The sequence below is a fragment of the Rhea pennata genome, chromosome 7 (genome assembly GCF_028389875.1).
Source record: "Rhea pennata isolate bPtePen1 chromosome 7, bPtePen1.pri, whole genome shotgun sequence".
NCBI lineage: Eukaryota > Metazoa > Chordata > Aves > Rheiformes > Rheidae > Rhea > Rhea pennata.
The window spans coordinates 35,984,319-36,052,486 of record NC_084669.1 but is presented as its reverse complement, the minus strand read 5'-3'; the positions used below and the strand labels follow the sequence as shown (position 1 = coordinate 36,052,486).

General features: G+C 54.1%; 4 protein-coding genes across 5 annotated transcripts in view; 1 reads left to right on the top strand and 3 right to left on the bottom strand.

Annotated features, from left to right (window-relative positions):
- Positions 1-7,673: 7,673 nt before the first annotated feature.
- TSPAN15 (tetraspanin 15) lies at positions 7,674-19,579 on the bottom strand. Its single transcript, XM_062579973.1, has 8 exons — positions 19,463-19,579; positions 15,960-16,145; positions 15,013-15,087; positions 13,806-13,901; positions 12,647-12,763; positions 11,048-11,095; positions 9,555-9,671; positions 7,674-9,145 (listed from the first exon to the last, which is right to left on the bottom strand). Exons 1-8 carry the CDS (start codon positions 19,556-19,558, stop codon positions 8,999-9,001), a joined length of 882 nt encoding a protein of 293 aa, XP_062435957.1. The 5' UTR covers positions 19,559-19,579; the 3' UTR covers positions 7,674-8,998.
- Positions 19,580-22,896: 3,317 nt separating this feature from the next.
- On the top strand, positions 22,897-27,115 carry TACR2 (tachykinin receptor 2). The gene is made up of 5 exons (XM_062580187.1): positions 22,897-23,300; positions 25,142-25,336; positions 25,986-26,142; positions 26,614-26,810; positions 26,900-27,115. The coding sequence occupies exons 1-5, from the start codon at positions 22,897-22,899 to the stop codon at positions 27,060-27,062; spliced, it is 1,116 nt and encodes a 371-aa protein (XP_062436171.1). The 3' UTR covers positions 27,063-27,115.
- Positions 27,116-28,893: 1,778 nt separating this feature from the next.
- On the bottom strand, positions 28,894-53,951 carry HK1 (hexokinase 1). Its single transcript, XM_062579529.1, has 19 exons — positions 53,804-53,951; positions 51,588-51,750; positions 48,414-48,562; positions 44,077-44,196; positions 43,277-43,372; positions 42,266-42,365; positions 42,002-42,185; positions 40,009-40,164; positions 38,247-38,480; positions 37,443-37,747; positions 37,065-37,213; positions 36,845-36,964; positions 35,634-35,729; positions 34,602-34,701; positions 32,684-32,867; positions 31,649-31,804; positions 31,287-31,520; positions 30,515-30,689; positions 28,894-29,965 (listed from the first exon to the last, which is right to left on the bottom strand). The coding sequence occupies exons 1-18, from the start codon at positions 53,864-53,866 to the stop codon at positions 30,545-30,547; spliced, it is 2,754 nt and encodes a 917-aa protein (XP_062435513.1). The 5' UTR covers positions 53,867-53,951; the 3' UTR covers positions 28,894-29,965; positions 30,515-30,544.
- A 5,665-nt stretch (positions 53,952-59,616) lies between these two features.
- LOC134143096 (hexokinase HKDC1) overlaps positions 59,617-68,168 on the bottom strand; it is a 19,372-nt gene continuing 10,820 nt past the window's right edge. For both annotated transcript variants that reach the window (XM_062580819.1, XM_062580820.1), the window contains 9 exons: positions 67,600-67,904; positions 67,142-67,290; positions 66,930-67,049; positions 65,684-65,779; positions 65,492-65,591; positions 64,280-64,463; positions 63,358-63,513; positions 62,281-62,514; positions 59,617-61,604 (listed from right to left, as the gene is read on the bottom strand). In XM_062580819.1, the coding sequence (XP_062436803.1) occupies positions 61,460-61,604; positions 62,281-62,514; positions 63,358-63,513; positions 64,280-64,463; positions 65,492-65,591; positions 65,684-65,779; positions 66,930-67,049; positions 67,142-67,290; positions 67,600-67,904 (1,489 nt within the window). In that variant the 3' untranslated portion in view covers positions 59,617-61,459. The remainder of the gene's footprint in view (positions 61,605-62,280; positions 62,515-63,357; positions 63,514-64,279; positions 64,464-65,491; positions 65,592-65,683; positions 65,780-66,929; positions 67,050-67,141; positions 67,291-67,599; positions 67,905-68,168) is intronic.

The following is a 68,168-nucleotide window of genomic DNA, read 5'->3' as shown; positions in this document are numbered from 1 at the left end:
CGTCCTCCTGCGCGGCCCCGGCCCCGCCGCTCCCCCCGCCCCGCTTCTCCTCGAGTGCGGGCAAGCGCAGGTTGCGCGGCCGGCACACGACTGCCGTTAAGCCCCTATATATAGGGCCGGGAGACAATAGGGATTTCCCGGTGCGGGCAGCGTGCGCGCCCCCCCGCCGCACCACCCCTTGGCACGCTTTTATCTTATCAGCCCCGGCGGGAGCGTGCCGGGCCCGGCGCCGCCCGCCGCGCCACGCGAGCCCCCGCCGGCTCCCACGCCGCCCTCCCCGCCCCCCGGGCCGCCGCGGGGCCGGGCTGCGGCCGGAGCCCCCGGCGGAGCCGCCGGCCGCGGCGCGGGGCCGCCCCGCCGCCGCCCTCGGAAGGGGCCGCCGGGCGCCGCCGGGCGCAGCGCAGCGCAGCGCAGCGGGCGCCGGGCCGGGGCCGCCGCGGCGCCGCCGCCCGCGCCTGCCCCGCTCTGCCCCCGGGGCCAGGGCGGCCGGGCCCCCGGGCTGCCCCCGGCCCCCGGGCGGCCCCGGGCGCCCTCAGCCCGCGGCGGCCCCCGGCCCGGCGCCGCGGCTCGGCGCGCAAAGCCCTGCCGGGGATCTTTGCGCACCGGCTGCGGCGGGCGGCGGGGACCGGCCTCCGCCCGGGGTGCCTTCCCCCGGCGGCGGGCGGCGGGGCCGGGGTCCCGCGAGGCGCGGAGCCGCCGGCGGGGCCGGGCCGGGCCGGGCCGGGCCGGGCCGCGCTGCCCGCCCGGGCGCCCTCCCCGGCGCGGCGCGGCGGCGGCGGCCTCGGCGCTGGCTCTCGCCGGGCGGGGGAGCGGGGCCGAGGCGGGCAGGCCCCGCCGGCGGGTCGGGCGCCCCTTCCAGCGGCGGGGAGGGGGGGGGCGGCGAGGAGGGCAGGAGAGGATGAATAGGAAGGGCCCGGCAGGTTTTTTTTGTGCCTGTGCAAATTGGACGACAAAAAATCTGGTGAGCGAGTTTCCAACCCTTAGACTGCCCACTTCATACGTCCTTCAAACAAAAGCTGAAGAGGAAAAGAAAGCCCCACCTGGTACCGCTGTTTGCTAAAATAATAATAAATAGATTTCGTTTAATAAATAATTACAAGAGATTGTAAAGTGGAGTGCTTTGGGAAGCATTAATCATGGGGCTGGGGGCAGACATCACCTGCTGGCAAACAAGACAACTTTATTGTTAAATCACCTTCCCACTGCCACTTTCTGATAACTCCCTCCTATTGCCACAATGCCCGGCCGGGTATGTTTACTCATAGTTAGCATAACAAGCACAATATTACCACAAACGTGATAAAAATCTCGGGGGCACCACATTCGGCTCCTACTCACACCTGTCTGAGCAGCTCCAGCGCAGGGCTGGCACCAAATGGCCCTTCCAGGAGGGGCCCTTCTGCCGTTTACATTGGCCTATTTTATGCTACTTTATAACAGGTTTACTGCAATCCCTATCTCCCGGCCCTATTTGTCTTATTTTATTGAAAACATATGGTAACCAGTGGAGCCCGGGCCCATCTTTCGCCTGCCAGGCGTTGGAGACGTTTGGCAATCCGGGCCCGGCCGCAGCCCGGCCTGCCCAACTGGTGCTGTTTGATGGGAAGCGGGGAGGCGAGATAAGGGCGGCGCGGCTGCCGGGCCGGGCCGGGCCGGGCCGGGCCGGGGCCGGCCGGCGGCCCGCAGCCCGCTCCGCGCCCGCGGGGGCCGCGCGGGGCCGGGCCCGGGGCCGGGGCGGCGGCGCGCGGCGGGGCGCGGGGCGCGCCGGCCGCCCGGCGCTGCCGCGGTTTGCGGGGCCGGCGCCCGCAGCGCGGCTCCTTCGGGCCTTCGCCGTGCCCCGCGCAGAGGCAGCGCCGCCGCGGCGCCCGGCTGCGGGCGCGCTGCGCGGGGAGCGCAGGGGCCAGGCGCGAGGAGCGCCGGGGGCCCCGCTTCGGGGAGGGACGGCGGGCTCCGACAGTGTTTGTCCCTTCCTCCTCCTCCTCCTCCTCCTCCCCCCGGCCCCGACGCGAGAGGGAGAGGAGAAGGGGCAAAACGGGGCCCCGGCCGGGACCGGGTGGGGGGAGGTGAAAGCAAGAAAAGCCGCAGCCAGCGGGGCCGCGTGCGCGCCCCTCGCTCGCCCGCAGCGGCCCGACGGGGCGCACGGCCGGGGCCGGGAGCGCGGTGCCCCGGCGAGCCCCGGCACTGCCCGGCACGGCACGGCACGGCACGGCCCGGCACGGCCCGGCGCGCAGCCCTGCAGCGGGGCCCCGCGGCCGGCGCGCCCGGGCCGGCGGCAGCAGCCCCCGGGGCGCGCCCGCGGCTGGAGAAGCCTCCCCGGGAAATCATTAATTACCGGCGAGCGCTAAGCAAGCAGTCGTGGGAGCCGTGCAGGGGCAGGGCGGCAGAGGGTGGTGGGGACAGGACGGCAAGCCCCCGGCAAGCCCCCTCTCCCCACAGTAAATCTTCCTTGCCTTTGTGTCCAGAGTCCAGCACTGGAGAGAAGAGGCCTCAGCAACCAGTACACGCACGCAGCGGAGAGCTAGCAACAGCCCTCCCCAGGCTGAGCCCGGGCTAGTGAAAAGGCTGTGTCCCCCCACCCAGGACCCGGCCCCACACCTTTTTATCCCGCTGGGAACGGTTCTTAGCCAGGGGCAGCCAGTGGCTGCCTCTGGGGTCCAGCTGCTGCCCGGGGCCCCCGCACCGGACTCGGCAGTAATGGAGCCAAACGCCTCATGGGGCCAAGGCAGCCCGGCTCGAGGAGCCTCCTAGAGCCAGGCTATGCCAGGAGTAACATCTCCGCCGGGGTACCGCTCCCTCCTGCCCCCCGGCACGGCTCCTGGCAGCACGCAGCCCAGCCACCGCGAACGCCAGCCGCCTCCCCGGCCACGCGACAGCCAGCACAGCCTTTCTTCTGCGGAGATCGGGCTCAAAGACCCGGTCCTTGCCCTGCCTGAGCAGTTTTCCTTTAGCCTCGTGGGAGCTGGGGCTCTTCTCCTCGCAGACTTGGACTGACGGAGGCTGGGGCTCGAGTCTGCTCTAGGGCAGGAACAACCCAGCCGAGCTCTGCTCTTGGGCTCCAGGGGTGGGAGACACGGGCGCTGTGTCCAAAGAGAAGTAGACCCAATGGTATCTGGGGAGACAACCCAAGAGATTTAAGTGTGCAATCTTCCTACACAATAAACCCTTCCCCAGCCTTATGTGTCCTTAAAATTTAATCTGACAGGAGATGGTTTCATAAGGTTACAAGAGCAGACAGCTGTCCGGAGCCAGAAACTTTCTTTAGGTCAGAGTACAATAAACCAAAACACGCCAAAAGCCTAGGTTATCTCTGGAAGGAAAACAGAAACCATGTTCAAAATGGTCAGTTAGATACTGACCTGTGGTGCCTACAGGTGGGTGCCCTGAAACCTGTTACATTACAGTATTTACCCAATCCTCCAAGTACCTGTCCAGGTAAGAAAATGTGGCCCTCACCTCTCTGGGGCTTGATTGCCTCCCATCCTGCCAAGCCAACAAAGTTGGCTCTCCCTCTCCGCTTTGTGGCAAACAGTTCCTTGTCTCATGTCATTTTATGAGAAGATCCTGCCAGAATAAGGGTTTCTCCTTTCGTCCCAAGCAGAAGGGATGGGTTAGACCTCCAGCACGTTCCCCCATTACATTTCCCAAGCACCATGCCCCCGAAACCCCTTTCTGGCTAGACCCGTGCAAAGCCACCATCCCGACATCCCCTGGCCGTTCAGTGAAGCGGCATCAGGACCTCAACGGGCGTTGAAGTATGTGTCACTTTACGCCAGTCGCTAGTCCCCGTGGCCCTGAATCCGCACGCAGTGCTGCTGAAGGCATCTCAGGCGCTTGGACTTAGCCAGTCCGCAGTGGCTGTCATTAGCTGCCAGCTGTAAAATACAGATTTGACACTTCAGCATTCATGTGCATAAAGCCTCCTTTGGCCCTCAGGAAACAGCCACCAGCGAAGCGTACACACGCATTTCTTGGACCCTCATCTTCCTGAACAACCGTTTTCTCTCTTGTAAGGGAAAACCTGACTTCTGGCATTTGAATGCCCAATGAAGTTGTCACGGCACAGACCCCGGCATGCTGCTAAACTCCTCAGCCGTCCCCAGGCTGCCAATGAGGCAGACAGACGGTGCTTTCCGACCTCTGAAACTAAGCAGAGACGGGCTTTCCTCTGTGATTTGGAGGCTCCACTGGTCAAACGTCAGCCACACCAGACGGCACCAGAGCAGTGGAAACCAGGAGTCTCCAGGACTCAGTTTCACTCCTGGTGTGGGGGCAGCAGCAGCCAGGCCTGGAAGGCCCAGCACAGCCCCAGCCCCGCTGCAAGGCTCCATCGACGCCAGGCGAGGTGAAGCAAGCAGGCGCTCACCCCTGCTTTGCAAACTCAAGGCAACATGAAAGTGCTATGTGCAAGCCAAGATCAAGCACCATGGTGCAAAATCAAGGCCAACGAGCTGCACTTTCAGGCACCGCTTTGAGTGTACATGGAAGATGTTAAATTTGGAGTAGAGAAATCATTAAAATGATCAGAGCATCACATTCAGCAAAAGAAACAGTGAGTTCTCCAGCAGCTTGAGGGTGGCTCCCCTACCACTGCTAGGGGATGTGGCCAGCAGTTGGTCAGCACTGCGGTCACTGCTTTAACCGAATCCCCACGGGCAGGAAGGATGCAACCCTGCAAAGGTGCCGATGCAGCCGCTGCCAGGCAGCCCCGCAACACCAGCTTCCTTCCCTCCCAGCACCTTTCCGAGTGCATCACGCACATTCGGCGGCCCTCAGCGCTGTGGCCATGCTGGGAGCATCCCTGGGAGAGAAGCACAGTTCGTGGCTCCAGCGTCAACGCAAGCAGCGCCAACTGCCACAGCGGACCCGCTCCGCACCCGATGGAGGTCCTCTTCCCGGCCATCCCTGTGTCATCTCCTCCTCGTCCCAGTCTTAGCTCGCAGCTCCCTCGTGCTCAGCTGCAGCCTCTGTCTCAGGAGGGACGGTCCCTCCTCACCCGCTGCAGCCCCTTTCTTGGAGGAATGGCCCCTCCTTGCCTGCCGCAGTTCCTTGCTCAGGAGGGATGGTCCCTCCTCATCTGCTGCAGCCCCTTACTCAGGGGGGATGGTTTCTACTTGCCTGCCAAGCCCCTTACTCAGGAGGGACGGTCCCTCCTCACCTGTGGTGGTCCCTTTCTTGGAGGGATGGTCTCTCCTCTCCTGCTTTCCTCCCCTCAGCCCCTCTCCTTGCAATCCTTGCTCAGGCTATTTCACCCCATCTAGTCACACCCCAGCTGCTTCTCAGCCCTCCCCATCTTCCAGCCTTGTCCCTCCCAGCCTGCCGTGTCCCCAGCCATGGCGTCCACGTCCAGAGGAGCCCCGGTCCTGCAGGTCCGACTCCCTGCCGCCCTGACACCTGGGCAAGCCGCCAGCAGCCAGCGGAGCCAGGGCCGTGCCAAGGATCGGGAGCGCTGCGGCCTTTCCTTTTGCACGGATAACAAAATGGAACATTTTGAGGCTTCGTTCTCGCCCGTGCCCACAGGACGCCCGCCCCAGCCTGGCAAAGCCGGAAGACGCCCGCCCGGCCGCCTCTCCCTGCCCCGAGCTCGTCACAGCCGGCGCCACCCTTTTCCACCATCCTTTAAGTTCTGAAGCAATTTCTTTCTGGTCGTTTTTTAAAAAAAAAAGAAAAAGAAAAGAAAAAAAAAGCAAACCATCTACCATATGTTCTCGGCTGAAAGGGGTAATTGTTAACAGATCATTAAAACATGGGGGCAAGCGCTCCGGGATTCCTTCCCTCCGTCTTACGCTTTATCCCGTCTCTGTCACCCTTTCAATGAGGCTTTGAGGGCTCGGCTTTTCTAACTTCCTTCCCGGGAAAGGAAAAAAAAAAAAATGAAAGCACCACTAAAGTGACCCTCTTCACAGCTCTCCTCCTCTTTTCAATGTCTTTTTTTGACACCAGCAACAATCGTGGCTGGAGGCTGCTGCCGATATTGCAGCAAGAAGCCGCGAGGCTCTGGCGGAAGCAAAACCTGCCGAAGGCAGTAAGGGACCTCCCCGTCTGCGGCACCGGCCACGCAAAACCTCTCTAGCAGGGTTGACATGGACGTTCACAGGTCATCTGCAAACCAGCATCCAAAACCCAACGGGCCAAACAGCCAAAAGCACGAGACTGCTTCGCCCTTTCGTGCACATCCAAGACAGGGGCCAAACTGACGCTTCCTTCCCGGCTCTGCAGGCCAGGAGCTTTCATCTACCTGCTCACTGGTCACGTCTTCATCAACAGACGCAAGCGCCGAAGGAGGTGGTGGCTCTGCCAGCAGAAGGAACATGCTGGAGATGGGCAGGACCTTGCATTTCCCGAGGGGATTTAACAATTACATTTGCAGAAAGTTCTCGTCGCTGCTCCAAAGCAAAATTTCAGCTCTCGCAGCTGTGCTGCAAAGACAGACGTTGAGACAGGAACTGAACGCAGACGAAGGTGGTATTTTCTTCCTAAATATGAAAAGACACTGGGGCCAGGAAGCAAAACCAAAGCAACTCTACGTGCCACCGATGCGCTCGCTATGAGCTCATCTGCCTGGCACAAGGCAGCCTGAGATCGGAGGGAGCTGCAGCGCCTGCGCTCTGCTGCTGTGAACATCGCCAAATGTTTTTCCTAGGAAAGAGTGACTTCTGACCGCACACAACCATCTATTTCTTATTAATCATCTTGCAAAGATAATCGGGAGTATTGGGAACTTCTAGCAAACACGACAGCCGCAGGAGTACAGATCTGCAGAAGAGAGCAAACATTTAAGTCGCGGAGCACACAGAGCAGACTTTACAGACGTGTATCATGAACAGGTGCCAAACACCCACAGAGGCTGGGGCATTTAGGGGCATGCAGAAAACAACAGCACAGGGAGGATGACCCACAGGGAAGTTCGCAGTTACGGGGCACTATAAAACAGACATGGACCAAAAAAGAAAAAAGAAAAAAAGAAAGAAAGAAAGAAGGCAATTCTGGGATTTTGCAGTTGCATCAGTCCATTAAACAGCATGCAAGGAACATTTTTAGGAGCGGGTTGAAGACGCATCTGTTGGGAGCGGCTGAGCGGCGGCTGCTCGCGCCAGGAAGGCGGGGACCGCGTTAGCTCAGCGTTCCTCGCTCCTCCTAAACCAGAGCCCCGCGCCAGCCTCCTGGAGGGGCCCAGACGATCCCTGCAAGCGTGGCCGCAGCGGTTTTCGCTCGCAACCAAGCGCAGAAGTGGGACTAAGCCAGCACCCCGCAAGCTTAGCGCCTGTCACAGCAACATGTGCGACTGGGAACGGCAGGGTTGAGCCGCTCCAAGCGCCCGGGCGCAGGACAGCAAGACGACGGCAACCACGACGCGTGGAGCCGGTGGGAAACCGGGCGCCCCCGGCGCGACTCCTGCGCCCTGGGTCCTTGCCGTCACGCCGCTCCGGGCGCAGCGCGCCGAGAGCAAAGCGGCAGCTCCCCGGCACGGGCCGGCCGAGGCCCAGGGAGCCACCTCGGCCGTCAGCACGTCCAGCCGTCCTCCGAGGGCATCGTCCTCCCCGCCGGCCGCCGCAGCACGCTCACGTCCCAAGTTCATTTCCCAAATTCGAAAGAACGGGAAGCACCAACAGTATCTGGAAAAATCATTTATTAAACTAAACAATTCAGTTTTTAAGGTTAAAACACAGGTATGCTCAGTCACCTTTGCCCGTCGAGGCTGCAGCCTCCCATTCTTTTCCCCTTTTCTCTCTTTGTACAAAACCACCCTTAAAACACACTTCACTTCTCAACCTACCAAAACGCGTTATTCACGGCAAAGGCCAGAAGAACTTAGCTGACAGCGACGCGGAGCGGTCGAGCACGCAGCAACGCGCTGGACAGAACACTAGAGTGTGCTGTGCCGTGCCGTGCCGTGCCGCACCGTGCCGTGCCGCGCCGCGCCGGCGACAACCCCGAACCTGCACGGCCTTAGACACTCCGCGGTGGGGCCAAGGGCAGCGTCAGAAGAGAAGAGCTTCACGACGATAGGAGAGGAACCAAAATGATTTATTCTAACCCCATCCTTTTATTTATTTGAAATATCATAACAACTCTGTATACTTTTTTTTTTTTTTGCCACCTGCAAGTCTAGCTGGGGCTGGAAACGTTGCAGAGAAATGCTCGGGCCAAAAACAAAAACAAAAACACCCACATTAGTCCACTCAGTGACTTCCAGGTATTGTCTCCGGTGCACTAAAAAGAAGAAAATAAGGCAGAAAAGTTTAGTGAGTTTGTCCCAAGCGGCAGGCCAGGGAGCACCACAGCCAGCGTCCCAATTCAGGTATTTCTGCTGGTTGATTCAGCAACTGACGGACACACTTGACTGAGAAATAACAACACAAAAAACAGTTTAAACAAAATCTTTGTGTTTTTTAAAAGAACTTATATTTTTTATTTTCATGAGAAGAATCAAATTTGGAAATATTCCAACACATAAAACTCACCTCCCACCAAAACCAATAAATTGGCTAGTTAATTTACTCAGGAGGAAAAATACAGTACGTACAAGACACAAACATCCTGTAAGTCTTACACAGAAGCCACAGAGTAATAAACTGCATTAAAAACATATCAAAGCATTACCTGACTGATTCAACATTGGCGTTCACCCTGTTATTAGAAGGCACAAGAGACCGAGCAATGAAAGTGTTCAGCATTACATCCGTTACTGTCAGTAAATCGATCGAGATCAGCATAAAAAAAAAAAAATTATTAAACACGCGTTTAATATTCATCGTTAAGAAATCTCTCTACTGCTTCGGAGTCAGTAAGAAAATAAAATCTGAATCGGCAGGCAGCGAAGCGCGGCGTGCCGAGATACGGGAGCCCTTCCTAGAAATCGCACTTCAGATCTTTCCGGGAAGAAGTTTTCCGTGCTGCCTACCACCGGGGGATCGCCGGAAAGGCGCCGGCACGCCGGCGAGGCCGCGCAGGACGGGCGCCGGCTCCTCTCCCGCGGCGGCCCCGTCCCGCGCCGCGGTCACCCCGGGTAGCACATGCAGCAGCCCGCTCCCGCCGCCTCGGCCTCCGGCCCCGGCGCGCCGAAAAGCCGCTCGCTGAGCTTGTGCTCCGCGATGATCTCCTCCACCCGCGTCACGTAGAGCAAAGACAGCAGCACTCCGAGGAACTGCGGAGCAAAGAGGCCGCTCCGAGCGGGAGGCCCAGCCCCGCTCGCCCGGCGCCTTCTGCAGCGCGGCTCTCGCGGGGCACGCGGACGGACGGACGGACGGACGCGCACGAACACAGGGATGGGCGCGAAACGTCCGCGATCGGCTAACGCAGAAGGAAAACCCATCGCCTGCGCACCGTCGCGCGCTGGGCAGACCCGGGGACACAGCCGGCGGGAGGAGATGCTCGAAAACAGCCGAGCACCACGTACTGCCGCGTCTCGCAGCGCGGCCCCCGAATCGGTGGGGTGGCACTGCTGGCGGCAGCCGCGTTAAATTCAAACACAGACGGTAACAACCGGGGCTTTGCCCGCCGTAGGGAGACACCAGCGGCCTCCCTCAACGCACGACGCGTCGGCCTCGTCTTACCTGCGGCAACAATATCCCGAGCAGGACGCCAGCCATGATGCTGTAGTTGTCTAAAAACCAAATAAGCACCGCGTTTGTGCATCCTCGGACGTATATAACGTGCTGAACGCTCAAACGCTGCGAAATAACAGAGGAAAACAGCCGTTACACCGGGAGGATGACGCCCTAGCAGAGGACAACGCGGAGCTTGGCGGTCAGACTCGCTCCTCGCTCGCGCCCCCCTCAAGGCGCGCACCGCCAGCCCGGCGGCCGGCCCCCCGCTCTCCCACACCTCAGCGACTTAGGCTTGCAGCTTCTTCTCTCTCTGCCGCTTTTCTAAAAGAAAGGCACTTGACTCTGATCTTAGGCCACGTGGAAAACACAGACGTCCCTCTTCGGCTCTTACCTTCAGTTCCAAGTTGGCACCGCGGCAGCAGAAAAATATAAATCGCCGACCAAGTGCCCTGCCATAGGCTATTAAACGTTAGGGACAAGAGGGTTTAAGCGTCGGTCCTGCAAGCCGCAGCGCGCTGTGACCCCAACCATCAATGCTCAGAGCACCTGAGCCTGCAAATACCCCAGGTAGATGAATGGGGCAAAGTCAAGCTCGAGTGCTTCGTGCTTTAGAGCCAGACCGGGGCATTTAGGCGACTTAAGCCAAAACCAATGAATCTAAATGAAGACCGGTCGTGCGTAAAGATAACTGGTAATCCAAAAAACTAACAGCCGGGCCTGGCATTGTGCCCCAAGTGCCCCAAATGAGTGGGGAAGAGGGGCTTTGAGGCCAACAGCAATTTAACTCCTCGCTCTCGCAGTACAAAGCTCCGAGCGGAGAGCTGTGGCAGATCAAATTACGCATTTCTGCGCTTAATCACTCCACAATTAGTGCCTCGGGCCAGCAGCAGCGCTCTGGGGCCAGTGGGGCTCTTCCTGAGAAGGAGGCCACATCCTGCTCCTGAAGGGACGAGGATGCTGCCAACCGCAGCCGGGAAGTCCCGTTCCTCTTCCAGCAGTAAATAGAGAAGACACAGAAAGAAAATACCCACTACTGGACATAAAATACTTAAAACCAGACAAGCTGGCTTCGCAGGGACTGAATTTACTCGGGGAGAAAGCTGGGCTTACTCCAAAGCTTTCTCCAACTCAAGTGACCACACGAAGCAGTGAAGTTTCTTGCTCTTCACTAACTGCAGTTCCCGTAACGTGGTGCGGGGGTGATCGTTGGAGAGGGAGCCGTCGAGCACGTCACACCAGGAATCACGGGGGACACACAGACGAGAACATTTCACAGTCAAACCTTTTCCTTTCCTTTTTTTCCTTTTCCTTCTTCTTCTTCTTTTTTTTTTTTTTTTTTTTTTTTTAATAAAAAAGGGTTATTCCAGATAAAATCCAGAATAATGACTACTTCGACTTTTGGGTAGATTTACGTCCGTAGAAGTCTACGTCGTAACCGACACGAGACCTCAGAGAAGCACGCTACTTGACCACTACCGGCTGCGTCCTGGATACAGTACCTCTTTGTCAATAGTTTGGTATCCACACATAGTGTTGATAATGTCTGTCTGAAAGGAAAACAAAAATACAAAATATTGCAAAAACCAAGCAGCACAGAACACGATTAGTTTCCCTCTTTGTTTGTTCACCCAGCGAGGACTCACTCGCCAACCACCAAAATAAAGCACCTTTTTAAGGAACTTGGTTGTATACACACAATTTCTTCACCAAACAGTCTCTAAACCAACCAGACACTGCACCCTCACCAGGCGTGATTTTATTATACAGCAGAAGTATTTGCAGGGTGCAAGACCAGGACACGCGCTAGAAACGTGTCATGTCTCCTCTTGCTGCTGAGCACGGGGAATTTGGAGCACCAAGGCTGCTCCGCAACTCCAGGAATCCTACCGCATTTCCCCCAAAAATGTTTAATGAGCAAACTCACTGGTAAATTTATGATGCTTCAGGGGCCAAAAACCAAACAGCTAAGTTTTAATTTTAAGGCCTTATTCACTTAACACAGCATATTAGGAAAACCCATAGGATGACAAGGCCATCGTCCCGTTACGGTGATGCTTAGCTAAACACTTTGTAAGAAAAAAGAGCAAATGTTTGCATTTATCACAGATTACTAAAACGTTTCCTGTACCCATTTAATACTATGACGTTCTAGCTTGCCGAGGCTAACAAAAATGCCATCCCTCATTTGCAGACCAGCTCCTCCAGCGCCCACCAGCACAGCCGAAGCGGTGAGGAAGCTGAACAGCCAAAGCCGTGGAAGAAACCGAGACCGCGCGAACGAGACGAGGGCACGGCCAGAGCTACCCTAAGGCCACGTGCCGCCGCCGAACCGCAACGCGACGCACAGAGCGGGTTTTGGAAGGCCCGCAAGCGCGGTGCCCTTTCACCTGGGGCGGGGGGCAAGGGGCACCTTCCTTTTACCCAAAAACTCAGAGCCACGGCAAAGCTTCCAATCGCACCCTCGTACGCACACGCACCTTGTATTAGGAAAACCTTCAACCAAACGGCAGAAACATTAGCCAGGGTCAGTTTTTTTTTTCCTAAAGAACCCAGCATCTGGGCTCTCACCTTGAGCATGCAATTAGCTGACAAAACCAGCTGAAACACATTTCTAAAAAATAATAATAATAAAAAAAAAGTCCAAACGTTTCACAGATCTGTTCTGCAAACACAGCGAACACCCATTCGCGACTCCTTGGCAATACTCCCGCAAGTCTAAGCTGGCGGTACGAGGCATCGAATCACGGTGCTGCCGCTTCTGCTCCAAATGACCGCGTGTGCAGCGAAACGCTCGAGCCTAACGGACACGCACCCAGCCACTAGCAACATATTTGACAACAAAAAACACAGCTACATCGTTCCACTTTAAACATAGCATTTGCTAGCAAGACATCAGGGCACAAGAAAACGTACACAACGGAGGTTAATGCATTACAAACAGAAGCCCGTAAGCACTGCGGAGCGACCCCGGTGCCTCTCAAAACCGTACTCCTCACGTGCAAGTCATTTGCTTTCTTTCTTTTTTTTTTTTTTAACCGGTTTTGGGAACTCGGCCGGCAGCGCGGAAGCCGATGAGCCGGGCGAGGGACGGGGCTCACCTTGTTTCTGACGCAGCAGCTGTACGGCACCCCGCAGGCCAGCGGTCCCGGGGCGGCGCAGTCGTGGTACGCGTTCTGCGACCAGTCCGTGAAGTCTTCCCCGCCGCAGCACTTAAACTGGAAAACACCAGGGAAGGCAGAAAGTCCTCCCGCACCAGAACCTCGTCTACTGGCCGGAGGGCAGGCCGAGAACAGAGCCGGCTCCCTTCGGAGCCCCGAGGAAGCGGGCAGCTTCCCAGCAATGCTGTCAGCACGTCACGGAGGCTCACAGGCATCGCAGGGAGCCGGTCTGATCGCTGACGTTCATAGCCGCTGCACAGGCGCATGATTTGGGGGAGTGCATGGAAACTTTAAAATGTTACGAGGCATAATGACAAAATTGCCTCGGGATGGCTTGTTTTTGACAGGCTTTCCGTGTTAACTTCGTTTCTCAAAGCAGGCTGCCATGTCCATAACGATGTCATATAACGTACGCACCACTTCCTAGCCAGCATTTTTTTTTAATGATTTAGCACAGTTACTCACATCATATGGATGCTGTGAGCTCACTTCTGAGCATTTGCTGCTGCTTCTACCGTCTCTGAGCTGTCTGGCAGAACTCTTAAGTAATCCAATAAACATTTCAACACAGCAGCCTCAAAAAAACCAGCGCTGTGAGCCAACTACACGTGCCATTAGGTAATGCTCAGCTGCATTCAGCGTCCTTTCTGAGCCCTAGCTACAGGTACACGCGCTTCCACGGGCACCTCGTCTGAATAAAGGCCGTATTAAAGCGCTGGCTGTGTGTCCTTGAGTAGGAATGCAAAGGCCCTGACTCAAACAGTCACGTTTCCATGTAATTTCTCTTTGCCCCGAGTTTCCTGGCCGTTACACGCTTTGGAAAGCCCGGGGCCAGCGAGCAGAGGCGCTCAGCACAGGCGCTTGGGTGGACGTCATGCCCGTGGGGCCGCCTCAGCTCTTGAGGGCCGAAGGAAACGTCCGCGCGACCCGGCGCGTCCCACCGGAGTCACGTCCAGCCGGGCACGGGTCACGTTCGTGGCCCGTCTCCGCGGGGCGGCCGAGGGCTCCCGGCGGGAGCGGGAGCGCGACCGCAGCCCTGCCCGCGGCGGCTCCGGAGCGGGGGACGCGCGGGCCCGAGCCCCCTCCCGGAAAAACCAACCTTCTTCTGGACAAAGTCCATTATGTTCTTGAAGTCCAGATCGTCGTAGTAATTCTCGATCCCTCTTCTAATATTATCGTTCAAGAAGCCGATCGTCTAGAAGGCAGATCAGAACAAGGGTCAGCAGATACGCACGCTGGCACGGCGGCGAAGACCAGGCTGAGGGTAACTCACGAGCGTTAAAGGACAAACTTCCCGTTCAAACACTTCAAGCGTTATAGTCTGGTTCACATAACCGGATTATAACAGCGTGCCTTTCGGAAAAGCTGCTGAAACTAGGGACAGCACTAGAGCACCCAGCACAGGCTAGCAGCACCGACCGAGCCTTGGAGGACGCCCACGCGGCCCCGCGAGTCCCGCTTGCCGCCACGCGCTCGGGCGCGAAGGGGCAAGCCGCGCGCAGCAGCGAACGCGCAAACGACGTTTTCTTGGGAAAACGCGTGCCCCTGGAAGAGGCGTCTTGTGAAAAGCACGACTCAAAGAAAAGCAACAGAGTATCCTAGGCTGGAGAAGGAAATAACTGAAAGAAATGGAAAAAAACCAACCCAACGAGCCATGCAAAACAGCCAGCATTTCAATGCAGGCTCTTACGCTAAGCTTTTATTAATTACTTCCTTCTCCTCCCCATACTAACCCTAACTTTCCATCAACCCCACAAAGCAAATAAAAATCTGATCCCTGAGCACAGCTGTGCTGCTAAGACCATCAGTAAAGGTGTCAGGAAACCACCTAACGCCTAAGAAACAAAACGTTTTCTTTGTGACAGTCAACGGCAGATCTTCCTCATCCTCGCAGAAAACTGTGTAAATGCCCCTTACACAGGATAAAATACATTCAAAATATACTGGCCACGAAAAAGCAACCAAGTCTCCAAATCCAGTTGGAAACTTCCCAGATCAGTAGTCTGAGGCACAGAGGGTAAGTGAAAAAGGGCATTTTGTAATATGCTAAGAGCTGGAAACTCATTTTGCCTGTATCGCAAATTCTTAGTTAGCAGATTTTTCTCCAAATTCTGCAGTCTGGAATTCTTCTGCAGAACTGATGGTGCAAGCCATCCTTCCTGACGCGGAAGACCCTGGGAGGTCAACACTCATCTTTTAGACTTCCATCAATTAATGCTCGCATGATATTTTTAAAACCTTTTATCTGCTCGGCAGCACAGCCACAACCTCGTGCGCTGAGAGTAACATCTGAACAAGCTGCTCACCTGATTTCTGAAGATCAGTGCCACAATTCCACCGGTCAGTTCAATCAGCAAACAAATACCGAGGATGTACATGAACTGCAGAAAATATTTGCAAGAAAGATCTTGAACAGGGTGAGAAACAAATTCCAATTACTCTTTCAATTAGCGTGCTTAAATGCATAATACGCAATTGCCAAAATACTTAGCAGTTTTTTGCTAAGACGAAAAAAAATTTTGATTTTATAAAGTTGTTCATGTCACAAAAAAGCCTTTTTCTCACTTGACTGATTCTGGGTTTTTGCCCAGTTGGCAAAAACATTATTCTTCTACTTTGAATGGAATCAAAACTAATAGATGCATTTATCATGCCAAGATACTTTGCTCTACAACAGCATCCTAGCTCTTAGAGAAGCATGTTAATGAACTGCTACAAAACACACAGAATATTACGTTGTTACGCTTCCTCCAAAGATAGCGGTTATCTGTCAGTTTTCATTTCTTGGCAAAGCAACGCTTTTTAAGACAAGCCAAACCATTCTCTGCTAAACCGCCAGCGTTAAACCGAAGTAACACTCCGGGCTTGGTACGCTCTGAGCGTATCGCTTCACCGCGGCGGCTCCCGGCAGAGCTTCTGCGACGAGCCCTGACGGGGCTCAGCACGCGCAGCGGCGAGGCAAACTAAATCTGCCGGGTCTCGGTTTATTTTTCACGTGCTGTGTACGTTCACAAAGGCACTGGCGCACCAGTTCTCCCCTCCACGCTCCTGCTCCGCCTCGACGCGGCGGCGGCCTCGGAGACCCGCGGCAAAGCCCCGCAGCGAGGAGCGCCTCGAAGCCGCGCTGACTGCGAGCTCCCACTGCCACGGCCCTGGATTTACCGCACGGGCTTCTCTTCTTCTGCTAGAGGAACGAAACCTACAAAAACGAATAGTAATTAAAAGGGGGGAAAAAAAAAAAAAAAACACTTACTGCTTGTAGAAGGCGCAAGTTATCTCGCAGGGAAGCCAGGACGCCCACAAAGGATACGAGGAACATTATAATGCCCAAAAGGATTAAAATAATTGCCGGAGCTAGGAAGGCGCTTTCCAGGGTCTTGTACTTTTGCCTTTCGACTTCTGCATAAATCCCAACGCCAAGAACAAATGCTCCAATTATCTGAAACGGACAGAACAGAAGGACACGGATTTTATTACTGTGAGTACGCACGAGTCAGTAATATTGTCATTTCTAATGAAGATTAGAAACCAACAGCCCACGCAGCCCGTTGTATCGAGAGGTCTGATACGGAACGACTTTTAATAAAACAGGGCCGGGGACAGTGGCCCGTTGCAGAGCCACTAGCAGCCAAGTTCCCTCTCGCCTCTCAGGTGCACAGCGAAGCCCAGTAGAAGCGACGATTTTGGTCGAGGAGGGGGTCTAAAATTATGCATTATGAGATTATGAAATTATGTTATTTCCTTGAGCAACTACCAGATAAAGCTCAGAAAGCGATGCGCTTCATTCAACAACTTAAAGACATTTCAATCAAAGGAATATGGCTGAATCAAAATAATTTGGTATTATGCTTGGTGCGTTGCAGGTCACTTTGAATTATACTGAATTTGGAAGGAAAAAAAAAAAAACCCAGTGCGCTAATGCAAGATCACAAACCCAAATGTTAACATAATTTTTTGTTTTCAAAGTTATCATTATTGGATATTTCAAAATAAATACAACTCATTAGAAATTCTTTACTTTCTAAAGGTAAGAATAATAAATCCAAAGGACAACATGTGAGAAATGCCACCAAACTGTCATTAAAAAAAAAATCTCAAAATGATTCACCTATAAAAATAAGGATACAGGATCTATTTATTAAGCAATGGAAATTTAACATGACTAAGCTCAAAGCAACTCTTCCCCACGGCAAAGTCAGAAATCGCACTGTAAGATTATGGATCATCGAAAACACATTAGGCAAACAACTGTTATTTAAATTTACCACTTATATATAATGGGGTTTTATATCACCACATGGCTGCTTTGCAGTGTCAGCTTTATTCCTTAAAAATAAAATTACTAAATAACAAATCAGCAGAGCAGCCTCCACCAAAGCAGCTCGCCAGGACCAGCCTTGCTGAAACCGCTTTGCCTGAGCTCTGGTTTGCTAATCAGAGCGTACAAACTCTTTCAGGGCATCCTTAGTTTTGGAGCTGTCTCAAAACCGGTACCTTCCACCAGATGCAACCGGCGCAGCTTAGGGAAGGCACTGGACGCCGGCGGTGCCTCTCCCCCAGCTGCGCTCTCCCTCCCGGCGGCCGCAGGCGGAAATCCTGCTTTTCCGCAGGCAGCCCGCAAACATACGTACTGTTTACATCCCGCGTCCCTGGCGACGACTCCGCGTTCGGCGATTCGCGCCGCGTTCGCAGGAAAAATTAACCGGCCTTGGCCGGGCTGAACGCGCATCCCGCGGCAACGCCAGCGGCTTCCTCCGGGGCTGCGCACGCCCCTTTCGCAAGCCGCTTTCCCAAGAGAAAGGAAAAACGCGTTTTTCTAACTACTGGTTTTAACATTGCGTTTCTAGCATTCGCCGTTTTACACAGTAAAAAGTTGTGCCTGCTTGATAACAGCGCGATCTGCTCAACGCGCTCACTGGTTCCTCAGACAGGCAAGAGAAACGATGCTGCAACTCCATTCACCTGGAAACCAGTTGGCTAAAAGAGTTACAGCGAAAACGACTTTTAAAGAAAAAGTTGCAGGTGACGCCTGAAGACCCAGTGGCGACAAGGCCTGCTAACAAGGGCACTCGTTTGACGGTGCAAACAATATTTTCTGACCAATTTGCTTTGAGCTTTTCAATAACACTGACAGAAATAAAAACGAGCTTGTCAGATAGCAGATGCATCTCAGAGCCAGGAGAGAGCCGACAGCAGGGAGAGCCTTTGGAGCCTATAATCTGAATACATATAATATGAAGGTTTAGTATTTATTCTTTAGTTAAATGTTCTAATCACAATCCATTTAAAAAAGACAAGGATGACAGTTACATCGCTGCACCAGAATCTCAGGGATTATTTAGTCCCTGGCATCTTTTACCAGCGTTGGGCACCTGAATCAGGGGTATTTGCTGCTTAGCAAACATCCTGGAACAGCATCAACAGCAGTGAAGAATCTGAATATTCCTGGTATCCCGTAAATCAAAGCCTCGTAAAACAGTAATAGGATATATCTGGTGCCAAAAAATGCCAATAAAAAAAAGAAAGACAATACTAATTATTTAAATTCCGCTGCAGCCAAATTCCACTCCTATTTTTGCCAATAAAAATCTAAGTCAATGAGACTACGCTGCCGCTGCTGGAAAAAAATAATAATAATTGCACCGTTGATACTTGCCGCTAACGAGAGCCGCTCCACTAAGCCAGAAGAATGCAAAACTTGGAGGAGGCAGAGCACCACGCGATGCACGTCCAACGGCGCGGCGCGCGCGGACGGCGAAAGGCAGCGAGCGGGCAGCGAAGCGACGCCCTCCGCAAGGGCACGACGGCCCCGGCCTTCCGCCCTGCCCGGCTGCCGCCGCGCTCGCCCGAGGGGCCGCGGGGAGGCTGAAGCCGGAACGCCGGAAACCCGGCGCAGACAGCGGCGAGCAGCACGCAGAAGCCTTCGGCGCGGCGAAGGCCTTTCGCGCTCGACGGGCGCGCGGGGGAACGCCTGGGAAGGAGCCGCCTCTTCTGCGCTTTCGCATCCCCCCGGGAACGGCGGAAAACGGGAGCAGCGGCGCGCGCCTGCCTCCACCAAGGCCGCCGAGCCGCAGCGGGGCTCGGGGCGACGCGCCGTGGGCCCGGGTGGACGGGATCCACTCGGCCGAGCACCCGCCGAGCCCCGGGCGCGGCGGAACCGGGCGACTGCCCGGCAAAGCGCCTGAAAACGCTCATCATTCCCGCTAGCCAGACCCTCGTTCACCCTCGCTTTCCCCAAAATCTCACCTCCAGAGCCATAAAAGGGAGCGCGGGAAATTCCAGGAGCCTAAAATAAAGGGCGCGGGGTGTGGGGGGGGGGGAGGAAGAGGCGTTTAAAGACAGGCGGGCCGAAACGCCGTGCAGGGTGCCCGGCAGCCAGGGCGGCGGGCAGGAGCCTCCCGGGCCCGGGCACGGCACGGCACGGCACGGCACGGCACGGCACGGCACGGCACGGCACGGCACGGCACGGCACGGCACGGCCAAAGCCGCGCGGGCCCCGCTCGGGCCGCCCGCAAGCCGCGGCCGCGGGCAGCTCTGCCAGCCGCCGCTGCGGCACGGCACGGCACGGCACGGCACGGCACGGCACGGCACGGCACGGCCCGGCCCCCCTCCTCTTCCTCCGCCCCGACGCGGGACAGGTGGGAAACCGCAAACTCGCTGCCCCCCCCGCAGACTCGCAGCTGCCCCCCGCAGGCGCGCGCACCCCGCGCGGCCCCGGCACCTGTGCGCGCCGCCCTGCCCGCCGCGCACACGCACCCAGAAGGCGGTGCAGTAGGCGACGAGGGTGAACTTGAGGCAGAGGTAGGAGAGGCGCCCGCAGTACCGCGCCCGCGCCGCGGCCCCCGGCGCCATCCGCCCGCCGCCGCCGCCCGGGCTCCCCGCCGCCGCCGCCGCCGCCGCCGGGGCGGAGCCGCGCGGGGCCGCCCCGCTTCCGCCGCCCCCGCCCGCCCGCCGGGCCCCGCGCCGCGCCGCGCCTCTGGCCCGGGGGGGGCGAAGGCTCCCGTCGCACGGGCCCGCCCGCCCCGGCATCCCCGAGCGCCGCGACGCAGGCGCCGACGGAGCTCGCGCCCGGGCTTCGCGGGGCTGTCGGGTTTTACGGGGGCTTCTTTTCTTTTTTCCTTCTTCTGCAGAGTCCCCTTGCTTCTGCGCGCACAGCCAGAGCAAGGCTCTAAGCAGGAACGGGTGAGCGACCGTTCAGGCAAGGTCCCCGACGCGGACCTTTGCTGGCCCTTCTGGAAACCACGGTGCGCGCAGCGCAAGCCCTTTACGGATAAAGGCTACCGCACGTTGGCAACGCCTTCTGGGCATCAGTCAAACCTGCTGCTTACATATTTTCCTTGCTTGCTTGCTTGTCCATTTAAGCTAAAGCTTTGGTTTGACTTTCCTGGAGCTTTGCCTTTCATGCTGACGTTTCTGCAAGTACAATTTCGGAGCACAGCAGGCTGGACAGGGCAGCAGATTAACAGGAGCATCCGCCTCTCAGAAGAGAAACAGGTCTCTGCTACAAAACTGTGTGAAAACAGTCAAATAGTCCTTTTCTGTAGGCTTTGTCTAAACAGGGATAACAACAAGGTTTTTCCATGCAACTGGTCCCCATTTAGCAGCACACGGCGGTTGCGCGGGGCTGAGGGTCCGCCTTAGCTGTGCTCTCGCAGCCCCATCCCTGGCTAAGCGCAGAGCTGCAGCTGAGCAGCCACTAGCTCAGCATCTCTTAAACGCAGGGAGGGACCTGGCCCCACAAGCAGAAATAAAGGGCAGAGCTGCTGGCTGAACCAGGGGCACTTTCTGTTGAGCAACTTCCGCGTTTCCTTTCTCAGCGCTGTCACTCGGACAAAGTTCTTCCTGCTAAAGCCAGGTTCAACGTGCACGACAATTAAAGTCTCTGCTATTACCTTGCATTATTTTTCCAAAACATAGAATAGGCTTAGTTCACTCTTCGTGACTTTCCAGAGCCACATCTTCTGTTTGCATCTCAGCTCTCGAGCCGGTGCGTCAGCATGGTAACGTTTGACCTCCGACAATCTTGCCCTTAATAGAAACAGCAAGCAAACAAACCAGCCAAACCCAACTGCCTGCTCGCAGAGAGCACTTTTCCCCCAGTGCATCTCTAAACGCATTTCAGAGGGGAGTTTTGCACCCCAGACGTAGGCAAGCACAACTTTCGGGAGGAATGTGGAGCCCGCCTTCGCAGAAATTGCTCTGGTTTGCAAGGCGAAAGGCCAGTAGCCCACGCTCGGCAGCTGGCAGGCCTCCAGGCTCCCAGCCTCCTCAATGCACAGCTAGCAAACGCGTAGAAGGTGTGGGTGCATATAAGGGAAAGCGAGTCCCCGGTGACGCGGATGATGAAATGTTGACACAAGGGTGGCCGCGCTTCGATTAATGCCTGCTTAACACCCCAGTTACCTGGGCAGAACGGTCCTAGGGAGGTTATGGGGCTTCCTGGGAGGCTCAGGCGCCCTCCTGACCACCTTCAAAACCAAAGTCATCCAAGCAGTTCTTGTTTTACCATTGAAACATCAAAAAAGTGTGGCTTGTTTTCTAAGCGCTTGTTTAGATTTTGCTTTCTGTAACAAAGCTTAATAAAGCACTTCATCTTCGCTGTGTCTGATAAACATCTGGAGATGTTTGCTCATATTCTCTTTGGAATTTGGAGAGTGAGCCACAGAGGCAATCTGAAGAACAGTAGTAAACTGCTGAACCTGCAAAACAGATTAAAAGTCCTCCTGTACTCTATACAGAAAGTTGAAAGTTCGTAGCTATTTAATGAGGTGTCAGTGGAAGACCTTCAAGAGGAGCTTGAAATGGCTTTGCAATCCATGTAAAAAGAGATCTTTTTTTGCCATTTCTGGGTAAGGAAACAAGTGGGATTACCTGGGACAAAGTCCATCATGAGGAGAAGGAGATACTACACATAGCACTACTACTTTTTTCTTCTATTTACTTCTATCAAACAGCTCTTTAGGAATACCGCATCGGAGAAGGGCGCTTTGAAGAGTTGCTGGGATTGGTGACGGGTGACCTGACAGCTGCCTTCAGAAATCAGTGCGGCAAGGGAAGAGACTGAGCTGAACCTGTCCAGATGGCCCCATCGGTGAAAATGGCCCTAAACTGATAAACCTGCTCTTTTACAGAGGCGGCTGCACCTCCAGGAGCTATGAGAGCCGGAAAACAGTCTCCGTCCCAGCACCACACGCCCAGGGCAAGCTTTTCCTTTGCATCAGGAAGCAGGAGCCTTCTGAGTCCTGAAAACTGATTTTAATATCTGCAAGCAGGTTTTAGCATCTGAAAGATTTTTAGCTTCAAGCAGAGCAGGCATGGGGCCAATGCCAAGTGCTCTTTGAAATCTCAGCCTTGACGTGCTGTTTAGCTTGTATGTAGTTTATTCAAAAGATGACAGCGAAGAGAGACTTGTCCCGGGAGCAGGCAGCGGAGCCAGGGCGCACCACGCTAGGTGCTCCACGTCCTCCTCATCCTCCTCCTCCTCCTCGTCTCCCCCGCGTGCGTGCCCAGCCCAGCGCTTTTCCGCAAGCGGCTTGGGCAGCACAGGCAAAGAAATGCCAGGAGCGACGCCGGGTGGCAGCTCTCCGCCGAAGCCGCGTTAGAAATCCCGGCTCAGGTCCGGCCTAGGCAGATGCCGCGATGCTGGCGGGCAGCCCTCCCAGCCCCCAAAACACCGTAATTTCAACGAATTGAATCGTATCAAACCCGCGAAATACGGCGAGTGGAGCTACGCTCGCCGCAAGCGGATGCGACATGCTGTTGAAAACGCTGACAAACCCCCAAGCAGCTGCGGAGGGCGAAAGCACCTTGCCGCCGCCGCGGGGGGCAGGTTTTCTCCTCTGCAACGAGAGAAGCGCCGCTTTGCCGCGCTGCGTTCGATGTCGGACGGGTTGTTTAGTTTTCGCCTGCGCGAGGCTCCACCTCCCTGCGCGGTGCCCTCGCCGCCGCCGCGGGAGACCCGGCCCCGGGCGGGCTGCCGCCTCGCGCTCCGCGGCCGCCCCGCGCCTCGGGGCATCGCCGGCCCCCGCCGGCAGGGCTCCGCTCGGGCTGGGGCGCTTCGCGGCTCGGCACCCGGCCCTTGTATTTCCTCTGCGCTAAGCATCATCTGAAGGCAGAGGTTGCCTGCTCCCGACCTGGAAAACCCTCCGCTCCTCTTCCCTCCCCCCCTTCGTTTTCGCCGGAGACGAAACATGAGCGCGATTTCCCTCCTAAACGCCAGCAACGCTTCCCGGGCGGGCTCCCTCGGGGACGGCGGCGGCCGGGCGGCCGCGACCCAGTTCACCCAGCCGGGCTGGCAGATCGCGCTGTGGGCCCTCGCCTACGCCCTCGTCGTGGCCGCCTCCGTCGCCGGCAACGTCGCCGTCATCTGGATCGTCCTCGCGCACAGGAGGATGAGGACCGCCACCAACTACTTCATCGTGAACTTGGCCCTTTCGGATCTGCTCATGGCGGCCTTCAACACCAGCTTCAATTTTATCTACGCCAGCCACAACGTCTGGTATTTCGGCGAGGAGTTCTGCAGGTTTCAGAACTGGTTCCCCATTACCGCCGTGTTCGTGAGCATTTACTCCATGACCGCCATCGCCGCAGAGAGGTAAGGGGTCCCTGGGAACGGTAACGCCTGGAAAAAAACGCTCCTGTAGGGTAAAATAGATATGTGCACGTGTGCATTTTCTGCAGTGATGTGCGCCACCGGCCCCCACCTGCCGCGGCAGGTGCCTTATCCGCAAGGGAGCTGCGGGGTCGGATGCCGAGCGGGAAGCGGGGAACAGATTCTTCTGCCTGCTCCGCACGAAGGATTTATTCCAGGGAGGGGGAAAGTAATTACAGTGGTTTTGTTTGACTGCTGAGGCAATTTAGCATTTTCATAATACTCTCCAAGGATCTGCCAAGTCTCTTTTGCTCCAGCTTCGGTTTGCGGAGTCTGAATAAGAAGAGAGAGCAGGGCTGTACTTATTAGTTGTCCAAATGAAAGCAAATCCCTGTTTAGCTGCGATCTGTTCTGTACGTGCAGCCTGCCGACAGGAAAGCCTGGGCGGCCCCGCTCCGCTGCAGCCCGTCCCCGTGTCTCCCGCCCCTCGTTCCTCGGGGCCCGCTGCTAAAGTCCCCAGAAAGCCAAACGCTCTCGAGTCGCAGCGCAAGGCTCCGCGAGAAGTCTTGGCATCTTCCCGCAAACCATATTTAGCTGTTCTTTGCTCGACCTTAAAATAGACGCTGGCAGCGTCTCCTGGAAACCCGCGGCGTCATTAGGTGTCACGAGGGCCAGGGTCCTCTCGGGCTCGGCCGTGTAACTGCGATCAGATGACGTCTCTTGAAGCGGGGAAGGAGGCTAAGAAGCGAGAGCCCGCGAGGCCGGCCCTCGCCTCCGCGGCGGAGGCATCTCCCGGGCGAGAGCTTGCAGGAGAGCCCCGAGCAGGGGCCTCCGCAGCTCCGGCGTTCGCGCGGCGCGATACCACCCGCTACAAGCTGCCGAAACGCGAGGCGGCATTAAGATTTTGGCGGCCAGCTGAGGCCCTGCTTCCTCGCCGTGCCCCGCGTCCGTGCCCTGTGCCAGCCCGGACCCTTTCCCAGGCACGTTTCTCCCCCAGAGGCCTGGCCGAGAGACGGCGCAGGTTTTCTGCTCTGAAAACGGGGAGGCAGCTGGCGTTTCCCGCTCTCTTTTGCTTGCAAAACAGCGATGACGAGGAACGCGACCAGCCCGACGAGAAACGCGTGCTCAGGCGCCCGCTGCGGCGCCGCGCATTCCTGCGCGGGGAGAGCGGGGCGGCCCGGCGGGCTCGCCGTAACCCGAGAGCCGGCCGCGCCGCGAGCACAGGCGCTGCGCCGATCGCAGCCAGAAGCGGCCGGCACGAATTTTCCACTGCTGAAATCAGTGGAGGAAAAAAATATATATACATAGGGTAAAGGATGCGCGAGTCCGCACTGTTGTGATAATACAGGGCACCAAAGATTGCCGTAATTAGCGGGAACAGCGCGTTTGGGCACCTTGCAGTGGTCCACAGCGGCGCTACGTCCGGCTGTCGGTATTATTTTAGCGCACGGTGCTGCCCACGGCAGGGGCGAGGGCACCGAGAGCTGTGCTGGCCCTTCCCGAGGCTCTCCAGTTCTAGCTCGGCCGGGGTCGCGGGCAAGCCGCTTGGAAAAACGAGCAAAGACGCAACGACGAAGCAGTCAAATTAAGGGGAAGACTTGCAAAGCAGCACACGAAGAAGGCACTTAGGGTTGCTTCCTGCCCACACCAAAGCACCCGTCCGCATGAGTTTAAGACACACTGCCCTAAGGCTTGTAGCTGCTTCTCTTTAGAAAAGCTCAGCTCCTTCTGGTTATCTATAGTCTTTAAATAACGAAGCCCACCACTTCGTTCGATGAGTTTTTACCCTTGCTGTATCTTTTGCCCAGCTCGTCGGCGCGGCAGTAAAAGCACCTTTCCCGCAGGTACGTGGCTATAATTCACCCCTTCAAGCCCAGGCTCTCGGCGGGAAGCACCGGAGCCATCGTAGGCGTCATCTGGCTGGTGGCGTTCGGGCTCGCCTTCCCGCAGTGCTTCTACGCCGAGGTCACGACGGACAACGGGACGACCAAATGCGTCGTCGTCTGGCCGGACGACGTCGGGCGGAAGCACCAGCTCACGTGAGACCTTCTCGGGGGCGCGCGACAGCAATGAGAAAAGTGCAGGTGCACGGAGAAGTCAGCTGGGAAATTCCTGTCTCCTCCGAAGCGTTGGCTGCAGGCTGTACTGGGAGAGAGAGAAGGGGAAAATCAGGGGAAAACAGAGCCAGCGGGGTATGGGATGGGGCAACCCACCCACGCTCGGTTTAAGCCAGCCGCGGCACGCGTTGGCGCGTGCTCGGGCTGAGGCTCAGGACGGGGGACACACGGCCCTCTCCTGCCTTGCGGGGGAAAGAGGAGCACGCTTCCAGCTCCCTAAGCCTTTCCAGACCCACTTATCCGGGCACACGTCCACCCGGCCAGGGGCCCCTGCTCCTCAGGCGGAGCGGGCAAACGCTCGCTGCTCTGTCCCTGACGCAGCCAGGTTCCTCTGCTCGGTGTGACAAGCTGTGCCAGGCCTGGAAAACACCTCCAGGTCCTCCTTCGTCGGGTAGAACCGGCTTGCGAGAGCGCTAGCCATCAGAGCGACGGCAAGTCCTGTTCTCTATGGCAAACGCGCACAGTTACGGTGGCGGAAACAACTCGGAAAAACCCGTAGGCGTCCAAAAGACGATTTCTGAAGGAGCTCTCCAAGCGGTGTACTGACTGTGAAAACGCGCGTGTTCTTCAGGTATCACGTTGCGGTGATCGTGCTGATCTACTTGCTGCCCTTGGTGGTGATGTTCGTCGCGTACAGCATTATCGGAGTCACCCTGTGGAGCAGCGCGGTTCCAGGCAGCCACGTTAATCGAACCCGCTACGAGCATCAAGTTAATGCCAAAAAAAAGGTCAGAAGTTACATTTAGAAATAATTACCGTCAGCGTGCCAGACCTTCTGGCTCCAGCTCCAAAACGGAGCTTGCACTTGATGCAAAATCCTGGGGGATTGGGCAAGAAAGGATGACGCCGCGTTTTGGGCAAGGGCTAAGGGGCATCGCCCAGCAAATGTGAGAAAACCAGGCCAGCCTGCAGGGGAGAAGGGTTCGCGTCGTTGGGGAGGGACTAGCTTGCCCAGAAACCCGCGGAGGGCGAAGAGCAGCATCCAGCAAAGCCCACACGTCACAGAGCAAGCAAGGGAAAACCTCCTCCCCCCCCTGCCCCGGCCAGAGCTTTTAACATATCAGCAGCTCCCATGTTTGCCCCGAGTCTCCCCGACGTGGCGGCGGGCGGAAAGCCGCCGCAGCCCGCGGGGAAGCGCGCCGCGGCTCCCGCCGCGCAGAGGCCAGGGCGCGAGTGACGCGCCGCCTCGGGCTTTCCAGCTTGTGAAGACGATGGTGGTAGTCGTGGTCGTTTTTGCCGTCTGCTGGCTGCCTTACCACGTGTACTTCATCCTGGGGAACTTCAAGGAAGACATCTACCAGCAGAAGTACATCCAGCAGGTTTACCTGGCCATCTTTCTGCTGGCCATGAGTTCGACCATGTACAACCCCATCATATACTGCTGCCTCAACCAAAGGTGAGCGGCGTGCAGAGCCAGGGCGCGCGGTCGGTCGCGCTCAGCGCACGGGTGATCGTTCTGCCGTTTTATTTCTCTTACGCTTACAGGTTTCGTTCTGGCTTCAGGTTAGCCTTCCGGTGGTGTCCGTGCGTAAAAGCAACCGAGAAAGACAAGCTTAGACTTACGTCCCCATCCCGTTACCAGACGACCTACAGAAAGTCAAAAACATCAAGCTTCAACATGGAAATGCAATTCAACGAGAAGACTTAATTTCCCCTCGCTCAGCTAACACTGATTTTCCCCTCAAGGTTTGGGCTCTAAGTAGATTTTTCAAAGATTGAAGCAGAGTTTTTTTGTTTTGTTTTGTTTTGTTTTAAGCAGCTCTTTTCTACGGGACTTTTATGCAAATACCAGCAGCGTTGCAAGGAGGATAACGTAGTCCCAAACATCCCCCAGCCACGGACGCAAGCTCAGCCCTTCCTGCAGCGGCGCCGGGGCGCACCGAAGCTGAAACACAAACGTTATATGCAACGAAACGCGGGTTTTAACGGCGGCGTGAGAAGCAGCGCGCTGCCCTCGCCGGCGCCTTCCCGGGCGGACTCGCGTGGCGGGAGCCGCTCGGCGTTCCCGCGCGTCGCAAGTAGCCCCCTCCGCGCTCCTTACAGGTTGCTGCCAGGTTTGACTTGCGCGGGACGCTCGGGGCGGAGATCGGTGACTCGACCCGAGGGAGCGCTCGGGACGTGGTTTTCCCAGGCCTGCTGGAGAGCAGGGCTCGGCAGACGCTTGTTCTTTCTCCACTTACCAGTATCCCCCTCCTCCTGCCGGCCCCGGACAACGACCGCGTCCTGCTCTCGGAGACCCGAGGAATTCATCCGGCCAGCGGGAAAGGGCCGCGCGCGCGGGGGGCCCCCGCCGGCACGCCGCTGCCCGGGCAGCCCGCTCCTCGCCGGGGACGGCAGTGCTCCGGGCCCCCCCCCCCGAGACGCTGCCAGGCGGCCTACGCTGTTCCTTGTCCTATACGGAATACGTGGCAAGAACGCCGTGTTCCAGCCGAAATAAATACAGTCCTTAATATAAATATGGACGTGATTAAATACCGCGCTGCAGTTAAAAGCCTCCAGGGCGGTGATAAATCTCTCCTCCACGCGGCTACTGGTGCTCTAAGCAGAGCCCTTGCAGTTCATTAAGGGAAAAACATTTCAGGACTCTCAAAGGAACAAGCAAAAAAGCACAGAACAGGGCTCAGAGGTTCGGAAACACTTTATTTTTGCCTTCTAATTTTTTTTTAAGGGGAATAAAAAAAAGAAAAAAACACCCACAAAGCCTGCTCCTTTTAAAACCCATTCAAAAGGCTTCGGAGAGGGTCCCAGAGGAGCAAGGCGCAGGTGACAGCACAGCAGTGGCACGCAGACGGTCGCTTCCCCAGGAAGGATAAGATTTTCGAGTTCACGTTAAAGCAACTTCCGCAGCTTAACAGTTAAGCCGGCTACGATTTTATTCAGCAAGCCTTGAAGCTTTATGGGAGACATCTCGGTCGTTGCTTGGGTAACACAACATCGGGGACCTTTCCTCAGACACGGCCGCAGCTCGTAGCAGTTTCCTGGGGTAAAAGCGAGCTCGAAAACGGAGAGCCCCCAGGGCCCCCCCGGAAAGGGCCGCCGCTCCTTGCCGAGCACCGCTCCTGCAGCCCGCGGTAGGAAAAGTCACGCTCTTGCACGCGCGCGGGGACTCCCCGCTTGTTGATACGAGCCGGATCCAATAACCAAATCCACCCACGGCCGCGCCTCCGATATTCGCCGTCGCACGGGGAGCAGGCTTGGTTTTCCCTTCTCGCTCGCCCTCCGGGTTCGGGGCCCGTCAGCTCCGCGCCCCCGCCGAACCCCAGGCAGCCGCTGGGGAACACAAGGTGTTGGGGGGGGGGGACACTGGGGGGAGACCCCCCACTGCAACGGGGCTCCGACCGCGCAGGGGCAAACGCAGGCGCACGAAACGCCGGCGCCGCCGGGATTAGCCCGCAGCTCTCCCTGCACAATAGGTATTTCCCAGAGCGCTAAGCCGCCGGCCAACAGCATCTCTTCTGGAAAGAACCACTGAACACCAGTTAACACACATCAAAAAAAACGTTTAATATTTTCCACAAATACCACGTAACACTAGTATCGTAGCTACTAGTGTGCAAAGTAAAAAGACTCTCTACCTTTGCAAAACCAGTTAGGCATGCAATTTTTCAGGTAGACACACACTTAAAGCTGCAAGGACTGGTTGTGACTCACGTGTTACTTTACGACACTCACGCACAGTGCACCGTAACGCATACCGAAGTGTTACCAAGAGGCAGGGCAATCCAAATCTTAGGGGGCGCAAAGAGAACGTAAGCAGGAGCAGCCTGCAAATTTCTGCCTACTTTCTGCAGGAAAAGAGAGGAGGGAAAACCATGCAGAGATCTCAAATTCTCGTGGTGGTAGAGGAAGGGGAATTAAACGCTATCGTGGGGGTCTCCCTCTTTGCAGAAAGACAGTGCTGTGACTTGCCAGTGTCGTTTAACTCTGCCTTCCTAACCTACTTTTAAGAAGTAACTGCTAGGTGAACACAACAAGGGCAGCGACTCGACGGAGGACACGGTACACCAAGTGCGTGTAATCTTTGCGGTCGCTTTAGCTTTTGGAACAAGCTGGGTCTGATTCTGGTTTTGCGGTTTGGCAGGTTTATGCACTTGGGTCCTCAAAGCCAAAATGAAAAAAAAAATCAAAGCCTCCAATTCCTCCTTAGCTTTAGCTGTCGCGTTTTGAGTGGCTGCTGAACAGTACTAAAGGTTAAAGCTCTGAGTGGAAGCAGATACCCAGTTAAGGCGCGAGAAGGAAGGGCACGGCCACGTGACACCGCTTCGCCGCGGGCGGCTGCAGCGCCCCTGTCTACGCTAGCCACAAGAGACGGAAAATGGGGGGTTTGGTTGTTTTTTTTCCTCCGTGAGAACCGCTGCGGAGAGGAGTCCAGCGCAGCCCGCCTCGGGACCGTGAGTCGCCCGATCTCCCGTGCCTGGCGATTTGGATTACCCCAGCCACCAACCTCGCTGTGTTTTGCTCCTCAGGGATTTTTAGCCGAAACGTTACAGGTTTTGCTCGGTAACACGACACCGTTCACAGAAGCAGCGGGAAGCACCAGTGGAACCAGATCTGTGGGACAAAGGCGTTTACTTTTACCGCGACGGAGACCAGGGATCGAGGCGGCGAGCGAGCGAGCAGCGTCGCCGAGTCCCGCGCGCAGAGCCGGGCGCGCGGCGCCGACGCACCGCGGCGCGGCCGCAGCCGCCCCTAAATCTAAAGGAGGGAGGTGCCGCTCCGCCGTCTCCGAAGGCGCAAGGCCCCGCGCTCCGCGGGGACGCCGGGAAGGGCACGTCGCGCGTGGGGCGAGGGCAGCTCTCCACGCACGTCACCCGGGGGCAATCTCATCTCGGACAACAACTGGTTTTTGACAGTTGCAGAAAGTATAGACTGATTTTCAAGGACCTACAGGTGGGGAAGGTACCAACAAGGTGAATAAGAAACATGCAGATTGGGGTCCGGAAACAGGAGATATTATTAACAGCACACGTTCTACCTTGCATCCTATTTATGCCATTAATTGTGTTTTTATTTTTATTCTTTTCCCCCCGATAAAGCAGCGAGTTCTGGGTTTTGGCCAGTTCGGACTAGGCAGTAGCCGCTCTATGAGAAAGTGCTCACAAGACAGAATCGGGGCCGGGACGGAGGCGTTCAGTTCTGCTCGGCGTCGCGAAGCCGGCAGCCCACCGCCGTGATGAGCGCCGCCCCCTTCCCGCTGCCGTCCTCCGAGAGCAGGAACGTCACGTCGCACTTGGGCGCCAGGTCCTTGACGGTCTGGTGCATGATCCTCGAGAAGCTGCAGAAGGGAGAAAGCCGCCGGCCGCCGTGAGGGAGGAAGGCAGGCAGGCAGGGAGACCCTGCGACAGCGCCCGGGCCCTTGCCCCGCTTCCTCTCTCGCCACGCGAAGGGCGGTAATGCTGGAAACCTCTCCCAGCCCGGCCTCTCTAATATTGCAGAAAAGAGGAGAGGAGGCACCACGTACGGTCTTCTCCTTCCCACCCACGCGTGGCTCAGACGGGCACGTCAACCTCTCCCCCTCCGGTCGCCCGCTCTTTCGGGCTCCTGTTCTGGCCTGTCGCTGCTTCGTGGCAGTCCCTCTCCCCTCCGCCCTGCTGCGCGCCAACACCCTCCCTGCCTTACTTTTTGTGAGCCCAGATCACTCCCTTGTTGCGCTGCAAGTTGCCCAGCAAGTTTCACCACCTCCTGCTTGGCAGAGCCCTCCGAACCCTGCTGGAGGCCTTTCCGTTTCCCCCGCTGCCTTTCAGGGAGCCCCGGCCACCCTCAGGCTCTCCCTTCCCGGCCCTTTTCCCCAGCCGGCAAGAGGCACCGGCTCCGGGTGGGCCGCGAGAGAGGACGCGCAGCAACGCGCCGCGGATCGTGGGCAGATACTCACTGTGGATGCAGCTTGTACAGAGTCCCGTCCACACCGACCGTTATTTCCAGGTGCTCAAGTCCCCGGTTCTCCCTGATTTTATCTACAACCGCAGCCATGCCGGCACCGCACAGCTGCGCCGCTCGCCGCGACACCGCTCCGCACACCGTCTTGACTATGATACTGTCGTCGCAGGTGCTGTTCAGCCCCAGCTGCTGCAGGATGGCTCGCACCTGGAGCAAGGCCAGCCGGTCGCTGCGGGGCGAGAGCAAGGCGTGAGGTGAGGGGCTCCCCGCGGTCCCAACCCCGCCGCGGGCAGCGAGCGGGCTCCGGAGTCCGGCTCCGCGCCGGCTTCCCCCTTCCCAAGGGCGCCGTGCTCTCACCTCTCGATCTGGGAGAGGAACTTGGTTTCGAAGATGTGCCTGGTCTTCAGCGTCTCCGAAATCTGGCCTCTGAACAGGAAGCCCCGTTTGGTGAAGTCGATCAAAATGTTGCGGACGATCTCCCCCAGGTACATGCCGCTGATCATCTTCTCGTACCTGCAACAGGAGACGGCGGCGCGTCTCAGCAGGAGGCTGCTCCTCCCCCCCACACCTTTTTTTTAATTAAAAAAGAAAAAAAAAGAAAAAGGCAAGCCCCGTGCTGCAAAACACCCTGTGCAAGTTAAATGATGTGACCAGGCACATCCAGCACCTTCCCGGGATTGCTGCCCACCGCAGAGGGAATCCCAGATCCGGCGGCGGCAGGGCTCAGGGACCCGGCCGCGACGTTTCGGGCCACGCAGTCCATTTAAGAATATGAACCGTCTCAGGCTTGTACCCAGCAAGCATCCTCCCTCTGAAGCGTCCAGCTCCTCCCGGAACAAGTTACTGCCCCGGGACCTGCCAACTTCTCTGCATCCCCCCAGTTCGCAGTCATCTCCTCTGGTCGCACAGCCTCTTTAACAGCCCCCTTAGCCTGACCCCAAAGCACGGCAGTGAAAAATTACGGAGAGGGGAAGGCTCGCGGGGGGCGGGAAGCAGCCGGGGCGGGCAGCAACCCCCGCGCTCTCGGCCGGGTTGCGGCGACGCCGACGCCAGCGGCTCCTCGGCAGCCCTTCCTCGAGGGGGCAGGGAACGACGCACCCGCGCGTGAGCCGGGCCTCCCCCCGCCAGCCGGGACCCAGCCTTCAGGCCAACAGCTAGGTCCTCTACCACGAGGTATTTCGTCCAGCAGAGGGAAGGTCGTAGCCACTCGCTCTTTTGGAGACAAAAAAAAAAAAAAAAAAAAGCAGCTACCAGGAGAAGGGCGGACGAGGGCGATCCCACGGGACAGCACGTGCTGCTCTTACGCTCTCTCTGACTGCGAGAAATCCAACCATCTCTTAGAAACACCCGAGACCGCCCGGCTTGGTCCTAGCACAGCAGTCTGCCCGGTACCTTTGCTTGCCAGCATTTAGCGAATAGTCGTCAACTGCCTTGTCGTATATTGTCCTGATGTCGTCCAGGCACCCGTTATCCCCAAAAGCTCCCCATTCCATGTTCACGCACATCCTTCCTTGCTCGCCATCCACCATCTCCACGTTTCTCATCTCCTCCATGTAACAGGCATTGCTGCCGGTTCCTGAAAGAGGCAAACACTGAAATTACTCTCTTTTTGAATCAAAGCAACACCGGAACAACCATGAGCGCCCTGACAAAGCCTCTGGTAGATCTTGAACGTGCACTTCCCGAACGGTGAAGTCATTCCTCAGCATGGCAACAAAACCTCTTCAATAATCCCACATCAAGGGTGGCCAATACCGCACGAGCTGCTGCTGCTGCAAGGAGCCCAGGAGGCCCCCACGCAGGATTCAGCCTGCCTAAATTTAGGCTCAGAAATGGGGTGTGCAGCTAGTTGCCTTTAGCAAGAAAGAGAGAGACCTCTATAGAGTGCTTCAGGTCATCGCCACGCTGAAGCACTTTCAGGGGAGACCTCTTCCTTCCTTTCTGTCGACCACAAAGAGTGGCCAGATCGAGTGCGGTCCCCATATCAGCACCTCTTCAGATGCCCGCAACGGAGCAAAGCAAATCCATGTCCTAGGCGGAGGAGGAGCAGCGCGGCCCCTCCAGCACGCCCACCTCTGGGGCTTCTTAACCCAAAACCACAGTAAGCGACCACCTCGATTCTGAAGTTAGGAGGCACCTTTCACAAAGCCTAAGGACCCACAAAGTTCAAGGGAAAATTTGCCTAACTGCGAACCTCAGCAAGCTCTGAGGCATGAGGCAAAGAAAATCTCTATGGGTATTACTGGGTATTTTAAATGATTTTTTTTTTTTAAGTTCTTATTTGTTTTCTTCTTTTTCTGATGCACAAAATTCAATTGCTTAAATCGATTCTCGGACAGAAAGGTCACTTCCGCGTTGAAGCGATGCCATTTAACGCCAGCGGCTCTCCTGCTACCAGTGGAGGAAGAGCAGAGGCCCGGTCTCATCTGCAGGAGCTTCCCAAGCATCTGGCAGAGGAGACCCAAAGCCTCGGTTCTGCTGTTTCAGAGAGGTGCCAGAGGCGGTGGTCAGCAGCACCCACCGCCCTTCCTGCCCCACGGACACGCCGCCGGCAGCGCCGCGCCGCCAGGGCGCCCTCCTGGGACCGCGCCGTGCTGACTCACCCTGGACACCTTCCAAGGCAATCAGCGGCGTTTCATTTCCTTAAGAGCCGCTTTGCAACCTAAAGGCCTCGCTTGTGCTCCGGGCCGCCTCGGCCCCCTCTTTGGGGGAGATCTCTGCTGCGCTGCGGGACCTTCTCTCTCTCTCCCACCGGGCAACGCCCCGAGAGCACATTTCTCACGTTGCCGCGAGGCGCCGGCCGCCCGAGCGTGGCATTCGCAGATGGCACCAGCCGTCCCCCCGGGGATTGGGACTGGGATTGCTTCAGCTGCCTCCCGGCTGGAAGGGAGCTGTCAGCCACCGCGCCCGGCCCGCCTCTCGGGAGCGCCCCGCTCCCCTTTCCGCGCTCATCCCCCGAGGCCACGTGCCCCCCGCGAGCTGCGGGCTCTCCGAGCGCCCGGCGGGGAGAACCGGCGCCGGCTAAACCGAGATACTCTAGGGAGTGGCTTTTGAGGGGACATCTGGTAGTCTCAAAGCCTTTCACTCCTGGACACCATAGCTACGTTTTCAGTTCAGAAAGGGGGATGCCTCCATGGGAGCTCACAGCCAGACCTCGGCCACCCCACCGCAGAGGACACCACGCAGCCCGGCACCGCGCCGGCGGCTGCATCCGGCCCCCCAGCTCCTTCCAGGAATTTGCCTGCTTTAGCCGACAGTACTGTTTAATAAGAAGAAGAAGAGCTGAATAAAAAGCAGCTCTAGCACGTACCCACAATGAGTCCAATTTCACAATTTGGGTCTTCGTAGGCACAAGTCATCATTGTGCCAACCGTATCGTTCACCACAGCCACCACATCCAAGTCAAACTCCTGCGGAAAAGCAAAATAAACCAGTGAGATCTCTCCAGAGTGACCAGCGTTTGGGGGCAACCCGCAACCCAAAAGGGGACGCGTGAAAGGGGACACCAGCAAAACACGCTGGGAAGAGGAAACTGAAAGCACTGCCCTGGATTTTACACATGCAGAAATAGGAACTTAATCTTCCAGCAGGTAGCTCGAGTTCCTCACGTGCTGTACCGCAGGCTGCGACATCAGAAGAAAGCCTAATCCTGCCTGTCGACTTCGGCTTAGGCGTGCTCAACTACAGACCCCTGACGGAGGCGCGCCGCCGACGGCTGCTGCCGTTCTGCATCGCAGCAGTGCCGGCAGCAAACCCCGTAGCCAAGGTTCTGGAGAGCCTTTTTTTCCCCACTTGCTCACAAAAATTTGCCAAACCTACTACTTACTGCCCTCTCCTCCAGCATTTTTCTTCCTCTTCCTAGCAAGTTTCAGCTAAGCTGCACGAGCCCTTTCCAAGGGCAAGGGGGGAAACTCCCGCTTAGGCTGCGCCGAGAGACTTTCCAACCCATTGAAAAATCCCACTTTCTCCACACTCTGATACAGGGACAGCTGGGTTTGAAATAGGCGGTCGGGTTTGACGTACGCTTCGAGAGGTCTGCCAAATTCGGCAAAGCTGGGAGCCCCCGGGAAAGGAGGGAGGGAGGCGGAGGGGGGAGCAAGGGGAGAAGCGACAGCCGCAGCTCGGTTCTCTCGGTTCGGCGGCGCAGCGCTCCCGTCCCCGCTGCGCGCGCTCCAGACCGCCCTACGGGGCGACGGGGCTGCCGGACGCCCTCTGCGTGGAGAGGGGGGCACCGCCGGTCACCCCGAGGTGCACCAACCCCGAGCCGGGCCCGCAGGGTCTGCTAATTCTAGAGCGAGAAGTAGGAGGGAGGGAAAAAAAATAAATTAAACTGAGAAGTCACCTCTCTTCTTTTGATTCCTTCTCTGAGCAAATACACCACGTCTTCTCCCTCGCAGTCCGTAGCTTTAAATCCTTTTGTCCAGTTGAGCAAGATACCCTAAAAAGAAAGAAAATACTTTATTACTAAATTTCCTTGTGCACAATATCCTGCTCCAAATCCTGCAATCCACCGAGGGAGAATCACCCAGCGTCTCTGTCTGATAATTTCCCTGCATTTACCCGCCCCCCTGGCCCATAAGCGCACAAAACCATAACCGTGCTTCACACAGCTGAGTGACCAAGGGCTGTTGCATGCTGGACATCCGAATGCTGCTCCTAACATTGCTGTATTTTCTCCTTTTCCTTACGCATGAATATTCACCTTATTTTTGCTAACACTCCAATTTTATTCCGTACACCTAGCATTTCATGAAGTTACACAGAAGGCTCTCTGTGGAGGAGGAGGACCGCTACCTCTTTGGAATTTTGCATCTAAAACCACTAATTATGCCTAGCCTCCAAATTTCCAGGACGGAATCGCTCAGCCTCCTGCCCAAAGATGGAAAATGAAAAAAGGAAACATCAGATGCCAGCACTCAAGGCTGGGAAACTACTTTTTCCAAAAACGCTATGGCATGGCTCACTAAAACACATATCACCAGGAGAAAGCGCTATTGCACAAAGCATAAAATGCAGCAGAGTCCAAAGGCAGCTGTGACAAATAAATAAATAAATAACAACACTAAGGGGTAGGGCACCTGCACACGTGGAAATGTGTGGGAGTTAAAGAGCTAACCCATGTCACAGGAGAGCAAGGAGGAGAAGGGTGCTCCGGCACGCTGCAGGCTGCGCCGGAGGCAGGTCGCTGGCAGCAGGGACAGACGGACCTCGACTCCGCTGGCAGCCCGCAAAAGCAGGGGCTCCAGGAAAACTAGCACAGTTCAACAGGTTTATACGACTGGAAAAGCCAACGACGCTTAAAGAGAGGAACATCACCGCCATGGGAAATTTGAATGCTATTACTCGCCACAGGCTGAGTAGCATTTGCGTTGCTGCCTTCCAAGGAGCTATTTATAGGAGCATAAAGGAGCAGCTGTACTGACCAAGGCAAGAGCACAAACCCTGCCCTCGTACAACCTTCCCGTAAGTATCACGTAACTGATGGGAAGGTGGAGGATGAGTCAGGCCTGGCGCGAGCTCAAAAGCAGCTACAAAAGACACTAATGAACTTACAGCATCCAAGCTGGTCTGTTTGCAAGGGAAGGAGAACGTGAAGCCAAGAGGAAGCCGTGCACCTTTTATTCCCATGTAATCCAGGAAGTCAGAAATGCAGGTAACGATGTGATCAAACAGCTTGAAAGAGAAGAAGTTACACGTTTGAATTTGTACGCGACACACTCAGGAGTGTACTTAAGAAGCGGCCGGGCCGCAGAAGAGGAGCACACAAATTCACCTCTTCTCCAGTTCCCTGCATCACTTCTATAGGAATGGCGTATATCTTATTGTGCATTTCTACCGTCCTCCGTTTACCGCTGCGGATTTTCACCAGCAAAACTCTGAAGTTCGTTCCTCCAAGGTCAAGTGCCAGAAAGTCTCCATTCTCTGTAAAAGAATAGGATAAATGAGATCTAGAAAAAGAGGTCCACTTTTGCCCAGAAGGTGGAAGCGTCTATCACAATGAAGATTTTAGGTGCCGCTCTGTTTGTTTCAGACCTTTTCTCCCTCCTTTTTTTTAATTAGCAAGAGAAAGAGGGCCCACAGAGTAGCTCCCTCAGGAAAAGGACAAACTTGGTCAGCCCCTCTGGAAAGCCGAGAGCTGCCCAGGGTCTACCTGTCCCATCCGGCGTGCTGCGGACAAAGGTGGGCAGCATTTTCACTTTGGCGGTCTCGTGGGTCTTCTTCTTCAGCCCCGCTTCCATCTCCGTCCTCATCCTCTTCTTCACCTGCAGCAGCTGCTCGTGTGTGAGCTTGAACTCGGCCAGGGTCTCATCGATGAGCCGGTGCTGCTCCGACAGCCGGTAGGCCACCGCCGTCACCATCGCCGCCCCCTTCCCGCTGCCGCTCTCCGACAGCAGGAACCGCACGTCCGAGTCGGGCACCAAGCGCCGGGTGGTTTTGTGCAAGCGCCGGGCGTACCTGTGGGGAAGGGACGCTTGCGAGCCCACCACCCGCGGTTCCTCCTCCGCCACCGCCAGCACCAAGCACGTGGAGGCCAGCAGCTACTCCCGAAGGCCAGCAGGATTAGGGGCCAGGGCGGCTGTGTCATTTCTGACACTAGAACTCTCGCCAAACAGATGCGGCCAGGTTAGGGGATAACCCTGCGCAAAAGGTCTCAACTTCCTCCTGAATTTTACACAAACCTGAACAATTGTTTGGTTAAAACAATAGCTGTTAAAAAACGGGGGGTGGGACCAAGCTAGGTTGTTTTTAAAAAGGCATGGAAACGTAAGCACCAATTTTTCCAAGAGGACGGTGTTACACGCAGTCACTTTCGAAACAGCTGAGCTTAAGCTGCAGAGAGCGATCAACCCCCACCGATGAAGGTCTCCCGAAAGCTCAGCGCGCGGGCACAGAGGGACGTTCGGCTCAAAGCGACCCCCGTCCCGGGAGGTCCACGGAGCGGCACGGGACTTACTGCGGGTGCATCTTGTAGAGGGAGCCGTCCACCCCGACGGTGGTGCGGAGCCGGCCGACCCCCTTGTTGTCCCGCAGCTGGCAGAGGATGGCCCCCAGCGTGGCCGCCACCAGGTTGGCCGAGCGGAAGGACACGATGGTGCAGACGTGCTGGACGGCCACGCAGTCCTCGTGCGACGGCTCCACTCCCAGGCGGGTTAAAATGTCTTTGGCTTTGCTCAGGCCTTCTTTGCTCCTGCGGAGAGAGAGTTGCGCAGCGCACGCTTGAGGGGGAAGCTACGGAAAGCAGAACCGAGGCACGTCCGACCACGGGTGGTCCCACACGCAGTAACCCCGCAGGGAGTTCGAGAAGGGCGTTAGAGAGAAATCAGCAAGGACCCTCCGAGCACTTCTACAGACCGGGGGAATTAAATGCATTTTTGTCACACCGACACTGTGAACTTCAAACAGCTTCTTCTCGCTGGAGCTGGAAGCGCCAGCAAAGTCCTGAGCCTGCGGCTAATCCCGCGCTCGCATGCTTGTACGTCTTGATAAATTAAGCGCAGCTTGAAGAACAAAACCCAGAGCTAAAGCTGCCCAAGTGATCTAACGGGTCTCTTTTGAGACTTTTACAACCTCGCTGAACGTTTGCCCCTTGTGCTGAGGTTTCCCACGTTAGCACCCAGCCTGAGAGCAAAGCTTCTGGATGAAGCTCCCCCCACATCCAGCTCAGTCACGGTCAGGAAAAAAAAAAAAAAGAAAAAAATATTGTGGTGTGTATATCTTGCCACTGCTAGCTACACTCCACGCATCTTTTTAAGGGCTCTGGCATCTGACTAGCGATGGACAGAAACTGGAAACTGCCTCATACATATAACCAATGTGCTCTTAGGGGTGTGGGGCGGAATTTCAGGACAAATTTTGCTCTCAGTAACCAAAGTCCCTGGCTGGTTTCCACCTCCCATTTTTTCACTGTTGTTTGACATTGCATCGGCTCCACCCAGACCTCTGCGGTTAAGGCAGAGGGATCCACACGGTTAGTGGAAAGCTGCTTAGATAGGCAGTCTGCCGGGGTACGAGTACAAGGCAGGGCGCAACAGGCTTGTGGAAGTTACTGGCGGCGTCCCCGGGGCGCTGTGCTCTGCCAACGCTACCGCCACACGTGCATGAAAACCGGAAGCTTTTCAAAAGGCAAAGCTGGCCCGACGAACACAGCACAAGCAGTCCCAGCAAAGAGAAGTTTAACAGGCAGTAAGCGCTGGCCGAAAGGGCAACGGCGCTGCAGCAGACCAACCAGCACATAGCCGGGAGGCTGGCACGTAGCACCCGCCACCGCCGCCGGGGCCGAGCGCTCCGGCTTCTTTGTCGCTCGTATTTTCTCCCTGCCCGGCGATCTCGTGGAGACGGCAAGGAGCGACACAAGCATTTCGCAGGAGGCCCTCTGCCAATTCACTCCCGCGCTTAGTGGCCATGCAGGGACATCAGAGGCTTGTGAGCAGCAGCATCACGCACAGGCACGGGAAAGCTGCTGTCCCTGCAAGCAGGCTCAGCCTCGGGTTGCTTCTACCAGCAGTTAACTCCAGGAAAAGGGCAATACCACCACCAGCGCATAGCTCAAAACCTCCCTTCGCAGCTTGGAGGAGAGGGTGCTGGCCAGTGCTGCTGGGCTCAGATAGGCCACAGTGAAAACCATCCTCAACACAACCTGTTCCCCATAACGGTAGCACCACAAGATAAAAGTTCAGAGATGTTCTGGGGCAGGGAATAAAGAGCGAGGTACTCACTTTTCTATGGCGGAAACGTGCTTAGTCTCAAACTTCCCTTTGGTCAGAAGCTCGGGGGTGATCCTTCCCTCGAAGAGCAGCCCCTCCTTGGCCATCTTCACCAGGATGAGCCTGACCAGCTCCCCCATGTACAGCCCGCTCACCATCTTCTCAAACCTAGAGGGAAGGACAGCAGCAGTCACCACAGGCAAACTTCAGTTTTACTCAAAATATTCTTCAACCAGTGAACTCATAGAGCAAGCTGAAAAGGGAGCTGGAAGACACGCTCATCGCATGAGAGCCAAAAACTGCATGTATATGTCAATGAACGCTGAAATCTTATCGCTTTGGTGGCCATGCCCAGCACTCGTCCTGGCGAGGGGCCCTGCTAGCTCCTTGCAGACAAGCCAAGGGCATTGCTCCTGCAGCACCAGGGCTTTCTCGCCAGGAAGGGTTCAGGCGAACACAAAGCAAGGCCTCACTACATAAGACAGGAACAGGCTTTGAACCAGCAAGTGAGGGAATTTATGCCTTTTTATTTATTTATTTATTTATTAACAGCACTGATCAAACAACTAGAGAGCAGTCACAAAGGAAGCAAGAACATCTTTAATAAATTAGAGCACATAATGAATTAAATCAAACAAAAATACTTGTTTCCAGCTGGCAGTCATCTGCCTGCTGTGCCTTCTCATAACCCCCCCCCCCCCATTTTTACTGCCTCCACAAGCAAAGGTGACTTTGGAGGTTCTTCAGTAATATAAGATGTTCCCCAAACCACAGAAAGTGAGGATGGGAGGACCTTGTGGTTTTTCCAGTCTATCTTCTATCCCCATGGTCAGTGCTAGACACACACTCAACAGCACCGGAGCTTTGTCCAATCTGTCCCTGGCAAGCTCTAGGGATGGAGGTGGCAGCCACCCTCTTCCCGTGCTGCCGTACCCCTGACATTAAACAGTTTGTCTTTACGTCTCACCAAAATCTTCCTTCTGCTGCTGAGGAAGAGCTATTTGTCCTGTCCTCAGCGGGCAGCATATCCCTTTCCTTTTGCAGATACCCGTGAGCTACGCAAGAGCTGTCACCGCGTTTGTCTTCCACCTCCTCCTCCCCGGACTACCCCAGCTCCTCCCGGGTTTCCCAGGGCCATGCGCGCTGGGCCTGCCTTCCTCCACTGGCTTTGAACCCCCCGCCGCGCTCTGGGCCCTGGCTCTGCAGAGGCGGCTCCTCCAGCCCAGCGCTTCAAAAGCCCACCGACAACCTTCAGCTCTGGTCTCCCTCAGCGCTCGCAACACTGCCGCGTACGAGGCAAAAGTCAGAAAAACCACCCAACCAACCAAAAAAATGATAAGGCACCAGTGCAATCAAAAAAGCCACATCCGGACTGAGTGAGGGCTCAAGACCTGCTTGAAAAGCAGGAGCAGGACAGGGCTAGAGCTGATGGGAAATAAATCGTGAGTGTGGAAACAAATCACGACTCTGAAGACAAGATGCATCTGAATTACCTGATAAACCAAATGCAAATTTGAGATAAGATCTGAGATAACACAGGCAGCTTTGGACGCTAAGGACCTCGCAAGGAAGCCGCTCTACCTCAGAGTTTGCTCTCTCACCCTATTCAGTACAATAATTAAGATAACAAACAAGCCTAAGTTAATTTTAATCACCTAGCTCAGGCCAGAACTGCAGCGATAAGCTGTGAACTGAAGCCAACAAAGTAAATACCCACAGCCCTAACGGGGAGATTTATAACCCTGAGCAGATCCCGCACTTCCCAGGGAAGGTCCCCTCCGCTTCAGCAGCTGCTTGCGGCACAATTTGGAAGCAAAGAGCAAACTATTCAGGGTTCAGGAGAGCCCCTGTCCTCTTCCCAGCCACCTGGCCACCAGGCAGGCAGCTCCGGGTGGTCCTCAGCCACCGCTCCAGCAGCACGGGGCCCCTCTGGCCCTCCTGAGAGGGAATAACTTCACCTGGATCAGCAGAAGCCAGAAAGCCTGCAAGTAACAGCCTCACTTACAGCTGTTTTCCAGGATTGAGGGAGCCGCGGTCGATCTCACGGTCAAACTCGGTCCTAATATCTTCCAGCGAGCCGTCGTCCCCGAAGGCCCCCCACTCCGTGTTAATGCACATCCTCCCCTCGTCGCCTTCCACCAGGTCGATGTGCCTCATCTCCTCCATGTAGCAGGCGTTGGTGCCCGTGCCTTTAGGGAAAGGACGTCAGGAAACACGCCGCGCGCAAAGCAACAAGCCCCGCGCGCGCTGCCGCGGCGACGTGCGTTACCGATGATCAGGCCGACTTCGCAACGCTGGTCGTCAAAGCCGCAGGTCATCATGGTCCCCACAGTGTCGTTCACCACTGCCATGATATCCGCGTCGTAGTCCTGACGGGGAAACACAGCGTTACCGGTACCACGCGGACTCTCTGGAAAACACCACTTGTGCTGATCACCAGCCCTGCTTGTTCCCACCAAGTTCCCCAGTAACGGCAGATAAACTGCATGTCTAAACACCACAGCTGCATTTTTTTTTTTTTTAAAAAAAAAGTATCATCTACTCTATCAATCCCTATCCCATACCCAAGAATACAGAGAGAGCAGATCAATGCACCGGGCAAACCACAAGCAGCACAAGCAGCAGCGGAGCCTGCAGGGAGCAAGACCCCGCTGTCCCGTAAACACCCTCAGAACAGGGAAAGAAAAGCAGACGCGTGCATGAGAGGGGGAGGAACTCCACAATTAAAAGATCATGGAGCGATTTGATACGTTTTTTGAGGAGCCAGGTCTAGAAAACATACTCCCAAGGTGCCTACCTCTCTTGGAATTCATTTAAAACGTCTACGATGTTTCTTTCAAGCAAAGGTTTTACCAGATGCACAAGAGCAAGTAACGCTAGCCTACCAAAGCGCCGTGCGATCGCTCCTGCCGCGGCGCGCGGCGCGCTACGCTACCCCCTCCCAGGGCTGACGCAGCAGCAGACCCCAGCAACGCCGTGTGCCGACGGTCAAACTCGGGCTCACTTAGGGGTCCGCCGCCGCCCGGAGCGAACACGGCCCCGCTCGCGATGGAGCCGCACGTCGGGTCATCGACGCGCCGCTCGGCCAGCGAGGCACCGCGACGTCGCCGCCCCCACCGCCCGTCGGGAACGGGGGCGGCGGGGGACACCGGCCCCACAGCGCGCGTCTCCAGGCGGGACGGCAGGCCCACGCCGGGGCTCGGCTCCGCGCGGACTCACGACCGAGAAGCACGCCAGCTGGTTCGGGCGTGCAACCAAACGAGGAGAGCGCGCGGCTTACCCCCCGCTTCTTGATGGCCCTGTTGAGCAGCTTCACGACGTCCGCTCCCTCCACGCCGCTCGCCTTGAAGCGCTTGGTCCAGGTGATCAGGACGCCCTGATGGAACAGCAGGGTCACAGCTAAACACGGGGCCAGCGCGAGCTCAGACGCACCCGCGACCTTGCTCCTCTTCGTCCAAAACAAGACTCCTTAACGTCAAATGTACCCTCAGGTCTCTTTCCTGGTGCGACCTACCAACCCAATCGGGGACCACCGATGGTCTTTGGTCCTCACCAACAGTCGCTGGAGAGATGGGAAACATTTTTCCCTTTCCCTTGCTAGAACGGGATTTGTTTGCGTTTATCCCTTCAGCCCATTCTTCTTCCTCTTACTCCTCACCAGTTTTTCTTGGAGAACCACTTAACTATTCACTTTTATACTGACAAGGATGAAGAGGAATGAAAATAAGACAAAAGACCAAAAATTAAGATGAAACTAAGCAAAATGCAGGAGACTGGAGATCTCTGCAGGAGCAGAGGCAAGCCAGGAACAAATCTGGCCTGCAGAATCCAGAAAATACATGTTTTTCCAACCTCCAAAAGTACCACTTTTTTTTAATATATATTACTATTATGAGACACCCTCCCTGGCCTCTTGTAACCCCCTGTAGTGACGCTGAGCCCCGTGCCGAGCCCCATGCCTCCCTGCTCCGAGCACACGCCGAAGCGGACCAGGCAGGTGGGACCAGGCTGCTTTCACAGCCACATTTTCATAACGCGGGAGCTCTTCCGCCCATTAAAAAAGTCATGACGTGTTCTTACCTCATCCAGCTTGGATTGCCGACACGGGAAAGAAAACGTAAACCCGACCGGTAATTTCTTGTCTTTGATCTGCTGTTTCTCCATAAAGTCTCCCAGGCATTCAGCAACATGATCAAAAAGCTATTAAAAAAAAGAGAGAGAGAGAGAGAGAGAAAGCAGAACAGCCATGAATCGAGATCGAGCTTAGGGGAGAGAATATTTCAAACGCCCTACGAGGGTGGGGGGAGTGAGGAACATACCTGCTCCAAATTTTTTAAGACACTTAATGACAGAATTAAGAAAAACTCTGAGGTAGCATATATTAACACCTTAGTAATTAATAAGTTACAAAATCAGTTGTTGTTTAATGCATCTAGTTCTGCATGGCATCTTTTACACTGATATAAAAACGCTCTTCCTGGAACAAGCGGCATGTGACTCTGCTGCCTGCCATAGTACCTCTACTTGCATTCAATGAGAACAAAATATTCTTTAATCCTTCAGTAATAAGTAGCAGTATCTTAAAAAGAGCAGGTGGGATGGGATCCCCCAGGAGGCTAAGCACTTTTACAAGACGCAGAGGGGAGAGCCCTGCATCTGCTGAACTCGGCACTACTGAGACCAGCAAAGTCACCGTGCAGGACCAACCCGAAAACACGCCTGAGCAACATCTCCGTTGCCTTCTCCATCCCGCGCCCGGTTTTCCGGCAGCAGGATCCGCACGTGTGGACGAGCGCACGGGCGCAAGAGGCGGGCAGGGAGGCCTCCCGCTCCCAGCTGTTCGGAAAGGCCCTTAGGCAGATTGCAATGCTCGAAGCTGGTCGCAAGGCAGAGATGAAGCCTCGTCCATCAAAACAACATAAATACTCCCAGGTCTGCACCAGTGACAAAAAAAACCCAGACATTCCTTGAACTGTAAATGGATGTTAAACCCATCACCAAGTCCCCTCTCGTCCCAAAAGATAACGTCACATTTTAGCTCCCTTGGAGAGGGGGGCGGAAAAAAAAATCCATCCACAGCTTTGGTGGGCAGAAGCAGGAAAACTGCCCCGAACAGCAGGGATAACTGGGAGGGAGCTCAAACAGGTGTCCGTCCCGGCTGCTGCTCGCGCTGAGCTCCCCGGGCTTTACACAGTCTCCGCAGCGATTCTGAGACCGAGAGGGAACATTTGCCCGTTTGAAGCAGGACAAGAAGCAGCGCTGTAACACCAGCGTCTAACAGAACGCATCTAAACCCATTCCTAAAACGAGATCAAACTTGATTACGCGCGGCTGCAGGGGTTTCCCAGGGGGAACGCTGCCACTCCGGGCTCCAGGCAAACCAGGGAGCCTCCACCGAGCAGGCACAGCAAGGCCGGGAAAAGAAAGCGCGCTGCGCTTCCGTAACGCTGTTCTCAGCTATTTCGCCGTTTTCAGCCAAAAGGAGAATTTTAGTTAAGCAATAAAATACAACAATTTCTCCGAGAGGAGCACAGCAGCAACAGGATTGCACGTGTCTGTCAAGGTTTCCATCAATCCTCCTAAACTTTCAGCTGCCACCAGGGCTACGGACACCAGCTATGGGCCGCCTGCAAGCCGCGCAGGAACGGAGAGGACAGGAGGCCCGAGTTTTGCTACGAAACCCCTCGTGCACAACGAGCAGCCACCGGCGCAGAGGGGTTTCAGGTGACCCCTCGCTCGTGGGCGACCGCCCCGGCGGGCCCGTTAGGCACGCGGGGAGCACGCCGCAGTCAGCACGGCACGTGCACAGCCCGCCGCCGCCGCGCGCACGGGCAGAGCGAGTTAACCATTAGCCACGTCCGTGACATTGCAATAGCAGCATCTAGTCCATACTTTACAGTCTTGCTGAACTTCTTTTAAAAAAAATTTAAAAAAAATAAAGTACAGCAAGGAGACATTGCTCAAAAGGAGAAAGGAAAGAGCCGCATTTATCGATTTTGCTACCGTCAGTTTGAGCTGGCTCCTAAGGAGACTCAAGAAAGCAGCTATATGTGCAATGCCCATAATAAAACGCAAACCTCAGAGCTGACAGGACAGGAGAGCAACGCTACGCAGTTCCTGCAGGTTTCATTAAAACAGGGCAGGCAGACGGAGGAGAAACCCAAATTACGGGTTTTGTGTGCGGCAGGCAGCAGTATGAGCTCAGCTAGGATTGCTAAATGTCAGGAGACAGAATAAATGCTCCAGCCAAGAGGGAAGCAACCAAAATTTACACTCTCAAGGGCCTGAACGGATCCAACCACGAGACACTGAGTGATAAAGTATCAGGCTTCGTTACTTCCTCTGGTCACGATATTGCCTGTTCAAGTCTGACGCCAAGAAGCTTCTGTAAGGGTTGGTTTGGCTGGGGGCCAGCAAACTTTGGCAAGCATCTGAATATCCAAGTTCAGATCAAGTCACCTTGGTAGAGAAGCTACCAAGAACTTCAGGAGCGAGGAAACCCCAGCTACAGAGCAGGAGAGCAGTTACAAATCCAAAGCCTACCTCCAGGAGCTGCAGAACACCAAAAGCAACACGTAAATCAAGCCTTAAATGCACCGCGGTTCTCCGAGCCGATGAGGAAGACTTCTTACAGAGTTTAGACTCGCTATTACACTGCTGAAGTCAATAGGCGCTTTGCCCTTGACTCCAGCAGGGAACTGCCGAAGCCTACTGGTGCCTGACAGGTGGACAAAAATAGAAGCTTGAATGCAGTGGAGCAGAAAATATCAAAACGAACTGTGCCAGCGAGGCACGAAGTCGTAATTCACGATCCCTCCGATAAGCTGGTTATGTCCTCGGATTTTAAGCGTATAACTCACCAAAGTTAATGACACAGCTTGTTGAAAAGCGTATTAGTAACCTACACCACGCAGGAGGTTCCCTCCAAGTATTGCACTGATCTGGCTCGCAGCTTCAGGAGAACTTGAATCAGGAACGTCAGAGTCCTCAGGCCCAAATCGCCACCCGCTCGGGTGCCTCCTGGCATCCGTCACGCTTCCCTGCACGGTCTCACGGCACAGCGAACATCTCCGCTGCGGATAGTCTCTGTCACGGGACATCTCAGGACCCAGACCTAGCTCTGATGATCCTTCCAGTCTTCTCGGGGTACTTAAACACTGGAAATTATCTAGGCTGCCTCTCCACCAGGTTGGTCTAAGCTGCTTCTCTTCTCCCCAGGGGGAGTGGAAGCCTCCCTTGCTTGCCTCTTTTCTAGTTTAAAAGCTGTGACAACACCTATCAGCCCGAGCTCCGTGATACTGGTTCTCCACAGCCCAGAATAAAAGCCAGGACGAGGCCGCTGCCCACAGCGGGAAGAGCAAAGGAGCGCCAGGAACCGCTGCCTACGCTGAGAGGGCAACGCTTATTCGTAGGAATACTTATTTCCCTATCTCCGTCCACAACAGGCAGCTTGGCTCAGCTCCCCTCCGAAACCTCTCCGTGGGAAAGCTGCCGTGCGTCCTTTCGGCCAGATAACAAAGTAACGATACTGGGAAAAGTCTTTAAGGGGAGTGTGCTTTATTATTGTCACTCAGATACCGCAAAAATTTTTATATCAATGCTACTTACGAGCAACGATTGCCATCCGATGCACATTACTGCAGAGTAATTACCATCACCTACAGTTTTATTATCACCTATAAACGTTAAGTTTATTAAAACGACTACAGAAAATACACTAAGGATAGAAATGCCCTTTGCATCATTTTACGATTTTTTTCGTTCTTTTAAAAGAGACTAAGTTTCCTACAGGTCTCTTATGTTCTTAAATAGCATCCCGTTAAAAAAAATGTGTAAAAACAACAAGAACAAAAATTACCCGGTTTGTGTTGCACTGATGCAGAAAGACATTTGTATGTAAAATACCCACTGTAATCCATTTCTTAATCATAAAAAGACAACAAATTCTTCCAAACAATATTTGGATCCATTTACTTGGATTTCCAATTTGCTTGTTTTCCACTCTTAGAACACGGGAGACTAAAAACCCATTCCCTTTACGCAGCAAAAAATCAAGCTGAAGTTGTCCCACACCATCCCATCAGCTTCCTGTGATGTTTTTAAGGCACTCGTGATTCTTCACGAATGCCGAGCTCCTCAGAGGTGACTCTCGCGCTGTCCTCAATGTTTCCATCCATGACCTAGCGCTTCCTTTGCGGAGCTGGTCTTGCTATTTGCTCGCAGAAACTAATTTGTTTTCCTGTTCTTTGCTCCTAGCTGGGGCAAGTAACTTTGCTATAGGAGACAAAATTTTTACTTCTGTTTTTACTTCTATTTTTTTCTAACTCGGCCGAAAGATTTACAGCGCTGCTGTTTTTACAGGGATACCACAGCACCAGCCCATCTTTAGAGATAAGCCCTAAGGAGAAGACGCTTACCCGGGTCCCGCTGCCGTGCATGATGTCTTCAGGCGTATTATAAATTTCGCTTTCCATTTGCACCGTCTGCTTTTTCTCGTGCGACACCTTCACCCGCAGAATTCGGAAATAAGAACCACCGAGATCCAGCGCGATGAAATCTCCTTTCTCTGTGGGGAAGACGAGACGCACGCGGTAATCGCAACGCGCAAAGCCAGCGCGTACCAGCAAGCGCAAAGGGCTCGGGGCAAGCGATGTCCGCCTGCCGCGCGCCGAGCCGGGCCGGGCCGGGCCGAGCCGGGCCAAGCCGAGCCGGGCCGTGCTCTCGCCTCGCCGAGGAGGAGGGAGCAGAGGCGGCAGCGCTTGGGGCAGCGGGGCAGGCGGCGGTCGCCAGCCGGCCCCGCCGCGCGGCCTGCCCTCTGCTCTTCCTGCCAAGCTTCAGCCGTGCCGTCGGGAAGGCCGTTCCCGACACCTTCGCCGTTTTCCCTCTTCTACTTAAATTCAGGGCGGAAAGACCTTTAACAGTCCAGAGGACCATAAGCTGTCGAAGAGCCGCCTCAACCTTCAACTCAGCTCGCAAAGCCCTCCGACCCCACGCTGCCATCCCCCCCCCAAAGAAAAAAGTAGCGCTGGGTCTGCGATTTACCCGCTAGGGTTTCCAGACCCAAACTTGTCTCTGAGGTTGCTCTGCCCGTGCACGGGCCAAAACTACCTACAGTTGTCTTTAACTCCTGGTGGATGTTTCTTACTCACCCTCCTGGGCTTGGACGAGCCTCCGGGAGCCACAAAGAAGAGCAGCTTCCACACAGAAAACGCAACAAACCTCACGACACGCCGCGTGGGCCCGTAGCCCCTTAACGTAACGCTCGTGATTTCACCCCGTTACGACGTAGCTCCTTCTTCTGGCTGCCTTAGGCACGGACTGATGCTTTCTCAGCATCCAAACTGCAGATCGTGCCGTGCTTCCCCAGCTGCTTCCAAACAGCAGGGCTTTAAACATCGTTTTGTTCCGACACGACCGTCTTTTAAAACGCGACCCCATCCAGGCACCGGGCACGCAGTCCCCTGTCTCGCGTTTTGCGTGACAAATTCAGTCCTTCACAGCCTCCTTCAGCGTGACGAGGCCGGAAGAAAAACGCCTATCGCAAGCGTCTCGTTAAGCCAAATACCTGAATAACCTTCATCGTAATAGAGTATCAATTGCCAAACGTAAGCCATTACCTCCATTATTTAATGGAAAATCAACACCGGAGCAGATGGCTCCTTTTCAAGCCTAAATGCACCCTAGTACGTACTCCAAACAAACAGCGCACTTCAGAAAGGTCTTCTCCGGCGGCACGTTAACGGGCGAGCGCATTTGATTGCCAGCACAGCCAGGCCCCTTGCAAGGCAAAATCTAGAGAGAGTTATCCTTTGGGGTGAAAAAGGAAAGCTAAAACGTAAGGTTTGCTATATGCAAAGTAACAGCTTTCTTTCAGAGTGTTTCAGGAGTGACATTTTTTTGTAGTAGTTTTAATTGCACTTTTTTTTTTTAATAAAGTGTAGATTAACTCCTACTACTTGGGTTTAAGAAGACCCTCGAAAAGCATTTTGAGTTAACTTGAGATACTGTCCTAAACGTTCTGGACAAAAGCTTGCTGTTCGTTCAAATTAAGTCAGAACAAAGCAAAAAAAAAATTACCCTGCTAAGAACAACATCTCTACAATCTCCAAAAAAATATTGCTCAAAGGCTCCTTATTATTAAAGTACAGTAACAGAGATCTGCAACTAAACAACAGGGTTTTTATTCCTGAATAATCAGCTTTCCTAATAACAACTAGACAAGGAGGGGAGAGCTTACGAGGCGGAAATTAGAGAGGGGCCAGAAAAATGCCTTCGGCTCATACAGAGGGACGAAAGGCAGAAATCGCCTGCACCCTTCCCAGCGGATGGAGGGGGGGCTCAGTACCTTTTTTAGATAAACGAGAGAACGGTTTTGCCCTCGTTTCCAACGGCCTCCCAAGGAGATGCTAGAAATCTGCCTATTCAGCCCACGCTCGACGATTATCGCGTTACCCAGCGCCCGTCCCAGGCGAAGGGCTGCTCGCTCTCGCTCCACACTGCCGCTGCCCTACCCACAGCACGCCCATCGTTCGAGCTTGCTCACCCTCTCCTTTTTTTAAAAAACAAAAAAAGAAAAGAAAAATCACGTTGCAATTAAGAAGTTGGTGTTAAGGCCACACGAAGGCATGGCAGAGCAGAACTAGCAAAGACTGCCACCTCCTAGACAGCGCAAACTGATGCTAAACACCAGGCTTAATGTTCCTTCACCCAACAATTCCTCAATCTTAATTCAAGAGAGACTTTAAAGGTGTAAAGCAACTGTGTAACACAGTTGCAACTGGGCAGTTGCTGCAGAAAGGGACTTAATCTGTTACAGGCACTAAAATACGTGTAAGCAACCCACGTTCCACATTAAAAGCAAATCCAGTGTTACCACTAAATAATAAACACAAAAATAAGGGCAATCTTGATCTCGGACACCAATGCAACATCTCTTCCAGTTTTTGAGAGCTCTTTACCCCTTTTCATAAGATACACGGATCACAGAAAAACTGAGTCCTGCATCCAAGTTGAGAACGCTTGGTACAGCCAAGCGCCAGGGGTCTTCAAGCAACACGTTGCGAGCTCCTCGAGTTCCCTGGATCTCCCCAAAGACGGTCTGCAAGAGGTAACTACCAGAAAGCAAAGCTATGCCAAGAAGATCAAATTCTGCATACTGGGGGGGGGGGAGGAGGGGAGAAATACAGGAAGGAGGAGAGGCTGCAGCAAACTGCAAAGGCCACTGCATTCATTAAAACCCCAAATCCCATCAGCATGAATTTCATAAAATCAAAAAAAAAAAAAAACTCCCTGCACGCAGGTATTGATTGCTGGCAGGCAGCTCTCTATGTAAATGCATTGATTTGGGTGAACTGATGGCTGGAGAGGGCTCTTCTGCCGCCATCAGGGGGGCTCGACGCAGGAACCGCCAGATCCCCCGGCACCAGCTCGAGCAGGTTTGCGCGCGGACAGGAGGCTGCTGCCGAGATGCTTCCTTCGCTCGCCGGGATGCAAACTGCTTTGTCATCCTTGGGAGCACTTTGCCTCCTTTCTAAAAGGCTTCCCCCAAGCACGCCGTGTTTAACGCTCAAAACCGAGGCTGAGCTCCTTACCTGATCCGTCGGGAATGGACCTCACAAACGTAGGAAGCATTTTCACCGTAGCCGTGGGATTAAAGTCTCGGGAGAGGCCGTTCTTCATCTCCCTCCTGAAGCGAGCCATGATGTCTATGAGGGTTTCGTCGGAGAGCCGCATGGCGTAAAGGTATTTGTCGATCTGGAGGGGAAGGCACACGCCGCGGCGGAGTGAGAGCCTGCCCTGCTTCGGCCCGCGCCGCCGCTTCGGGAGCCCGGGGAGCGCCCGGACCCCGGGGCTGGCGCCCCGTCTCACGTGGCAGACACGAGCGCTCCCCTGCCAGGCGCCCGCCTAGGGCTTCCCGGCCTTGCACAGGCTTTCTTTTTTATTTATTTTTTTTTTTTTTTTTTAATCGGCCTCGGAGCGCAAGGAGGGTTCGCCAGGAGCCGCAGCGCGTTGCAAGGGGCAGCTCAGGCGTCACGAGCCTGTTTCTGCCCGCTCGCAACGCTGCTGCGCCCCGGCTTTTGGTTCCTAAAACGCCATCGCAGGGAGCGAGGCGGCGGCAAGGCGGGGGGCAGCTCAGGCCCCGCTAGCTCCCCGTCACGGGGCCGGGCCGCGGGCAGGGGGCTAACGCCGCCTCGGGGCGCGGACGCCCCACGTCCGTGGGCGACGTGCCACCCGCGCCTCTGAGGCCGCCGCGCGGGCACCCGGCCGCCTCCCTCACGCTCCAGGAACTGCAAAATGGCAGGGGGGAAATACATACGTGTACATATGCAAAATAGCAGGAGAGGGATAAAACATATATATGCAAAATAGCAAGGGGGGAATTATATACGTGCCAAATAGCAAGAGGGGGATAAAGAGAAAACAGGAGGGGAGCAGGGGGAAGACTCTCACGCTCAGGGAGCGCCCAAAGCCCGGCAAACACGGAAGCAGCAGTTTCTCCGAGCGCAGGTATCCCTCGCCCCCCCTCGCCAGCTGCACCCCGGCAGAGCCCAGCCGGGCCGTGCTTTTAACCCCTTCCCGCGACCGCGGCGGCGTCCCCAGGGGGAAGGGGGCCGCGGTGCCGGGGGGCGAGGGCGGCGATGCTGCGAGCGGCCCCCCGGCACGCAGCGGCGGCGGCGGCGGGTGTTTCTTTTCCGGAAGCAGGAGCGGCGGGAGGGCCCGGCCAAGGAGCCATGCACGCACGTCTGCCAGCGAGCAGCGCGCCGGGATGGAGCGAAACCCCCGGGTACCGCGCCGCGGCCGGGCGAGGCCGCATCCCGAAAACACGCCAACGGGAAAAGGCGCCTGACGGCCGTCAAAACCGCCAAGCCCGCCTTTTAAACAGGGTTGATTTATTATTTTTCCCCTGCTCCAAACCAAGCCAGGCCAACGCATAAGGCAGCCTCAGCAGCTCCCTAACCGAAACGCTTCCCGTGCACCCGGACAACGGCATCCGTGCGGCACAGGCCTCCAGTTAATTCCCTGCAGGAACGCCGCAGGGCTCCCCCCGTCCCGGCGCTTATCTCGGGGGGTCTAAATATAGCCGGCGCGGGCGGCGGCGCGGCCCCCGGGGAGGAGGCGGCGCGGGGCCCCGCCGGCAAAAGGCCGCGGCCGTGGAAGCGGAGCGGAGAAAGCGAGGCGCGGCGGCGGCGCCGGCCCCCCCGGGCCCCGGGCCGCACCGCTCCGGCCGCCGCGACGGGTTTTCCCCGCCGGGCCCCCAGAGCGGGCAACGGGGCTCCGCGCAGCCGGCGGGCGACGGCAGCCGCCCGCAGCGGGGAGAAACAGATGCAGTAACGCCAATAATAACAATCAATCGATCGATCGATCGAGCTGCCTTTTAAGCGTGACTCGCAGCCGCTTCCCGCAAACGCCGCAGCTGCAGCAGGCGACGCTGCGGGCGGGCGGGCGACGCGCTGCGCTTCGCTCCCCCCCCCCCCGGCGGGCGCCGGCGGCAGCAGCCCCCCTCCGGATAACCCTCCTCCTCGGGGCCAGGCCTCCCCGCGTGGCAAAAAATACATCCGTACGGAAACAGGCACGTTAAAAAGGGGCGCTTTTTTCTTTCTTTTTTTTTTCCTTTTTTTTTTTTTTTTTTTTTTTTGCGTTTTTTTCCGCCTCTCCGCGGCCCTCCGGAGCGGATGCCCCGGCGCTTCGCTCCCGCAGGCCTGGCGCTGGCGCGCGGGGAAACAGCAGAAAGATAAAATAAAAAATATATATATATTTAAAATACTCGTCCCTCGGGGGTCGGGGGGGTGCGGGGCGCCGGCCCTACCTTTTTGACCTGGTCCTCCTTGAGCTCGGTGAAGTAGTAGGCCAGGAGCTGGGCGGCGATCATGCTGCCGGCGCACGCAGGGATGCGGCGGGACGGGCTGGGAAGGGATGGGAAGGGAAGGGATGGGACGGCACGGCCGCGCCGCCCGGCAGCGCCTCCCCCGCCGCCGCCCCTTCCTCCCCCCCGCTTCCTCCTCCTCCTCCTCCTCCTCCTCCTCCTCCTCCTCCTCCTCCTCCCCCCACCACCACCACCACCCCGCCGCCGCCGCCGGTTCGCGCCCCGCGGGCGCTGCACGGTGCTGGGGCGCCGGGCCCGGCCCAGCCCCACGGGGGCGGTTTTAGGGCCTCCTGGAAGGGCGCAAGGCCTGCGGGGGGGGGGGCCGGCCGCCCCCGCCGACCCGGGGAGAGGCGGACGAGTAAAAACAATAATGAAATTAAAAATTAAAAAAAAATAATAAAGAAAGCAGCCTCTTCGCTAGGAAAATCTCTGGAAAGGTGCCCGAAGGGAGGGGGCCGGGCAAGGCCCCCGCGCCGTCACCGGGTCCCCGTCCGCCGCGCCAGGGAGCCGCGACCCGCCTCGGCGTGCCGGGACCTTTCCGCATGCGGCAGCGCTCGGGCCGCTTTAATTTAGCCCGGAGGGCAGCGACCTCCACTCGAGCCTCGCGCCGCGCAAAGTCGGTCGGGGCCGGCTCGCCGCACGACGCGGTGCCGCAGCGGCTGCTTCAAGCGGTGCCGCGCCGTAAACGCGGCAGACGTCGTCCGCAACGTCGCGGCCCAAAGCTGGCTGCAGGCAGAGCTCCCCGCGCGCCGCGGCAGCGCTGCCCCACGCCGGGCAAGGGCACGTCGCTCTCCGGGCGCTCTCCGCCGCCGGCTCCCAGCGGAGGCTTTCGCCCGCCCGCGCCGGGGCCACCTGTCATCGGCCCAACCTCGTCCTCCAGCTGAAACCACTGCTGCCCTTTCTCCAGTGTTCGCTTGCTATAAATACGTGCGAAAGTAACCACATACCCCCTCGGCTTTTGCTGCGCTAAGCAAAACGTCCTTTCGAAGGAAGCTCTCCTGCCTCCCTTTTCCACGCTTGCACCAGCCCGAACCCACCTCCGTCGAGCACCGAGGCCAAAACCCCTGCGTCGCCCTCCGCTCCGCGCCGCGCCGGGCGCCCTCCTCTCCAGCTCGGCGCCCGAAAGCCCCTGCGCGCGCTGCTCGCCCTGGCTGCCGTCCTGCAGGCGTTCTCACCGGGCCACCGGAAACGCCGGGAGAAGCTCAAGTTCTTCTAAACTCATTTCTGACCATGCGAAAGCGATTCCACCTGTCCCCTCTCGGCTTTCTAAGAATTCGAGTCAGCCGGCTAAAACTTTGAGACGTCCAAGACATTCAAGCTGGTTGTGAACATTGGTCTTCGCTTTAACGCAACTCCCACCTTAAGGACGCACCATAGAGAGACAAGGTTACTCCCTTCGTTTGCCAAAACCGAGACGAAAGCCAACTTCCCACGTTGCATCAAAACCTGGTCGTGACACCAATCGTCAGGACGGTGCTCATCTCCACCGCCCATTCGCACTGGAGCGTAGCTCAAGACTCCCCGGAAACAACCACTTCAGTTTCTTTTTAGCTGCAAAAAGCAATAACTAAGCTCAAAACATTGGTAGTCCGGGGCCCTTAGGGTTCTGCGTACCAAAAGAAAAACCACGCATGGTACAAACCCCAAAACAAATTACAGCGTGCTCACAAGCAAGCAGTAACTCATGTGTTGGCGTCAACAGCAATTAAGGGAGGCGGCAGCACGGTTAAATGAGCGTTGCAATTAGTTCGAGCACGGCATCCAGGCTGTTTCTGAGAGTTGCCATCCTTCAAGACCAGTTCCCGGGTACTAAGTGACCTGCAGCTATTCTGATCACGTGCTGCGCTTATCACCTGGGCTCGACAACGCCGGAGCATCTCAACCTGCAGAAGTAACTTGGTACGCCTGCGGGTTTTTCTTGCTCTTTATTATTTTTTCATTAAACGTTTAACACTCTGCATCAGACTATGTTTAGATTTGACTCCTACATACTGTAAGGAGTATTTTTTAAATCGTGTCCACTACATAATTTTGATGCACGCCGTTGCTAAATGTTTTCTACTTCCATAAAGAAGCAATTGCGTTATAGTTGCCTTTTAAGCGTACGATAGAAATTGTTACTCGCGTTGCAAGGTCCTTCTTCCCTTTGCTTGCAGTACTAAAGGAGAAGCGGAAGCAAGCACCGCGATTTTTAAGGAACAGCCGTTTCCTAGCTCCTATCTGACTAACAGGGGAATTTCTAGGCAGCCTCGAAGCTCTTTTTCCGAGAGAGGCGACGGCGCGCTCGTGCCGAGCTCGGCGCGGAAGCTACCGGGAAAACCCGGGGGCGGCGCAGGCAGGGGCCCGGCGGCTCTCGCCCCGGCCGGGTCGTCGCTCCAGCGCCTCCCGCCCCGGGAGGCGGCGGCCGAAACGGGCCCCGGCGTTACTCACCCTGCACAGCGGAGAGCAGCAGTAGCCGGAGGCGCCGGGCTCCTTCCACGCGGCCATGGCGGGACGCCTCTCGCCGCGTCGCCTCATGGGCGCCGGGGGCTGCCAACGAGGAAGGAGAGAGAGACGTAGAGCCCGGGAGCAGCAACGGGTTCGGAGCCGCCCCGCAGCGACGCGTCTCTTCGTCCCGGGTTTTCCTCCCGCGCGCCTCGCGGGGAGACGGCTCAGGCGGGACGGGAAGCCCCGACGGGGGCTCCCTCTTCCCCGGCTGCGCCGCGTGTCAGGCCACGGAACGACAAACCAGGAGAAATAAAAATAACCCGGATACCTGCTTTAGCACCCAGCGGAGCTGACAGACGTCATCCCGATTGCTCGGCAGCAAAAGCATCCTCAGAAACGCCACGTCTCGACTCGGGCGCTACGGGCATCGTCGAGCTGACGTTCGAAAACCACAACTTCTTTCCGAAAGGTGCCGGTGTTGGCTACAACCCTATGCTCCTTTGCCCTCAAGGTCTCTCCCCGTCAGCTTTCTGGCATTTGCCAGCGCGGTGCACGCTTTATTGGGCAGATACTGAGCAGTAAATTCCTTCGTGCTCCTCTCTGCCCAGCATTGTGCAGCGAAAGCGCTAACCGGCGGCCTGCAGATGAAAATGCCACTTACTGCTTATCCCTGCTGCAGTCTGTTGAATTAAAAACTCTTTGTTTGCAAGCTGTAAACAAGTTCTTCTTAATCTTCCAATAAAAAAATGTCAATTATGCTCTCTAACAATGTAACTTCATTGTGCTGAAAGAAGGCATTGCTATTGCTCTAATCACAGTAACATATCAGCTGCTTTTAGAGTCAATTCCTTTTTGTGCAAAATTTAATGACCATGCAATTATTTAAATTTCAAACTAACAAACTGGGCTTTGGACCTACCACGCTGCTCCCTTGCTCTGCAAACACACACTTGAAAGCAACAGAAAAGCGCCTAGACCAGAACTCCCAAGTCGAGAGCGCAGAGACACCTTTAAAACGCAGCCGGCACCACCGGACTCCGGCCCACGCTGGACGCAGCCACGTCACCGGCGAGGCAAGGAAAGGCAGCCAAATGCTCAGCGTCCCGCTCTGTCCCCGGGCCCCCGGCTTTCGCGTCGCTCCAGTGGGGGCTGTGTTTGTCTCCGGCTTCCTCGTCCCTCTGGTTTCGGTGCATTTCCTGCAGAATCGCTGGCCGCAGCGCGTGCGCCCTTCAGGCGTTTTGCCTTTTTTTTTTTTCCCTCCTCTCTCCCCCGTGCCATTATTTATCCCATTTGTTTCCAGAACCAGCTGCAGCTCCCAAACCGGCGTCCGTAACTTTCCGCTTCGGACCGCTCGGGCGGTGCCAGGCCCGCTGCCGAACAGACGGCCGCGCTCGCCGCGGCGGCTCGGCCGGGCCGAACCCGCCTCCGGCGGCAGGGCGCACCCGGGGGCGCGCAGAAACCGTGGGAAAGCCACGTTTCCAGACAGCAGGCAGCAACTTAAGAGCAACAAAAATCCCACCTTTCTGAAAGCAAACTGAATCAACAACACCACGGTGTTTCAAGAACTTAACTTCGACTTTTTTTTCCCAGTCACCCTGCTGCCTCATTCCCCTTTATCCTGCCCACAACTAAAAATAAAAATAAATTAATATAGCTTTGGTTTGGGCTTATCTTTTCACTTCTGCTTTTATGGAGAGGAATAGGATATATATATATATATTTAATTCTTTTGAGCAGTCGGTTGAGATGAAGGCTGAAAGGACTCTCTTTTGCTCCTTCCCACCTCCCAGCCCTGCTTGCCAGGCTTCCTCAGCACTCGGGTCTTCACCTCCCCCGCCGGAGACCTCCAGCCCGGAGCCTTTGGCCCGTTCTCCTGCAGCACGTCCTGGTGTCAGTATCCAGCTAGCAAGGCCCTCTGCTCGTTGCATCGTTGCATGCAGTTTTTACCCTCTCCACAGGAATCAGGGGTCTGTCACACCTCAGCTACTGGCACTGGTACAGGTGAAGAATAAGGCTGAGCTGCAAAGGAGCTAGAAGGCATTAAAAAAAAAAAAAAAAAAAAAAAACATGCACAGACACACACAAAAAGACCAAAATCATTTTGGCATTCCCACCTCAGACAAGCTTAACCCATCACTTTCACAGCACCTTCAAGGTGCAGCTGCAGCATCACAGGAAAGGTGAGAGAGGGGAAATTAAACTTTTTATGCTTTACATTTTGCCCTACACCCGCAGAAGTTGGCTGCAGATCCTACACCCACGCAGTGCCGGACAAGGTTGACCTCCAGTGTGTCTCCACACCCAGGCCATCCGTACTCGCGTAAGGGAACAGGTAAAGGCACTTGACAGTCCGCTCACTTGACAGCCCGGGAAGCGCCAGGGATGGGTCCCCAAGGACAGTGCCAGGCACCCCTTCCCCAGGAAGTCCCTCCCTGGAGGAGCTGTGAGCTTGGGCAGCATTCCCGCGCTTCCCACGCTCCCTGCCGGCTCTCCCTCTCCAGGCACCACCACGCTAACCTCACGTTCGAGACCCCACGCGAAAGCCAGCACGTTTCACCACATGCACAGAAACAAACCAGAACAATACTTTTATTTTGGCATTACCTACATTTTGACCCTAAACTTCTTTACGCTAATCTGCTAATCCTATATAATATCAACTTCCCAAGAAGGAAGATTATGGTAATCAGGATTTCTGAAGGATTTACACATGATCCTATATTTACTTTTGAACTTCGTCAGAGTGACAAAGAGTATGTCATCGATGAGCTGCTACTGCATTTTCTCTGGATTACAGGTCAGGCTTCAGCGCTGTCCAAATCTCTATCCACTGAAGTGTCTTTCTAGCAGGCAAACCAGTGTTTAAGATCATGCTTTCCTCACACGTAACTGCAACCATTTACTGGGAGTTACTAGAAAACACAAACCTTAGTACCTTCACCCAGTAATGCCTCTGTCACATCCGTAATTTCATAGAGAATCACAGAATGGTAAGGTTGGAAGGGACCTCGGGAGATCATCTAGTCCAACCCTCAGCATAGCCCTGTACGGGGATTGAACCCACAACCTTGGCATTAGCAGCACCATGCTCTAACCAACTGATTTAAAGCTCTTTCAATTGTCCACATCAAATATATGGCCTAAAAAAAAAGAGAGAGAGAGAGATCTGAACATCTTGGGTGGGGGGGAAGACATCCGTCTCCATGAAGAAAACAACATTGCTAAACGCAAGAAGTACTGAACATTGATTGGAAGACCTACAAAACACACAGAAGTAAAATACCACAAAGATACCTAAACCCGTAATTAAAGAAAAAAAAAAAACACAGTGGAAGAACATAATTTTATTTTAAATCTATTATCAACTTTATATGATAAATGTACTACACATTTTTCAGCATTTGATATGCTGGGTTATGCTTAATGGAAGGCCTCTCAACTTCAAATCCTGGTTTAAGGTAAAAAATAATTGCCATACACAACACACAGAAGAGTTTTAGTTCAGTGACTTGAAATCAATACAAGGGAGACTGCAAGTTTGCAACATTTCTTCAGTTTTCACATTGGAACAGTCAGGAAGAGGGTGCTGTATCATTCCCCCAGCGCAACCCAGCAGGGGTTCCTGCCCCAGGGCTGCCGGGGGTAGCACAATCCATTCCCTAAAAGGCCCCCAGAAGTGCACTGTTCGAGTAAGATGTCAGGGTACCCAGAAAACCAGCCAATGCCGAAGAGCTATTCCAGGTTATTTCTAGGCCCCTCACAGCCCCGAGGTTCACACTTCTGTGCCCAGCTTAACCTCATTTCTTTTAAATTGCTCAGCACAGGGTGCTCAGCACCTTAAGGAACCCCTTCAGAAGTGAAAGTCATTTCCACCCGCTATTCTTCACCCACCTTGTGACCTCAACACATCCACAGAGCTGTCAGCACATTTCTTTTGAAAACTACAAAAAGGTCTGTATCTTCAGATTTTGCATTTGCCATTACTAAATTTAAATGTGTCTGCCTTATTTCAAATTATTATATGTGCCCAGCTGCTAATTCCCCTTGCACAATTGTTACTTTTGGACCCACCTAGGTTTAAGGCTGGCCTTACTTTCTGCTGCCACCCCAAAGCAAATACCCAAGAAGGATTAAAGGAGATATAGAAATACTTGACAAGAGAACAGCAGGTTCTAAATTAGGTACTTCTCCGCATCATTATTGTTTTTAATTAATTCTGCAATGGGTAAGTCAGGCTTTTGGCCACACAAGCACACAGGTTAATTCTCATGTCGTAGAAATGGGTTTGAGTAGACAAGGAGACAAGCAATAGAAAACAGAGAAGAATCTGAGAAACTGAGGTAATTACTTTCTACATAGCTTTTTTGCAGCCCAGAGATGAACAGATTTGATGTTGTCTAGGTAGTTCTAGCATAGGAGCAGCAGACTCTGTAGCTGCTCTATCTTCTCTTTCACTCTCAGATGAGAAGAATCAGTCACAGTCAGAATCCATCCAGAATTGGTTTATGATTTTGCACGCTCAAATGAACTAATACATTTTGACACAAACTGCTATTTTGTGGACTCATCTTTTTCCACTACATTCATTGGTTAATCATGTCCTCTGTACTCAGAGAAATATCACATTACAATGCACTTGTAACCAATGTAGCAGAAAAGGAATAAAGCATCACTGAATAAAGCCTATTAATTTATTTTACCTGCAGATTTATTGCGAAATCTGAAGCGTTGAATGAACATGTCTGCTAGATATGTGCAACAACCAGGATCTCAACATCCCTCCTAGAGCCAGGCCAAGCCAAAAATAAAAAACCCAAAATTCTAAGAAATCGGGTGATAAACTCATTTGTGGGCAGTGACTTAAGTCATTGTAAGAAGACATGTTGGGTTTTTTCATTTTGTTTTTTTGAACTCTCACATGCGCTACAGATGAATTGCAGGAAGCACAGAATTGAGTAGCTTGCAGTATCCCAAGACATAACGTCTGCGAATGTCAGCAGAAACACTTGATTCAAGTTACCAAGGGCCAAAAAAGCTCATTAGTCAAAAACCAGCTGCTTCCTGAAAACAGGTACCTGTGTACCGGTGTCTGGCAAAGCTATCCTGAATCACCGCTCAGCAAATCTCTAGGGCACATGCCTGGCAATGCTGAAGTGACCTGACCTCTTGTTTTTAGTATTCTCCAGCACTACGCAATCTTTTCGCTACTGCAGTAATGAGGGCAGCTCCCTTCCCACTCCCATCTTCAGACAGCATGAAAGTCACATCGCACTGTGGTGCCAGTTCCTTCACTGTTTCCCGCAGGACCCTAGAAAAACTGAACGGAAAAGGAGAGAAAGACCATTTTAGCAGCCATCTTCTGGTTTGTGATCATTTGTACTTGTCTACTAGCAGGGAACCAAAACCTCAGCCAATGTTTTCCTTTGGTTCTCCATCCCATTCCTTTCTGGGTTTTTTTGTTTGTTTTTTCTGTCTTTCTGTACTCCATTAGATTTTAATTTCTATTTCTCCACCTTTAGTTTTGTTCAGTGTAACGCCAGACAAGCCCCTTGCCTTTAGGGGCCACAGAGCAGATTCTCTTCCCCAACTCCACTAATGCAACTACTTCAAAGCCTTACTCACAAAATACAGACCCGCCTAAAAAAAAAAAATAAAAATCCAGCAAAGCTTTCCACATGAAAAAGTTTGCATTCATCTAGGATCCCCAGACACTGCAGAAATCCCTGAAAACACTGGAAAAAAACAATATTAAAAGAGTGGGTTTGCTGAACACCCCAGAGAGTAAGAGCCTCCCTCCCAGCAATAACTGGACTTTATGTTGCAGCTTTCAATCCTCTGCACAGGCAAAGGAAAAGACAGGATGCGGGGAGAGACATCAGATGTTCGTTCCCCCCTACTTCTGACCATCTCAGCAGAAGCCTAGCACAGCCCAGCAGGTTTTCACAATGTAATTGAGCAAAAAAAGCAAAGGGAGGTGGGACCAAGGTACTCACTGTGGATGGAGCTTGTACAAAGTCCCATCCACTCCAACAGTGACGTGCAAATGCTCCATGCCTTGGTTTTCTCTCTTCTTCTCCACGATAGCCGCCAGCCCTGCCCCACAGAGCTGGGCAGCTCTCCTGGAAACAGCTCCACACACCTCCTTGACGATGATGCTGTCCTCGCACGTGCCGTCCAGGCCGAGCTGTTGCAGGATTCGCCGGACTTGTAGAAGAGCTAGTCGGTCGCTGGCAGAGGGGAAACATGGGCAGCAGCAGCATGTTAGGAGAAACTCCTGCAAGCACTCAAGTTTGAGTCTCACAGATGAATCTCAGTTCAAAAGGACCATGACCACAGTTCTAGCTCCAACCACCTCCATTTGCTTTCAGGTATAAAATAAAGTTTTTCTCTGAACCTGGATCCAAAACTTGCTCCTGGAGCATTCTTTGCTGTATTTCCAGAAGGCACAAATGATAGTTTGTGCTTGCTCCCAAAGTCATGAAGGAGCTGTGCCAAATCAGCCACCTTAATGTGTTATTTTTGATCTAAAGGGTGAGATACTACCTTTAAAATTTTTCCAATATTAGAAGGGTTTTCAAATAGCCTGAAAAACTGTGGCAAACATGCACAGATATGCAGATAAGTCCATATTCATGAGATATTTATATATCACTGGTTCACTTTTTTTAATTACTACCATTTTAAGTCCTATAGGAAAGATTTCAAGCACAGAAATGTTTGATACCGTAAGACATCTGAGATAACACAGCCAAATGGAAAGGAAATGATAATTCATATAATTACAGAATAATTCTGGGACTTCCATAGTTCCTTAGTGGTTTTTTTTTTTTTTTTTTGTTTTGTTTTGTTGGGGGTCTTTTTTTTGGTTTTTTTTTGTTTGTTTGTTTGTTTGTTTTTGCGTGTGTGGGGGGGGGGGGCTGTTACATCTTTTCTCTCCTCTTCCCCCACCACCAATGAGGAAACTATGATAAACTTCTTGAAGGAAAGGGCTCCACACTTTCACACTTTTGTGTAGAGGTTCGGGAAGAGCTTGAGGATTTAAACCACGTAAATCTATTTAACAACTTTACCTCTCAATCTGAGATAGGAATTTTGTTTCAAATATGCCTCTTTTCCTGAGTGATTCTGAAATCTGTCCTCTGAACAGCAGTCCTTGCTTGGTTAAGTCGATCAAAATTTGCCTCACTATTTCACCTAGATACATTCCACTGGTCATTTTCTCAAACCTATTATGAAGAAAAAAACACTTTTAAGGATACAGCAATTTAGCTCTGTTTAATATAATCACTGGTAGACACACTAATAATTTGAAAAGCAGTAAAAGCTTGCAGAACAATATCCCTTGAACTTAGTCTTTCAATCATCAGAAAAAATCCGTTGGAATGACTAAGTGCAGACATTAATTATAATATTTGATGTCAAAAGATAACAGAACAACAGAACTAGAAAAAACTGCAATATTAAATCCAAGACAGCGTTCAAGCCAGCATTCACACTGAAGAGAAACATTTCCCTGTCTCCTCGTGCACTGTCTGGTGAGTCAGAGGCAATCAGTGCTGTCTTTACCGAACCAAGAGCAGTCAGCTCAGTTCATCCTCTTGCACAATTTGTATTTTACTTTTGAAGGGGAAGCAGGCTAACGAAAGCCCTGCCTGGGAATCAGCATCATTAAAAAAAAATACTCTGAAAGGAGGATTGGTCCTAGAACCAAAGCAAGCAGAACAGTGCAAGAGGAAGGAATACAGCAAGGCCTACGCTTTGCAGGGAAATCTTCAAAGCTGTGCTGTTTGGCAAGTGTCATGGGTTGAAAACAGTGCTGTGATAACAGAAATAACATATGGTTTTGGTTTTTATCTGGATCTCTGCATTACTTACTGCACAGAAAATGAAATGTTATAGGAAAATTTCCTTTCTGATTATTTATTCATTAAGCACATTAACAAAAACTAGCCAGCACACCTTGAGTCACTTAAATCAGGACCATCTCATTACCTCTGCTTCCCTGGATTTAGTGAACCTTCATCTACTTCTTTATCATATTCTGTTCTGATGTTGTCAATGCAGCCGTTGTCACCAAATCCTCCCCATTCTGTATTAATGCACATTTTTCCTTCATTCCCTTCTACTATTTCTATGTTTTTCATGTCTTCCATGTAGCACACATTGCTGCCTGTTCCTAGGAGAAAACAACAAGGCTTCAGCCAAAAAAAGTGAAGTAGCAGCTGAAACACATGGAAGGTGATTGCAGTCATCATCTTGAAACAGCTCTTCTCCAGATCCCAAATTTTAAAGATCTTACAGAAGCAACTGCTAGCCTTCACTAGATGCGCTCTAAGGTTTACAGCAGGAACGGTTCCAGGTGAAATGGATCTTGGACAGAGTATTCCAAGTGCAGAGAACGGACAAGTTTGTTAGCAGTCAGAAACGGCTTTTGGAAGCTATTGGCAAGCAGCGATCAGTTATTGCCACCGGTCTGGCTGAAATGCACCACAAATCCCCTTGCGTGAGAACGTGCCCACAAAAGCTAATCCTGCCAAGAGGCAGCATTCCTGGTCACTGCCCAGCAGACAGCCAAGCAAGCAATCAGGGCTGAAGTGATTTGGCGAATGGGGCCTCATCACCTCCAACATATTGGCTACATTAATAAATACAACAACAAGGTCTTTGAACAAGGTGAGATAGCTGGTGCACTTAGCCAGCCATAACAGATCGTTTTTAGACTGGGACTTCAGATCTTCTATGTTCAAATGCCATTTCTACCTGAAGGAACTATCAGGGGAATCATCTGCAAAGCCTACAAAAAAATTTTTCAAAATTTTAAAAATATATTTTGTTGTTCCAAGGCCTAAGACCTGCCTACACAGTAAAAATCAATACACTTGCCGTAACAGAACGATTCACGCTGTATTTACTATTTCCCATGCTCTTTTCACCGGGCACCCACTGCGAGGCACTGTTATCCAGAAACGTGATAATGAATCTGGCGGACTTTTGGACGGGTCTGGTACAGGTGCTACTATGTCCCCAGCAGAATACCACCACATAAACCTGCCAAGATCTATTAGTGACTACTAACACCACACATCATCCTGCAGGTAGGAGACTTGCAAGAGATTTGTTTTACAAATTCTGAAATAGGGAATGAATCTGAACACCTGCATGCAGGCTTTCATCTTACAGTGGTTGCTTCAATTAACACTGTACCTGCAATGAGGCCAATCTCACAGTTTGGATCCTCATACCCACACGTCATCATCGTCCCAACAGTGTCATTCACCACTGCTACAATGTCCAAGTCAAACTCCTAAAACATAAGTCACATTCAATAGAGAGGCCCCAGGGGAAACAGGGAGTATATGCATTAAATACAATAGAAAACAGAAAAGAATAGCTCACATTTCTCCTCTTGATAGCTTCCCTCAGCATATCAACAACATCTTCCCCTTCACAATCCGTTGCCTTAAAACCTTTTGTCCAACCTACAAGCGTTCCCTAAAATAGAAGAAAATCCACAAATGTAGATGGAGAAGACTGTCCACCTCAAATATCATTCTTCTTCTTTCTTTGTCTTTCCTCCCCACCATCTCTAAACATAAATATATATATATATATTTTATATATATATATATATTTCTTGGCCAAAAAACAGGTTATTCTAAGTGTCCAGTGCAGAGATCAAGCAAGTGCGTGTATGACAATCACAGGTAAGGAGTCACTCCAGGTTTACTCACCTGTTTACAAAGACATTGCCTACCCAGTGCCTTCTAAAGCTCTCTCCTCCTTTGGCAAACTTCCTCATCTCATTCCCTTCTGCACACCCAGCCATAGTACCATTTGCAGGAGAAAAACAGTAAAAACTGCATTTGTTGTAAATTGAGCCAGACCAGTCTGGAAACCACCATAAAATCATCCAGGACTTAAAAACATTCATTACGATTGCAGCCTCTCATCCCTCCAAGCATCCTACATATTGACCTGATTAGGCAGGACCCCCTTTTCTTCCTACTCCCTTAGGAAAGGGGGAGGGGGAAATCAAGAATATCTTCATGAATTTATTCTTTTATTTTTAAACTTTTCTTACATCAGCTCTAGAGAGATAAAGAGATGAGATCCCTCAAAAAGCTGCACACATCCAATTAACAAATCAAACTCCAAGAGGTCCAACCCTTCCATGCTGTGGATGAGCAAGCTCAGTTTTGCCCACCGGCACTCAACAAAGAAACTAACATAGTGGGAAATTTATAGTCAGGGCTCTGCAGCACAGTGAGGAGAATATACTGGGATTGCAGCTGAAAAAAAGTACAAGGAGGGGGACTGCTCTCTCGCGGCATTACTGAGAGAAGGTGCACGATGGATTCCTGGGCCATTTAAAATGTGCACTCATTTAGACATCATTTAAAAGTTCTGCCTCCCATACATATATAAAATGAATACTTTTCTTCCTAAGCAAGTGATCTGCACAGCAGAATAATAAAACTCCATCAATCAGGTGAAACTCCCTCCAAAAACCAATTCAGATCCCCCCCTGCAGACCTTGAAAAGTCTTACTTGAAGGAAAACATTCAGAGGAGGGAAGGGAAGGGAAAAGGAAAAGGGAAAAAAAAAAAAAAAAAAGAAAGAAAGAAAAGAAAAAGGTCCTTACCTTGTCAATGCTAGCTTGCCTGCAAGGGAAAGAGAAGGTGAAGCCCAGAGGCAGCCGGGCACCTTTAATCCCCATATACTCCAAGAAGTCTGCTATGCACTGCACAATATGGTCAAAGAGCTGGAAAGACAGAAAAAAAAATATGTAAATCTTGCAGGTATTCCCATCCCAGAGGCCCTGGTTGAATCAGTTAAATACTTATTAGAATTTACCTCTTCCCCTGTCCCTTGCATGATCTCCAAAGGAATGGCAAAGATTTTGTTATACATTCGCACCGATTTCCTTCTCCCGCTTCTAATTTTGACCAGCAGAACTCTGAAATTAGTCCCACCAAGATCAAGGGCAAGGAACTTTCCTTTCTCTGTAAGAGAAGAAGGTATTTCATTTTGGTGCATCTCATAGCATGGCTGTGACTCAGAAAGCCATACTCTGACATAAGTATCCAAAAAGCTTCAGCCTGTGATAACACACTGTTCCTTGCGACATCTAGCCCATCAATCTTCTAGGCAAGGGGCTGCGGACCAGTCAGATGACACTACAGGAAACAACAATTTGCCAACAGACACCATCCTGGCATTTTCTAGAATTCTCCAAATTGTCATATTTCCCCCTAGAAAACAGAGAAGCAACTTCCCTGCACCACCACCAAGTGACCAGAAAAAGACTTTACCTGTTCCATCTGGGGTCCCGCAGACATATGTGGGTAACATCTTCACCGTGGCACTGCCTTGCGTCTCCCTCTTTAGCCCATATTCCAGCTCTGTCCTCATTTTGTTCTTCACTTCCCAGAGGGTCTCGGGGGAGAGCAGAAACGGTGCGAGAACGGCGTCGATCCGCTTGCGCTGCACGGCCAGCCTGCGCGCCACCGCCGTGACCATGGCGGCCCCCCTTGCGCTGCCGTTTGTAGACAGGAGGAATCGAACATCGCAGTTTGGGACCAGCCTTCTCACCACCTTGTGCAGACGTTTCGCATACCTAGGGGAGTAGAGAGCTTCTTTAGACCCTCACAGGCATTTCATACATAGCTTGCTTCACACACGCGATTCCAGTACCTGCACACATGACAAGTGATGAAGCACAGCAGAGCAGCACAATGTCAGAAACTGGTCTGAGAGATGAGTGCAATGCTACCAATTTCCAACTACTCTGCAGAAACTGCATTCTTACCAGCAACAAGAAAACACCCCTAGACAAGCATGAATGCCAAGAAAGAGGACACTGGGGAAAAAGCAACCAGAA

Excerpts from the sequence above, each read along its gene's own strand:
- TSPAN15 (XM_062579973.1), bottom strand. The coding sequence starts at position 19,558 with ATGGCGCCGGGGGCCGCGGCGCGGGCGCGGTACTGCGGGCGCCTCTCC. Across the intron at positions 15,088-15,959 it reads ACTTGCGCCTTCTACAAGCA|TTCATGTACATCCTCGGTAT; the intron begins GTAAGTGTTTTT and ends TATTTTCTGCAG. Across the intron at positions 11,096-12,646 it reads GCTGCTGCGTCAGAAACAAG|ACAGACATTATCAACACTAT; the intron begins GTGAGCCCCGTC and ends TTTTCCTTTCAG.
- TACR2 (XM_062580187.1), top strand. The coding sequence starts at position 22,897 with ATGAGCGCGATTTCCCTCCTAAACGCCAGCAACGCTTCCCGGGCGGGC. Across the intron at positions 25,337-25,985 it reads GGGCGGAAGCACCAGCTCAC|GTATCACGTTGCGGTGATCG; the intron begins GTGAGACCTTCT and ends CGTGTTCTTCAG. Across the intron at positions 26,811-26,899 it reads TACTGCTGCCTCAACCAAAG|GTTTCGTTCTGGCTTCAGGT; the intron begins GTGAGCGGCGTG and ends TTACGCTTACAG.
- HK1 (XM_062579529.1), bottom strand. The coding sequence starts at position 53,866 with ATGATCGCCGCCCAGCTCCTGGCCTACTACTTCACCGAGCTCAAGGAG. Across the intron at positions 42,366-43,276 it reads GGGCCATCAAGAAGCGGGGG|GACTACGACGCGGATATCAT; the intron begins GTAAGCCGCGCG and ends TTTCCCCGTCAG. Across the intron at positions 40,165-42,001 it reads CTCAATCCTGGAAAACAGCT|GTTTGAGAAGATGGTGAGCG; the intron begins GTAAGTGAGGCT and ends CCTTCCCTCTAG.